The sequence below is a fragment of the Silene latifolia genome, chromosome Y (genome assembly GCF_048544455.1).
Source record: "Silene latifolia isolate original U9 population chromosome Y, ASM4854445v1, whole genome shotgun sequence".
Taxonomy (NCBI): Eukaryota; Viridiplantae; Streptophyta; class Magnoliopsida; order Caryophyllales; family Caryophyllaceae; genus Silene; species Silene latifolia.
In genome coordinates, this window is record NC_133538.1 from 204590092 (window position 1) to 204662180 (window position 72089).

Consider the following 72089-nt stretch of genomic DNA (forward strand, 5'->3'; position numbering starts at 1 on the left):
TTTTGTGGACTATCCTAGACCAAAAGGTCGACCAACATGACTCAAAGCCCAAGAGGTGAGCTTGGGTGACCCAACAAGGTCGTGTTCTAGACTCTTAGAACGAAACACACCCGGCCTAACACGGCCATGACCCGGACACGACTTGACGCATTTCATGCTTGGTTGAGGTTCGAGAGGCACTTTGGATTGGTTTTGAAAAATGAAAGATTGATTCGAAAATGAGATTTGAAATGGGCAGCATGCCGGCTATAAAAGCTCATTTTGGGCCGAAAATTCTAGTCCTATTTGGGCAGCATTCCGCGTTTTAAAACCATGCTATTTTGGAAGTAAGTTGTTCAAAAGTTCGGTTTCGAAAAGGACATGGAAAATTTCGAAAAGACTCGGGAAAACAATTTGCACATTGTCATTCTCATGTTATAAGGATGTATGCTCCTAGACATCTCTAAGTCTCGGCAAGTCTTCTACAAGAAGGTCTATGCCCTCCATCCTTTTGCGGTCTTATAGAGCAAGGTGTCTTAAGGTAGAGTACCTAGAAGATCGTCCCCACCATCAAGAACCACGCGAGGTGAAGTGGAAGCGAGCAATGTGCAGCTTCCTAGCATAGTGGGACGTCGCCCCCCACGCATCACGAAGAAACGCTGGGACGGCCCGGGCAAGTCCTTAAGGGTTTATGCATGAATCGTAGCACTATGAGTAATGTTTTACTTTCCGACACTTTCTTTTCAAGTTTCACCTCGGAGGAAAAGACCCTAGAAACAAAGTGTAACTAGTCCTCTTTTCCCCAGCGGAGTCGCCAAACTGTGGACAAGGCCCTCGGTAACTGCGTCCGCGGGATCCACACTAGGCATAATCGACTCGAGGTTCTTTCGAATCGAATTAAGACATATTAGAGTCGCTACCAAGTTTTTTGGGAACTTGGAACCGTTCAAGTCAACTTTACACCTTTCATCGAAAAGCATAAAGCCAATCGACTACGAGTGATTAAAGATAAAGACTTGTACCCTATATCACTCGATTTGAATGACTCTCGTAATCCAATGGTATTTAGACGGATCCACAAACCATAGATCTTGAGTAAGGGGTGAGGGTACGTGTTAGGAAGCCCATAAGGACACCTAACCCCGCCCGTCCACAACGGCCTCTACTAAGTCAAGTATCGGATTTCAAACAAGGTCATAGCTACTACGATATATGATATGCAGACATCGTTTTAAAACCCTAACATGTGAAGTTTCTATGTCGATTTAGATGTAACTAAACTAACTTTGTCAAAGTTGTAATTTAGCATGTGGGTTGATTGATCTAACAACATACAAACAAAACAAACAAGGCTTGATGGGAATGGGGGAGCCGTTGGGATCTACCCTATTACAACCTAGGCATTTCATGCCGACACAACGATAAATTAAAGATACAACTCGATCTAAATACAATTGCTATATACAACACCGTACATGACACATTACACGACCATTCGACCTAGAAAAACGTGCACAAAGGGGTGGCCCACGGCTTACATGACTCACGGCCTTGGGTCACTCCTCGTAATGTGTGCTTTCACTTAATCTTATCGAATTAGACATTGGGTCACACACCAAAGCATGCATTAGCATAAATCGGGCCATGTTGCTTTAAACAACATGCGATTTACTACGTTCTTACTTGCATTGGGGCACAACCATATAACCAAACAAGACTAAGGTTTTTAGAAAAGGTTTTGACTCGATAAAAGAAAGCTAACTTGAAAATTACAACCAAACTAACAAACACGACTCGATAAACAAAGTAATTACAAGATACGAAATAACGAGATAAAGATGAGAAAATAACGAGAAAATGGACTACAAGGACACGGCCAAACACGGCCCACACGATCTAGCATACCCTAATTATTAGGTTAGATTCATTAGGTTAGATAGATGATTGCGAAACGGGATAGGAAACGAGTTAGAAAACAAGTTAGAAATGACGTTGATCGATTGAGAGGATGTCGTGCAAAGGTGTATTCTACACGGCCTAAAAGGGGTCAAATCAGGTCAAGTTCACTAATTAAATTAACTCATCGAGTGTTAATAAGAAGGTGCTAATCACGCACTCTTATACTAGCGAGAAATCATGTGAAAGAGAGAGATGCATTCAATTATTTACAGAATTGTTAGTTGATTTTTAAAGCTATGTCGATGTACCCTAATGTGTCTAATTAGGTTATCAAATTGATCTAATGTCATCTAAACGAGTTATATGTTAACAATCAGAGGTCATACTAACATGTGACGGGTCCTAAGAGGGGTCGAATTACATGAAACAAAAGAGGGGTCAAAAGCGAAGGGCGAAGTCAGAATTCATTTTATTAATGCCCTACCTTGAACACGAGGATATGTAAATGAGACGGGGGTGTACGACCGACTGATGTAGCGGTTTCTTTCCCATCTCAAGTCAACGCGGGTGTTCATGGTGGTACTTTAACTCATACTCGGACTAAACTAGTTTCGTAGTTAATTAAACAATCGATAAATAAAAACGATAAACAAACGAAAACAAACTATAAAAAACAAGCATAAAAAAACGAAATAAAAGGGAGAAAGAAGAGGATTTGATGCACCCTCAACCTAAATGTATCGTTGACACCGTCTTGGGTCGTAATCGATGGTAGATTTTATCTCGAGAGGCCGTCGTCGACGAAGAAACAAAGCAAACACGCGTTTTTATCGAATCTGGACAGCAACTTTCAAACAGCGATTTCTCCCTCGTTTCACGATGAAAATTCGATTTAAAAGATGTTTTGAAAACTAGAAAGAGAGGAGAACAGAGATTTTAAAGCAACCCCTGCTCGTTTTGAGTTATTGGGCACGAAAAACGAGCACAAACAGATCTGGACAGACAGGAACAAACCGCGAAAACAGAGTGTATAACACTCTGTTTTTCGAGGGATTTCGTGTACTCTCAAGGGCAATTTGGCCCGTAAATCTTTGTCTAATGTGTAGATAGATGTTGTATGGTTAATTAGGAACAAGAAACTCGAGTTTTGATGGAGGTTTGAGGGAGGAACGAATTGTTTTTCGAAGAGGACACACAAACTGTTTCAGTTTGGATGTCGGTTTTGTGGAGGGTTTTTGAGAGGCAATTAGGGTTTGTTTCTGGGGTTTAAGGCTTGTAAGTGACGGTTGTATGTATGGAGAACTTAGAGGGATGAATATATGGTGAAGGGGTGGTATTTATAAGGAGTTAAAGTAGGGTAAAAGGGAGGAGAGGCAGACGGGCTCGGCTGAACATAGCTGCTGTCCAGCAGCTTTTGGGGGGTTTTCTAGGGTTCGTTTGGGGGTTTTTCTTGGTGATTAAGGTAAGGTAATATGGGTAGGATATTAGGGTATGGGTTAGGGTTAATGGGCACGGGTTTTGGTGGTATTTGGAGCGGGTTTTGGGCTCGGGATTCATCACGCAAAACAGGGGGTAGGCTTGGTGTTTTGCGCGGGCTGTTGGGGGTGATTTGGGATGGGATTTGGGCCGTGGTTAAGGGGGTTCAAACTGGGTTGGATGGGTAGAGGCTTAGGTTGGTTAGTGTACTCGAGATTCGTGCCAACTCGTAAAGGAAACGGGCTCAAAAACCGAGCTAAAATCGAGCTCAAAAACACATGTTCAAAACGAGTTCTTTTCGATTTTCAAATCGATTTTTCAAATCAATTAACACATTAAAATAAATGATTTTTCAAACCAAATATACTCATAAACTGATTTTTCAAATCAAATATCTATTTTATTTTCAATAAAATAAACTTGGGAAAATAAATTCAAAATAAAATAAATAAATTGAAATCACCTTAAAAAAGACTTCAATTTAAATATCATTTAAATTAATAAAATGAACTCACTTAAAAAACATTAATTTAAATATCATTTAAATTAATAAAATACTTCATCGACGACGCCCATTCTACATCGTAAAACGAACTCCAAATAATGACAATGACAACTAAAGAATACATGTGTCCTATCATCATCGGGTGTTTGTCGGGTTCTCTATAAATTCCAATATCGACGGATACGGGTATCTACACAACTCAACCCACACATTGCTTAGTATAAATACATGCATTATCTCAACTAACATTTCCATTATCTCACTATATACATCTCCAAACCCTAACTGCTAAAACAAACTCCAAATAAATTAACCCTACTTAATCTTTCAAAACAAACCCCAAACTTCAACAAAATGAATGATATCATCCTTAAGACTCTTACTATGATCGAGAACAACAACAGTTTCATCCGCCGGTTGCTCCACATTGAGGACAGTTTCAGGAGCTACCTTGCGGATGCTCGATCCATTCTGAAGGATGCCAAAGAAGATGGCTTGACGGAGCAACGGTAGTTGCAGCTATATGACGATATAGCAATTGCTGAACGGAACCTCCAAATAGCCAAGGAGGAGAGGACGGATATCATAGAGGCGAATAAGACCCTCTATGAAAATATAAGAATTGCATTTTTATTAATGTAATTTTTTTTTTAATTTATGTATTATATATATATATATATATATATATATATATATATATATATATATATATATATATATATATATATATATATATATATATTATGTTTATCGGCATTCCTCTCTATCATCTTGCTTCATCTTTGTTAATTAAGCGAATAATGACGATGAAAGACGAATTAAGCGAATAATACTTAAAGAAATAACATAATGGTCGATAAAAACTAACACATACACATGCAAATGAAATAATTAGAAAAAGAAAATAATGACGATGAAAGACGATGAAACCAACAGTGACGGCGAGATTTACCTGATAATTAGACGATGAAATCAACAGTGACGGCGAGAAGATAAAGAGACGATGAGAAAGAGAGAAAGAGACGATGATATGAGAGAGAAAGAGACGATGAGAAAGTGTGTTTTGTGTTTGTGTGTAACACCCTCATTTATTTAAGAGCCTTTAACTAGACATTCCCAAATAAATAGGACTGTTACCATCTCGGTTTCCCGAGGTAGTGAATAACAAAGTACAACAAACCAAAGTACTTTAATTAAAACTTTAACGATTACATTTTTTATTACAAATTATTCAACTAAACTTAATATAAAACAAATACAACTCGCAGCGGAAAATAAATAAAGTGATAAAATCTTCTATGTGGTCTAGACTTCTAGGTAGATTGGCCAAGTCCTCATGCATCCCATAGCTCCCAAGTCAGCTAATCTTTAGTACCTGTCAAATCTGCTCCCCATAAAACGGTTCACCGCAGGTGTTCACGAATATACAGTCAACCGCGAGGTTGAGTAGGAATAAACTAAACAACAATAATAATAATCCAACCAAAATAAACATCCTTCAAATTCTCATCACTTCATCCGTACAAATCACTTACTTCTCTGGCAGTAGCACAACCCCCTTAACACCGTGCTATGCTCAACTCAACTGGCAGTGGTATTTTCATACCATGCTCAACTGGCAGTAGTACCCTCCGTATTATGCACAACTGGCAGTAGTAATCACTTACTATGCACAACTATCACTGGCAGTAGTAATTACTTACTATGCTCATCTGGCAGTAACAATTGCTCGCTATGCACAACTGGCAGTAACACCCTCCGTGTTATGCTCAACTAAATAATCAACTCTCAACAACAAATACTCAATAACAATCCCGTCTTACTGCTCAACCAACAATTTAACATACTCAAATACTCTATTCCAATAATAAATCACAATTGTTAATCTTAGTCTCATCAACCGTCACATTCAAACATCATTCACTGAACAATAAAACCGAGTTGAGTAGGAAATTCCTACCTGGCAAGCAAATACTCCAATTACGCACTCCAATAATGCAATCCAATCAACAAATAAAATTCCTTAATAAAACCGTCACCTAAACATAAATAATAATTCACAATTACTAACTAAACTAATTATAAAATAATTAAACTAATTATAAACTAGTTATATTAATTATATTATTATTACGTAATTTAATAATTGTAAACCCGTCTTAAATCAACCAAACCCGACGATAACCAAACCGGTCTGACAACTCATGCACTATAATATAATATGGTCACGTGTTATAATTTTCACAAGAGAAACCTATACTAACAAAGCCCCCATACACGATTAAAACCGTGTTCAACCACCCTCCTTAACCCCGACCATTCCCACACCACTAGACCACCACTCACACCACCCAAGTCCGTTACCAATGTGACCCGCAACACCACGACCCCGACAACTTCCAACCACTATCCCAACCGTCCCCTAAAGCTTCCAAATACACGCCCTAGCCACGACAACCACAACCTATACAAACTACCGAAAACCCGACATCAACCACCACCGCCTATAAAGCACCTCACCAACATCACTACCGCCACCACTACCACCTCTGGCCACCACCATTGAAACCTCTGTCCCACGGTGACTCCAGGGGTGGTATCCCGTCCCCGGTACAGTCACTAACGCGGCCACGAGATTCGTCTTAAAATAGACTCGACAACTCCTCTGTTTCCCCTGTTTCACCGCCACCACCGCCACAAACCACCAACTGACACCACCCCGACACCTCCACTGTGGTCGACTAGGCCACCCTAACACAACCCCACCTTACCCAGGTCAAGTCTTGGCCGAACACGGGTTCAATTACCCACCACAATCATCCACGACCTAACCCGCATAGCCTTAAACCCGCCACCTTTAACCGCCCCAAACACCACCCCAGCACGGTCAACGACGGTCGACGAAGGTCAGGTCAGAGTCACGGCAGTCTAGGGTCGCTCTAGGTCCAAATTACAAGTCCTATGGTTGCTCCTAAGGTGGTAAACGTTGGTTGCATATTATTAGGTCTACAAGCTTTAAAACGGAATAAATTAAGTTTAAGACGGTTTTACCTCTTTATCGCTAATTGCCTCTTCGTCTTCCAAATCTCCTTTCTCTTCTTTTATGACTTACTTTTCAGATTTATTAAGTATTTATAGACTAGGTTTGGGGAGTATATGAGGCCAATTAGGAAATTATTGCCTTTTCTAATTATTATTAGGAATTACCAAATTATTATAATATTTCTTATTTTATTATTAAATCCCGTCTCATATCCCGACTACCACTCATACTAGGCCTAATATAATCAGCCCATATTTATTCACAACACACGGCTCAAGGCTTAGTTACTAGCTAAACCCAATTCCCGACTTGCTACTTATTTTATTATTTAATTAACGTCTTTCTCGCAACTATTATTAGAAACCCCATTAATTATTTATTTAAATTACATAAATTATTATCATTAATTATTATTAAATTACGGGGTATTACATTGTGTTTGTGTTTGTGTTTGTCTGCTGGGTTTGTGTTTGTGTATTAAGGTTTGTGTTTTGTGGCTGTAGCAGACTTGTGTTTGTGTGGTTTATAGTATGGAAGGTATTGATAACGGTTATAAAGAACAACCGTTGTCAAATAAGTTTTAACAACGGTTGTAAATCAACAACCGTTGTCAAATAAGTTTTAACAACGGGTTCCAAAAGTAACCGTTGTGATTACTTTTCACTAACTTTGCGTCAATTTTGCGCCAAATTATTAACAACGGTTGTGCATGTGTAACCCGTTGTTAAAACTTATAACAACGGGTTTTATAACCATACCCGTTGTAATTCATTTTAGTAAAATTCGCGCCATACATTCTACAACGTCTATTGTGATTTTCGTGAATAATCGTTGTTTAAGGGGCGTTGTAGTTGCCTGGATTTGTAGTAGTGATTATCCAGTAGCCAAACTAACAGACCAGTAAGGGTGAATTATAAAAAGGTGGCGAATTTCAGAAACTGAATTGCGCACACCTATTGGTACTGGCTGTAATTTTGCCAGAAGAGAAGATAATTTTCGACAGGAATGACAAAAGAAACATAAATATAGCACGCTGAGTGGGCACGTCGCATGCAGCAAACATCATTTGTTACACTTTAGCTTAACTTTATATATATGCCTCCGTTTCAATCATTTTTTTACCTTTTATGTTCTTTGTGAGGAGTATTTTAGTTAAAAGTGAAATATTTTAATACCCATAATTTTTTAAAAGTGAAATATTTTAATACTCCATATAAGAGATTCAGTTTGACTTAATTTTGTTAAAATCACTAATAAAAGAATTCGAAATCCAGTATACAAAAACAAATAGGTTATGATAATCATAATGCCTCATTATATCTTTATACACAAACCATCTTAGATAATAATATAAAAAACTTGGTAGAAGTTGAATTAAAATTGTATATTTCTACAAAGTTAGCTCTTCCAAATTAATTAAAGAAAATTGAGCTACAATGAGTCCTCGGATTTCCGAAATAATAAACATATATAATTGGTGATTATATTTATATTATTGTTAGAAAAAAACAAAGAATTCAAAATGTTTAATCGTTTGTTCACCTATTTTTTGATTGAAACTATATCAACATAAGATAGGTTAATCCGTAGGATTAACATCCCATATCTTCATGACCTCATGGCGCGGATTTTAACTATTTGTTTCTCTTAATTTCGTTAATTTTATCATCAAAGAATACGAAACTCTGTATAAAAAGCAAATATTTAATCACACTTGTATTATCAAGTGCACAAACACTCACTGATAATACAAAGAATGTCCACTTACATATTTACATGCGCCCTATTATTGTCGTATAATGAAACTTGTGGTGCCCGTGCTCACAGAGGCAGATCTCTCAGATGTCTGCGCAGGGCCGACCCTTCCCCCCCTCCTTCTTTCAACGAACCGAATGTGTAATTTTCAAAGGAAATTATTTAGGGTCCTGCTATATATCGTCGACAATTTACTAATTATCGTCGACAATTAATGTAAATTTCCAAGTTTGCCCTCCATAACATAACTCTATATCCGTCTCACTAAAATGCAATTTTCGTCTCACTAAAACACAAGTCAATTTCCGTCTCACTAAAACACAAGTCAATTACCGTCTCACTAAAATCTTTCAAACAAAAAAAAAGACGGTTTTTCAAAAAAAAAAAAAAGCGGGATTTGTAATTAACAACATGAACGAGAACGATTTTAACAACGATTTCAACAATGAAGCTAGTAACGAGGTGAGTTTACGATTTAGTTTTGTCTAAAATTTATGTTTTATTATCGATTGATTCCCGAATTAGGATAGATGCCTTGATTGTAGACGGAATTATGATAGATTTCTTGACGGAATTAGTTAAAAATGCAATTGAAAAAAAAAAATATATATATATATATCGAAATGGGCCTTGGACGAGGAGAATTTTCGTCCAGGCCTGGTGTTGGACGAAAATTTTTTTCGTCCAGGTCCATTTCGTGTTTTTTTTTTTTTTTTCTGTTTCCGTCATATAATTATTTTTTTTATTTTTTCAGACTCGTTTTGTATAAAACAATTAAAATAATTAATTACCGTCTTTGTATTATATTTTTTTATTTTTTATTTTTTTCGACTCGTTTTGTATAAAATAATTAATTACCGTCTTTATATTATATTTTTTTTTATTTTTTATTTTTTCCGACTCGTTTCGTATAAAATAATTAATTATTATTAACTAATTTATCGAAATGCGTGCGCAGGTGAATAACGATGGAGACGGTATTGATTACTCAGATCATTTTACGACTACCAGATTATTTGCATCAAGTATGGAAGCGTTTAATTGGGTATTTGAGATCGGAGTTAGACTCGGGTTTGGTATAAAAAGAGCAAGCAACAAGAGAGTTGGTCGTAACACGAATTTGAGACAGGATTATTTTGTCTGTCGGATGGGTGAAAGAGGTCCCGTAAATAAGGATGTCGATTCTTTAATGAGGGCTAACACGGTTACCGCGTGGTGCAAATGCAAATTTTTCATGAAAGTTGTTGAAATACAAGAGAATAAGTGGAAGCTTGTCATGAGATCCGGGTTTCATAATCATGCTTTAACGTTGTATTGTGACGGCGACAGATACTTTGCAAAGTTTGATGAAGAGGAGTTGGCTTATATCGACGCCCAAATTAGAGCCCACGTTAGACCGACAATTATTAGTGCGGGTTTGGATCAGCGGAATCCGGAAAAGTCAAGACCTAATCGGCGACAAATCTACAATCGTTCTCAGAAAGTAAGGGCCGAGGAAAGAGATGGGAGAAACCCGGCACAACAGATGCTAGCACTTGCGGTTCAGCATAAGTACGTTCATTATTGGGTCACTTATCAGGACACCGATGAGCTAACCCACGTGTTCATGGCTCATCCAGAAGCCGTTAATATGTTTCGATCATACTATTATGTGGTCCTAATCGATTCCACGTACAAGACAAACTTATACCGTCTTCCGCTTGTTGAGATGGTTGGAGTCACACTCGTCGCGAAGAGCTTTGTGATCGCATATGCTCTTGTGACGCATGAGTCCGAGGATGGATATCGGTGGGTCTTACAGAAACTGAAGGCCCTTCTCAATGATGTCGTTCAACCTAATGCTATTGTTACTGATTGCGAGCAAGGTTTGTTGAACGCGATTCCCACTGTTTTTCCGGATTCGTCTCACTTGCTATGTCTTTGGCATATATATTCTAACGTGGAGACGAAAGCACTTGATCTCACGGGTCAGGATAGTTGGGCTAATCATATAACTTGTAACTTGTTTCAAGCGGTTGTCGAGGCGGAGACCGAAGATAAGTTTAATGTGGCGTGGGGCAATTTGGCAAGGCAATGGGCGGGAGTGGCGGCTTATATTGAGAGGCAATGGTTCCCGCACTTGGAAAAATGGGCAAGTATAGAACGAACAAGATAACTCAGTTTGAGAACACTTCTACATCCCGGGTTGAGTCGACTCATGCGAATTTGAAGAGCTGGTCGAATAGCGCGAAAGTGGCCATTGATAGCATCTGGATTCGTTTTCATTCTTTGATGGAAACGCAACATGTTGAGATCCGACACTCGTTGGAGTTATCTAGATCGAGGCGGTTGACGGGGATTCATCGATTATTTTCCAGACTTTCTTATAAAATATCAAAGAATCCCATCATTGAATTGCATGGAGAATTCGAAAGAGGTGCCAATATGACGGAAGATGCCTTGATGATCGATTGCGGTTGTGTAAAGGCTACTACACTTGGTTTGATATGTGCTTGTTCACTTCATCGCATTGCTAGAAATGGATCTCGGGTCCCTGTTGATGTGTTACATGCATTTTGGAGGAAGTTGGAGTACGATGGTTCCGAGGCAATGCCGGCTTGTGACGATGATCGATTGGAGGAGTTATTCGATGAAATTCGGAATACAGATCCGAGTATGAGATCATCCATTTTCGATGCCCTTTACTCTCAGATACATCCGGATGTGGAGGATGTAAACGAGCCTCGGGTGAACGAGAACCCTAGAGGACGTCCGAGTAGGGGAACTCGTAGAGAGTCGTCCGCCGTTGAGCATGCACGAGTTCGGGTTCGATTAGGCAGAGCTACGCCCCAAAGAAACTCGTCTTACCAACATACTCCGTCTAGTACCCCCCGTTCCACTCCGACGATTCTTGTTACTCCGTCTACTACTCCGTGTTCTATTCCGACGGTTTGTTTTACTCCGTCTAGTACCCCCCCGATCCACTCAAACGGGCCCCGGTACACCGTCTACCACTGCTACCACGAGTACGGGGAGTTTCAGCACATCGCATTGCGCATCTCTTGAGGTAGACTACACTATTGGTCATTCGAGATACTTTCCTTATCTTGACTTTTTGCCTTCCTGGTTTCCCGAGTATCTAGAAGCGTGGTATAATCCTTCCGGAGACGGTCATTGTGGTTTCCGAGTTCTCTCACATGCTGTTCGGGGTGACCAATCTCATTTCACGATGGCTAGAATAGATTTACTTAGGGAAATTCGTAGTCCCCTTTACCGTGATTATATTTATGGCCCAGTGAGATTTGATGCGGAGGTAGCTAGAATTACATTTATGGATCAGATACCGTGTGGCTCGGGTCATTAGATGGACAGTTTCGATCTATATGGTTATGCTACGATGTACAATAGGGTGATATGTTGTATTTCTTCATGGGTAGATCAAGAAGGTCACCGACATTGGAGTAGTAGTCATACTTATTTGCCTTTACGAGCCCCCACCGGAGTACGTACCCCATATGGTGTCTTATGGGTATTGCATGCGGGAAACCACTATCTGAGGCTCCGGGTGCGCCCCTTGTCACCTATGCCTCCAATAGCCCCTTGTTGGGTACATGATGAAAGTGTAGCTCATTATAGTGGCATGTATCGAAATCAGCTATCTTTATGGCGCAGTTTCGAGACCGGATCTTAGCTTTTATTTATCCGATTATTGTACCTTATATTTTATTTATATGATTATTGTACCTTATATTTTATTTATCCGATTATTGTAGTTTATAATTTATTTATCCGATTAAATGACTTAAAACGTAATTTAATTTAATATGCAACGATATTTAATTAAATGACTTAAAACGTAATTTAATTAAAACATTCCTTAAAACATAATTTAACATAATTTAATTATAACATTCCTTAATTTGAAATACAACGACATTACATAAACCACTTAAAACATAATTAAAACATAACTAAACTCTAAACCCCAAACCCTAAACCCTAAACCCTAAACCCTAAATCCCAAACCTCAAACCCTAAACCCATGTCAAGGATGATGAAGTTTTATTTCAAGTGTATCTTGTATTTGTTTATTTTCCTTATTTTAGCCATTGTCATGAAGTAGTGAGTATTTTCAGAAAATGTATGAATTTGCATCAGTTGCTATGTATTCCAGAAATTTAAGAAATTTTAGAATTTAAAACCGTCATGTTTTTGAATTATACAAGGTTCGAATAGTCAACTAACATAATCATCCAACATAGAGAAAGTGTTTAAAAACGTACAAAATAAATGAAAACAAACACAAATTAGTCTCCCGACTACTGATCATCCTCTTCCTCGCTATCAGTATACACACCATATGATCTACCCTGAACACGATCACCGGGTGTTTGGCGAGGTCCTCTATGCCTTTGTATCTCCCTAGCTATCTCAACAAATGGTTCGAAGTTCTTCATCATCTTGCAGGAATATCAAAATCATCAACGGTAAGTAAAATTATTACCTCAGCAGGAATATCAAAATCATCATGTGCAGCGGGGGCATCATGGTGGTCGGGATCAATGATCAACGGGTGAGAATTCCCATTATACCAATCCTCAGAATCTGGCGCCGTCTCACCCGGGAAACTAACTGGTCTCGATCTACGAGAAGGTGAACCAAGTGATCCTCCCAGCAATCCCAAAGATGATCGGCCACCGCAGCCCCGTCACTAACCTCGTACCCTATCCCCAAAGTAAGACGATGCGCTACCGTTCTCATAATGGGATTGGATATTATCTGCACATACCCAAACTGTCGTAAACACCGATCAGGCTGGTACGGCTCGTCTATGTCCATGAAACGAACACAGCCGGCAAACAGAGTACGAGGATGATACTCCTTCTGACGCGACACGTACGGATCCCACCTAATGGAAGCATAAGTAAGCCCATCTAACAACCTCCGATACTCCAACAATTTCTCCGCATTTTGAGCGAAGGGACCAACGGATCTCCAAGAACACGACCGAGGCTGAGTAGGGTCAATTACCGAAGGTGGACCGGGTCTGAACATAGAAAAATACTCATAGATCCACGATTGCAACAAAGTCAAGCAACCACCAATAGTCTTCACACCAGCACGTGAAGTCACACCCAACTGTCGGTACATGAAGGCTAGTACACCGGCTCCCCAAGCGTAGTGGTCTACACAATCAGTATCAGTCACTAAGGGAAACAACTGAGGACTTAACCTATCACCTGATTTGTCGACAAAAAGTGTCGACCCCAACACCGCAACCAAAAACCCCTTAGCAAAAACAACATCACAACCAGATACCGCCATGTCACAAACTGCATCTACCAATATACCCCCACTCTTGTAAATAGGGGCCTTCTTACTAGGGTTTAACGGCAACCTCAACTTGTTTGCTGACTTCGAAAAGAAGCCACAAACATACATAAGGGGATCCGCCAACGTCCCGTCCGTACACACCTTACAACAGTTACCATCAACCCGGACACCTAAGATCTGCGCAACATTGTGAAGGAGTATGGACATCTCCCCAAAAGGCATATGAAAACTGTTGGTGTCGGGTTGTCATCTCTCAACGAAAGCAGAAATAAGGGGCATGTTAAAATGCTCGGCCATGGAATCTAATAGGTGAGAAAGACCACTACCGTCATAAATAGTCTGAACGGCCGAAGGTAGTCGCCAAAAACTCAACAACCTCGTCTTACCAAACCGGTGGTAACCCGTCAAAACTGGTCGACCGACCTCATTAGGAGTCGTCCATAAGGTGTTGGCAATGTGGCCCCCAAAGCTGGGAATCACGTGGGGAAACTAAGGACCACCCGGAACCGGATCGAAAATCAACCAAGAGACATACTTACCTGACTTCTTCTTCTTCGGAGCCACGACACTACTAGAACTACCATCCGACATCCGCTGAAAACGCCCCTCCACATCCTGTCTACGGGGCACCCTACGCACTCGCTCCTCCTCCTCGCCTATCTCATCACCAGACCGAACCACCTCCTCCAACTGCTCTGCAGTCCACGACTGGGTACTACCATCTCCAACCTCAGACTCAAACTGGAGCCCCTTTCGAGCTCAAACGTGACGGTCTTTTCCTCCACCGGCCATCTATTCAAAAAATAACAAAACCGCGTTGATTACTTAAATTAATAAAACAAAAGAATTTATAAAAATAAGTTTATGTAAATTAAAAAATTAAAATAAAACGAAATATCCCTGAACGGGGTTTATTAGTAGTAATTAATTATTATTTTACGAAAAGAAAACAAGACGGAAAAATAAATTTTAAAAAAATTTAAATATAAAATAAATAAATTTACAACGAGTTCGCCACGGACGAGGTTTATTATTAACAATTTATTAGTTTTTAACGATAACAAAACAAGACGGAAAAATAAGTTTTTAAAAATTTTAAAAATAAAATAAATAAATTTACAACGAGTTCGCCACGGACGAGGTTTATTATTAATAATTTATTAGTTTTTAACGATAACAAAACAAGACGGAAAAATAAGTTTTTAAAAAAAAAAAAAAAAACATACGAGAAATTCAAAAAAAAAAACACGAAAATGGGCTTGGACGAAGAACATTTTCGTCCATGTCCAGGCTCAGACGAAAATGTTTTTCGTCCAAGACTCATAATGGACGAAGAACATTTTAAATCAGGGCGCCGGACACGGGACGAAAATGTTCTTCGTCCCAAACCCGTGTATGTTTTTTTTTTTTTTTTTTTTTTGTTTTTTTTTTTTTTGAATTTCTCGATTGTTTTTTTTTTTGCAATACACGACTAAATCCGATTCAAATCAAGGCATCTATCCTAATTCCGTCTACAATAAAGGCATCTATCCTAATTCCGTCACAAATTTACAAACTAAGAAAATACTCAAAAAAAAATTAATAACAATCACATACCTTGTTGAATGTTTGAATTTGATGACGGAAATGATGCGGTTGAAACGGTTGAAACGGTTTTTTGTTGTTATGTGAGTCGGGTTTTTTTTAAAAAAAAAATTGGAAATGTGAAAGGTTAATTTTTTACAAGAATATGAAAAATATAAGGGGGAGTGTGAGGGAGGGGCAGTTTTGAAAGTTCGTTAAAATTGTCGACGATAATTAGTAAATTGTCGATCTTTAATCTGTTTGTCTTGCTATTGGTTGGCCCCACTCGCTATCTCCAATATGTAAAGCACATAGCAAAAAGGTAAGGTAGTAACCAGTACGCATGTGATTCTTACTCAGCGGCCCAAATCCCAAATAATGCTAAGTGAGCCATAATGTTAGTCATTACTCATTAGTGTAGATGTATTACTCCGTACTACGGTATATTAGTTTTGGTTTATTGTTGATGTTTACTTGATTTCATTGACTACTCACTTATTTAATGCTCCCTCCTTTCACAAATTCTCGAATGGCGATATCCGTCACAAGCTTGTGACGGATACCATTTTCTCTCACAAAATGCCTATTGAGAGGTGAGTGGAAAGCACATGGGAGTGCCCCACCTTGTCCCATCTTCCTTTTTGTGAGAGGTCACAAGCTTGTGACGGGATTAGCCCGTCACAAACAAGACTAGCTGCCCTCCTTTATCGTCGCTTAATGCAAAAAGTAATTATAGTGTAATATGATCTCACATTTTAAAACGGCTCATTTTTATAAAAATAATTTTTTAATTAAGATTACTAAATGAATGATTATTTATAGAAATGGATTTTTGATGTGAAATCATCTTATGATAGAAGACCGTCTTATTTTAAAATTAATGTAAGAAATTATACAAGATGCACAGTTGCATTAAAATTATCATATACGTTGAATATAAAAATAAAGAAATTTTATTTAGTACTCCGTAGAAATTATCCGTCTTTTTTGTTTGTTTACTATATCTTTTAATAAAATATCACTGAAAAAGAAAAAGGTGAATTTTTTTTTTTATAAATTTCAAAAAAATATCCATTTATTTTATCTCTCTTTTTTTCTGACACGCTCTCCTTTATGGAATTGCAATATTTTTCTTCTTTGACATATTTAATGCAAAAATTGCTACTATTAGTGTTTCGTTTGAAACTAATTTTTTTATAAATTTCAAAAACAAATATACAACAAATAATTCTTAAATTTTAATATCAAAACAATTATGAAATTCTTGTCAAAGAATTTTCGTGCTTAATTTATGGCCTCCCTTGAAAATTTGTTCAAGATCCGCCACTGCGTGCTCATATCGATGTTATTGTATTTGTATTATGTCTCTCTACTTCATTTGATCAAGAAAAGCAACCTGTCATGAAAAGTAGTCTTAGATTTCTCAATCTCAATTTCTAAAAGTATACGCTTTACTCAACAAAAAGGAAGCAATTAGTATGTAAATAACAGGAGTGATAGGAGTAATAACTAAACCATATATCAATTCTTAACTTAGTGTACGTAACAGCATAAATAATAGTAGTATCTTCATGATTGTGCAAGCCAATTCGTTTGTTTAATGACCTGAAATCACCAAAACACATATCAAATGGTTTTATCAAAAGAACTTTTTATCGAATTGGGGTTATTTACCAAACTATTTCTCGCTTTAGGGCTCATTTGAAACTATTTCTTCCAAATGGGTCCACGTCATCACTTAATTTTTTTTCACTGTTCTCCCACAAAGCCGTTGCCCTCGGTAGCGTTTTCATATGATTTTCTTGATCTGAAGTTGAACATCCAGTACCTGCTGTAAATTTTGCCTCCCATATTTCTACAAAAGCCGTGACCCTTACCCACGGCTTTCCCTACTCAACAGAAAACCGCTACTTTTTTAAAAAAAAATAACACAACTTTAATGTGGGCAGAAGCTTCCTATCGCGCAGCTTTCTCCTGTAAGTTTTAAAAAAACAGCAATAGACGATAATTACATGACCACATTCCATCAAGGATAAACTTAATTGCCCCATTGCTGCAACAGAAACACACTTGAAGTTCCACTACACTTAAATTGGGTTACACATTTCAAGTTCCATTAAAATCCAAACTCTTACCCACTTAAATTATTCCACTCAATTATCACTAATTAAAAGAAATAAGTCTTACATTGTTCTAAATGTCATAAACATGCTTAACATCCTAGTTTCTTTCGGAACGGCCTCTTTTAGTCCTTCGTTGTGATGTCGAACTGTCGGGCATGTCTTCATCTTGGGATGGAGTTGCTTTATGCTCCAAACTAGTGTGTAACCCGTGCATATATGCACGGGTATAATATTAATCTATGTATAACAGTTTATTTATGTAGGTAACATATTAATTATGAAATTGAGTATTTTTTAGAAATATGTAAATGTTTAACTAAATAAATAATTAGTTGTATAATCAATATAATTAAATAACATTAAAAAAATTTAAATTTTCATGCTAAACACAAAAAGAGGGTTAAATTTCCACAATTATTTATAATAAACTAATTAAAATATTTAACAATTATAATAACGTACAGTATATAATTAAGTAAAAAAAATTTGAAAGCTAGAGTGATGGAGTGAACCTGTGCCATAAATTTTGAAATGCTCGCTAGTGAAACCCGTATCTGAGTATATGTATGAGTGTATGACTTACTTTTATGGCATATACTTTTATCAATTTGCATATCTACATTTTTAATGAATTATTCTTTTACTTAAGTTATTTCTAAAAATAACGTTAAGGTTGAAATTAGAGCTGGCAAAATGAACTCGAGCTGAAAGATCCGATAGAAAATATCCGAATTGATAAACGATCGAACACTTGATGTGAATAGCTTGAATAGTATCTGAAACTGCACTAAATCTGAATCGAACAGAAGTTCAACCAAATTCAATAGTAATTGAATGATACCTGAATCAGAGTACATCCGAACTGATAGACCTGAATCATAACTATTTATTTTCTTATAAAAACACTCTTATTTCAGGTATTTTTTTTTTGTTAATTCTTTATTTATTAATGGTATTTTGAATTATTGTATCCAAATTGAAATAGATAAGGTACCTTTAACTCAAGAAAAATTATGACGCGCAACTCTATTGAACTAATATTGACCGAACCGCACCAGACTCGAAATAGCACAAACCATTAAAATGGCTAACCGGAATAAAACTGATCGAAGTCGAACTGAAACCGAAATTAAGATCAACCCTTATTAAATCAAAATGTCGATATCCATAAACGAACCGAATGTCCCGTTTGCTAGGTCAAGTTAAAATAGAAAATAATCAAAGAAGTGTGAATAAATTAAATCGTAAATCGTAGATAAATGTTAAATACTTCGTAGTTCACTAAAACCCTCTATTTTATATTAGAAAAAAACGTATATTAGTTGTCAGTAACCATAATCAACGATTTCATCAAGAGACGCTAATATGGTTTACAAAGGGAACTTTTACGCACCAGTCAGTTTCAAGAATGCTTCGCTTGTAAAAACAATAGGCATGCTGGGTAAATGTGGATCAATTGGTAATAATCGGAAATAAACAAAAAATTAATAACATATTTAATTTATAAAGGTCCTTTCAGAGCGACGTAACATTTTAAGAAACTGAAATAACTCATAATACAAAGCTTTGTTTCATTCTACCAAGTGATGTTAATAAGGCAGAATTGGAAATACTCATCCTATCCACAGTGCATCTCTTGCCAGATTTTCTCCGCAATGCATCATACCGTGTTAGCACAGATAAAATATTGTTAATAGGCTAATAACAGTGGAAGCCTTTTGCTTTTTAGGCTCACTGGCACCACACAATTCGTCAACCTCTACTCCTGTTAAATACATTGTAACACTCAGAAGCTTGTATGACGATGCTGATCATTAAACTCAAACCAATTATACACTGAGAAGTGATATTCACACATACATTCGACCACACAACCAAAGTTGTTTTTGTAAGAATATTGGGTCTAATACTATTTATGTGGACACACTATTATACATATTGTATTTGTTTGCTATCGTTTAAGTTTAGCCCAATATAGTGATCCATCTGGATAATAGAATACGGGCATATTAATTACGTCTTATAAAGTATGGGCCGGATATCTTAATTGTGTAGATACCCATTAGGTTACTAATGCATGATGGGCGCATTAGATTAAGGAGACTATATATAAGTCACCTGGGTTATGGTCCCTGGTAGCTCACAATAACCTAATCTCCCCGCATCCCATCAGTAGAGAGATCCTCATGGTTTGTGTGTCTACTAGAAGACCTAATCCGAAGACCGTCCTGGGACGGTTTATTCCAATCTCTCTCGTCATGTAATCAGGTACGCTTCCGCTCTTCAGTTTATACCGAGTAATTTAGTATGAAGTTTATGGTCTCTATTCGGATTGATTCTAACAAGTGGTATCAGAGCCACCTTCATATTAAATTATTTGGATCGGTATTTAGGTTTTTACATATTTCGGTGATGTGCGTTCAATCGGTGTTCAATCGACGCAGTTATATGTGATTTCTTTGTAATCAGAACCTACGCACAATTTGGCAATTAGTTAATAACATGGTAATAAAGTTCCACCGTCATATAGACATATATACTGTCTAGTGTTAGTCATGATATGCTTTGGTCATGGATTAACTTTTAAGTGATTGGTTGTTGGGACCTTGGGTCTTAAAGACCTCATGTCGGCTAATCAATATTCTGGCAATAAATTTACTCATGGCTACAGTTGGATTAAGGAAAAACAGATTATCAATATGTGGCAATTAGTAAGATTTAGTCATGTGTTCAATTGTTTGTTCTGCCACTTATTAACATATTCGGTTGACATGTTGGTTAATGGTAATTGTATGCCACTATGGCTACGCCCATCATAATTATAAATGTGTTTGGTATGTTTAACATTAATTTATGGATGCAAGTGATTTCCGTAACTTAAGATTCATTAATTGTCATGTTACGGCAAGAATAATTATATAACTGATGTTTAGGTATAATAATCCAGTTACAATTCGTGTAAGATTAATTCTTATTGCGGCTATGGATGAAAAGTTAACTTTATTCTTGCACTCTATGGTAATATGGCTGTTTAGGATTACGGAATTATATTTGATCAGTTGACATGCTATTAATATTGTGTTCCGCGTGTCATGTGCATCGGATTTTATGATTGTATTGGGCTTGGTGTCTCCAAAGTTACCATATTGTTAATCTGGTCATTGATTTATTGGCTTCCACCTGTCAAAGTTGAGAATTGAGATAATTAAGTCATTGCTGACTTTCGTTTGACAATGAGGCTTGTTCGCATGCTTGGTAATTGTTATGCGTATGGTGTATATCAATTCAATTTCGTCCAGTGATGAATTATTCTTATTGACTAAAGATAAGTCATTGTTTTAAGAATTTGGTAAATATGGGAACTTAATTGAACTTCATTTATTATGTATTGGTAGTTTGACAAGTGGAAGATAAGGTGATGTATATATAAGGTTGAGATATTACAAATTATCACTAAAGGTTAAATCGACACAATTAAAGACTTGTGTTTTGATTTAATAATTGGCCAAATCGGATTTATAATAACGGGTCTACTATTTTAGGTTGTTTGATCGACACAATAAGTTGCCAAAGTAACCTCTATTGTGTAAGTTGAATGATTTAGAATATTATGACTGATGTGTGATTGAGTTTAAATGCGGATAATGGTGGCCCAAAGGAAGGCTATTATTTGGCCGAAATTCAGTCATGCTTGTGGTGGTAAGTATGTAACAATTTTAAGGTTTCCATGTGAATATTAAGTCGGCCCAAAGGAAGGCTTAATGTTTGACAGGAATTTATTGTTAATACTTGATCACTACACCAAGATGACCACTTACAAGTTAATTTTATGTCCAAAGACTAAACTTAATGTTGTGCTAGGTGTCTTGTGTTGATGGGGATGCCAATATTTGAATCTGAAAATCAAGTTAAGGGAGTGTCATTATGTTTACGACACTCATAAGGATTATGCCCATACTGATTTGTTAGGGTGAATAAATTCAAATGTTCGATTTAGTGTGTGTAATTCATGCGAGTAATGATCGGCCCAAAGGAAGACCATTATTTGGCAGAATTATATACACGTAGGGTAATAAATATGTGACGATTATTCGGATTTTCATGTGATTATTAGGTCGGCCCAAAGGAAGGCTTAGTATTCGACGTGAGTGTATCGTCAATATTTGATTACAATTACTAAAAAGTAGTGTCTTTAACTAGTTAATATTTACGTCTAGTAACTAAATATTAATTTCGGAAAGACACCTTAATTATTTGAATTTATTCAAAATATAAGGATGTTGTTTTGTTCATTCGTTTGACATTTATGGTTATTATATCTGTCATTTCAGTTACATTCTCAATTCGGATGAAACTATTTATTAAATGAATGGTAAGAGAATGTGAATTTTATCTCTGGTTGTTTTGATCTTACCTTACTTTAAGAATGTATAATTCTGCTTCTCATAAGGTAAAAGTTATCGTAAGGACTAAGGTATGTAACTTTGAGAAGTATTACATTCAAAATGCATGAGTTTAGTGATTATTCGAATTTAGGGAAATATCTAAGGGCATTGTTTCAGTTAATTCGATCAAGTTAATTCAGTTAATTAAGAAGCTGCAAAAGTCAAACTCAAAGAAATAACAACAAACATAAGGTTAGACCTTTTTAGTCATTAGTTTGTTAAGAGTTTGGACACATAAGGAAAATCTAGTACCAGTTTTAATGCTTGGCGTGTCGGTAAAGTTAAACTTCTCATTCGGTTTGTCTAAGGTTAATTTTTTATATCCAATCATGTTTGGTGGGTGAATTTGGTTTTTCCACCCACATAAGTATATTGATGCAAGTATAATTGAGATGTTACAAGCCAATTGATGATGAAAGATTCATCTATTTGGGGCATGTCATCATCCAAGTTATTTGAGACAATCAACTAATTTAGTTATTATTAATGACTTATTCTTTTATTTGTATGTGGAAAATACTTTCGGCACCGCCTTTAGGTGGAGAGGGTTATTTTTCGTATGGACAAATTTGGTTTCTTGTCTATTGAGAAATAATTAATTTTGTATTTTCCTAATTCAAATAATAGTGAACCTATCATTTTTAATAACTTTATATAGTTTAGATTGGAATCTCTTTTAAGTAAACATGCATTAAAGTTCAATGGATATAAAGAAAAATTAAGAAATAACAATTTCTTTTCAGTATGACACATTAAAAGAAAATTAATGTTTTGTGTCAAAATGAAATTGTTGAACCTCTTTACTTCGGATATTCAAATTTAAGGGGATAAAGACAAACTAAAGGGAGATTAGATATGAAGTGATTTCAGATGTCTTACTATTAACATATATGGATAAGTGAACCATTTTATACTTAAGTATTAATGGTTTATATTATTATGTTAATTTGTAGACGGAATTTAGGCATGAATATCTAAATCTCATTTGTCAGAAGTTTTAATTTATTGATGTTTTTAGTACATATTTAACTGAGTTATTTTTCTCAGTAAAGGAATAATTATGTCATTTTGCTCATAAGTGTTAATACTTTGGCAATGACTATTAAGGATAACAACGCCAAGGTTATTTTAAAGAATTTCTAGAGGAGTTTGATCTTGTATTTGATATTATTACAGCATATGAGGATTCTTAATATGGATGGTGTAGTATGTATGCAAACAAGATCACAAGGCCTGGTAAGGAGTGTGATTATTCATACTCTTTTCTATATTACTCTAGTTATAAGTTCTTAAGATTGCAGCTATCTCTGGATAAATTTCTAACAATACCATTGACTATTTAATCATAGTGTAAATAATGTACACATCCGTTATGTCCAACTAATTAAGGTTGAGGTTTAAAAGTCATAAGGTTAATAGTTGGACTTAAGGATAGTCAATGACTATTTTGTTGGATAGTACTTAAAGTTTTACGGGTAATAAAGTAATGATCCCACAATAAAGCTATTTAAGACGGAAATTAAGGGGTTCATTGAGAATATTGAGTTTGAGTGGGAGAAAAGGTAATTGACATTGTTTTAAGTCTCCTTATACATGATTATAAGATCAATTTGGTTAAACAAACTCAAATATCTAAATAACCAATTCATTAGAAGATCCACATAATAAGGTAAATACAATTATAATAATTACATTGTTTTCCTATATGGATAAAAATGGACAACAATGTAGTGACGGACTAATTAGTTGTAATAAGAGTTAGAAAATGGAATGCTAAAGATGATTTAATCGCCTTTTGCCAAACCATTGAAGGTCCTAACTCATATAAGTGGATTGATGCCATGAAGAAAATAAGTCATTTGATGAATGATGATATTTGGACTTTGTTCCATTACCTAAAGTGTGAAATATATTGGTTTCAAATATTCATTTGTTACCAAGAAGGGTGTAAAAGGTAATGTGACAATCAGGATCATCGTGTCGGTATTGACTATAAGGACTTTTGGGCAAATTCGGTTTTTTGGTTATATTGGATGAATGTTAAAGGTTTGTTTTGCAATTGTGACATTGATGAAACTATTCAGTGCAGTAACTAGAACTTTGATTCAATAGATTCAAAGTAGATTTTCTGCAATAAGGGAATTCATCCAATAAAGCTCAAGTAAGGTTTTCCGTCATAAAGATTGCAAATCTACCTTGCTGTCATCTTATTTGTTTTAGATGAATGGGTAGATGATTGTAGATACTCAAGATTCAGTGGGAGTAAGTAAATATTTCTAGTTAATACCCTTTCAGTAAAGGAGACAAATTAGTCTCAAATGCCCTAACGAAAATATTCAGAAAAATTCATTAATGCTTAAATTCATGTGTTTCAGGAAATATTTAATGTGTTTAAGTATTATGGTATAAATTTAGCTTGTATGCGTTTGGATATTGCGTACATTCTAAAGTTTGTTGGACAGATATTAAGGCAATACGGATTAGGATCTTAGATCCACTAAGGGCAGCTAAATATATTGTTGGTCATTTATATTTGGAACAAAACATTATTTATAGGAGGTCGATTCAGGTTGAGATCATTCGGTATTTCGACTCCTAGTTGGTTATGAACATTTGTCATGAGGCTGCAAATTCGGTACGGTATTGAAAGACCACTTAAGTAATTTGTGACAAATGTGACAATTGTTATAGTTTCTAATAACAATACAAGTGATGTATTGTTTAAGGAACAATTCAGAGTGAAAAGGTGTCAATTATACATGTTGATACAAACTCCATTTTGCGGATCCGCTTACTAAGGAATTACCACCCACGGTCTTTCTTGAGCTTATTGCTCAAATGGGTGCGTCAGTTTTAAGGAACTTCAGTTTAAGTGGGAGTTTGTCATGTTAGACACATTAAAGTTTACGGTTATTAAGTTCTGCAGAAATAAGGATTTCGGTTTTCGGTTTCACTCTGTATTATTTTGGTTGATCTCACTAAGGTGGACCAGTTGGAAATATGCATATTTGGATCACATTCGGATGCTATTTTCATGCTGCACTCCCATGCTCGATTCATGTCGTTGGTTATATTGACATACGTGACCATTGAGGGTCCTGTTACGATAAACTGTAGCAAAAGCCGCTTTGATCCTATGTTAGTATGATTGATGGACCGAATTGCATAAGACGGTTGGATTATTGATAGCACTGTTGAGCGCGTAAGGTTATAAAATGAATACAATTTTTAGATGTCACACACTATCTGTATTTGACCCAAGTGGGAGATTGTAAGAATATTGGGTCTAATACTATTTATGTGGACACACTATTATACATATTGTATTTGTTTGCTATCGTTTAAGTTTAGCCCAATATAGTGATCCATCTGGATAATAGAATACGGGCATATTAATTACGTCTTATAAAGTATGGGCCGGATATCTTAATTGTGTAGATACCCATTAGGTTACTAATGCATGATGGGCGCATTAGATTAAGGAGACTATATATAAGTCACCTGGGTTATGGTCCCTGGTAGCTCACAATAACCTAATCTCCCCGCATCCCATCAGTAGAGAGATCCTCATGGTTTGTGTGTCCACTAGAAGACCTAATCCTGAAGACCGTCCCTTCAGACGGTTTATTCCAATCTCTCTCGTCATGTAATCAGGTACGCTTCCGCTCTTCAGTTTATACCGAGTAATTTAGTATGAAGTTTATGGTCTCTATTCGGATTGATTCTAACAGTTTTCTAATGAGACCAAAATGCGAACCATAAGCAATATCTTACAGGATATCGCAGTGAAGTTGGGTTCCAACAAATATGAGAAGACGACCAAAGGACATAAAAGAGAATAAGAGATATCCTGAATTACTTCATGGTTAAAATCTTTCAATACAAAGAAAAAAAATGTATTTTAGTTGCCAAAACACAGATTTCCCGCTTCCTTATTCTTGAATGTTGCAATTAGCTGGCTTTGCAATTTAGGAATTGATAAAAGTTGAGTAGTTGACATTTGTACAAAATATGTTTATTCCTATGCAAAATGCTAATGACAACAAATTATCGTCACAAATTTTACTAATCTCATTCACTCTTAAACAGCTAATAATCTAGCAATAGTTGAATACCTGAATTTGTTATTTAATTAACTTGTAAATATAGTACTATTGTTTGCATTAAAAAGCAAAAATCAAAACCAAATTGATAAGAAAGTGAAAAATAGCTAGGCAGTAACCTTTTTCAAATAATGAAATTGGGAAGGAGTGGGAATTGGAAAACAAAGTGTTTGGATATATAATTTGGCGAAGACAACAGCAAGGCAACATTGAGCATATGTTTACAATAATTGCTAATTTAACAAACATTAATATAGGACAGGTTACCTTGAATTTTCCTCCCAAATGCTACTAAAATTTACACAGAGTATTATTAACAATTTGCATAGCTGTAAATTAGCTAATTTTGCAAGGTGAAACAAATTAAAATATAATAAAAATTAGTACAAATTATTCCGTCTGATTCTTTGAATTGACCTATTTGATCAAAATTCACATCAAAAATTTTGAAAAATGGAACGATTTTAAAGAGTCAGAGGGAGCATGTCTTAAAATATAGCAGTCTCGCAATAATTAACAAAATGAACATGTCCTAATTTAGTAGTCGTACAATTGATAGTATCAATCATTTTAAAACCAATACTTATAGTTACCTACCTGAAATTTTCATTATTGTCCTCGAGAGCAACAACCAAAAAACTAAGATTAACTATGTCAAAGAAGGTTATTGACAAACATTGAGAGGAAGTTAAAAAAATGTTTAGAAATCAAAAAGAAATGGTATGATTTCAGGATTATAAGTCAAACAAAACCCCCTAATTTTCAATATTCAGTCATTTCATAATCAAGTAAATTAAACGTCTTTAGATTTCAAGTTAAATCATAACCAAACAAAACCGTAGAATCCAAAACTCAAATAATAAACATTACCAAATAATACTGCCATCTTCCTTTTCTCTGGAGATAAACCTGCCATCATTAATCAAGTTTATTTCTTGATTAGTTAATTTGGAGAATTTGCATAGTCAAATCATTTTCGCAAATTGAGTCTTCTTCACAATAAACACCGCAAATCATTTTTGCAAATTAAGTCGATTACCACTAATCGAATCTGCCATCGTCAAACTCAGTAAGTTAAGCTAATCCCCAAATTATATTACATCTATAAAAACTCAGTATAACCTAAAAGAACTTCACGAAGAAAAAAGATGAAGCAAAAAGCACTTACCGGGTAATTAAAAGATGATAGTGGTAATCGAGAGAGATGAAGTTCATCTTTCTAATGAAACCCGCAAATTTAAAAGACGATCAGCCTTCAATTAATCCCCAAATTAAAAGATAGGAACAACTATTCAGTTACTCTGATTTTGATATGTTGATTTTCATAACTTGATAAACCACTTTGATAAATCTCATCTCACCATCAAATCTACATATCAAAATCAGAGTTATGGTTAACTATGTGCTTGTTAAAGGAGGGACTAACTGCTGAGTGCTGATTAAGAGCAAGTCCAATGGTAAGCTAGTTGCAACTAGCTTACCTTTGCCACATCAAATGTTAAGCTACAACTATCAAACTTGTACAATGGTTTAGCCTTGTTTATATTAGCTTGATTGAACTCAATTAATTTTTTATTAGTTGTTTTTTTTAGTGGGACCACTTAAGCTACTAGCCTAATGAAGCTAGTTGCTCAACCTAAGCAAGTTTGCAAATTTTGTACGTATATTTTTGTACGTATAAAATACTATAAATTAACCATAGCTTGACACATCATCTATTTTTGGTATATTGGCTGTTGCTTTAATATATAATATAGATGCCGGAAGTCATAGTGAGGGATCACATTGTGTTGGAGAGTATTCTTCCGCTTCCTCTTCCTCTTCATTTTCGTCTTGTTGTTCTTGATGAATGAGATGCCCTTGCCTAGTGTTTTGGAGAGATTGGAGGGACATCTTTTTCATCTCATATATTATTTTGATTGAGTCATTGAAGCATCATCTGGTAAAGAGGCAAGTAATGAAGAAGCATGATTGTTGTTGAATATACTTGCTTGTGTCTGCAAAAAGTTTTCTTTGGTGAGAGAGCTTGTGAATGATAAATGTCGGTTTTTTTTTATATATATTAAGTTGTAAGGCTGTAAGCCGTGGTCAAGCCCAGCGGTTTTCTGTCGAGTAGGGAAGGCCGTGGGTAAAGGTCACGGCTTTTGTAGAAATATGGGATGCAAGTTTTACAACAGGTAAGTTTCAAGAAAATCCTATAAAACCGCTACCGAGAGCAACGGCTTTGTGAGAGAGTAGTGAAAAAAAATTAAGTGATGACGTGGATCCATTTGGAAGAAATAGTTTCAAATGAGCCCTAAAGCGAGAAATAGTTTGGTAAATAACCCCAATTCGATAAAAAGTTCTCAAAAACATCTAAAAAGTAGATCATGACTTAAAAAACAATTCAACCAAACTAAAAATAGAGCAAATAAACGTAAAACCATCATCATACACACCCATATTCTAACCTAACCTAAAATATGGAGTATGTTGTGGTTTTCAAAAGTCATATATATAGCTTAGGCTCAATTGTGTTTGATTTTGGTTAGGTTTAAATATATCTAATAGTTTATTTGTTACTCCGTAGATATTTCTTTATTTAGGTTAAGGCTGGTATGGGGCGTGTGGTGTGGTGTGCTATACATTGGAGGTTGCTCTAATTTATTAGACTAGTTTTATACCCGTGCAAATTGCACGGATTTGTTGTTTAGGTTGTTATAGCAAAAATTTGTTAATAGTGGTTGCTCTTTAACTGAAGTATCTATCGAAAGTATCTAAAATATAGCAATAATAAAATTGTATCTATCGAGAGTATTTAAAATATGGCAATAATAATAAAAATACAACAATAACTCCTCGAAAATTTCAAAGCATAACAAAAGCAGACAAATTTGAAAAAAAAAAACCCAACAATAAGCTATTACGATGTACAATCATAAGTATATTTTAGACTATAAGCTGTTATGGTGTACAATCATAAGTAGAGTGGTGTAGACATGGTTATGTTTTTTTATGGAACCGTATTAAATTATATTTAGAATAGTATCAAAGTGTTGAAATGTAAATGGGATTTATAAATTCTCGAAAAACAACAGTGTGTTAATTTTAAGTGTTAAATCCCATTATATACAATATAAATGTTATATATATATTTTTAAATAAATATAATATATAATACTAAAAATCTTAAACAATAATGTTCCCTTCGACTAAATTTAAGCAAAATCGCAATGTTTATATTAAGATGTGTATCTCGACCATTCTATATAAAGATCTATATAATATAGTCGGTTATAGGCAAACCTGACAAAAAATGACTCAATCTCAAGAACCGGCCGAAACCCGCCTGAAAATAACTCGTTGTTCAGCCCAAACTCGAAAATGATCTGATCTAGTATTAACCCTCGTTTTTAGGGTAAAGACCAGTCCGACCCGTGATAAGATAATTTATTCAAAATTACTATTTAATTATAATCCTCAAACTTTTATTATGTATTGATTTTTGAAATTTTGAGATAAAATATATTTTTATTTGTTTTAGAACATACTTTGGCATATAAATGCTAAAAAAATAGTTATCATACAAATCTAGACACTGCTTGTCATGTACGTGTAACATTTGATCAATACTTCGAATACTGACACAATATTCTTACTTATATCATACACTCCATTAAGGTAATTAATTATAAAAATTAAGAATAACTATATATTTATTACACAAATGAAGATAAACATTTGTAAAAAGATGTGAATTCGACTTGTAGATCCAAACCCGACTATATATACAAACTCGTATTTTCCATTTTCGAAATACACCCAACCAACATTTTCCTCGAATACAAAATAATCGAACCCGTTACCCGTCTAACCAATCTGTTTGAAAGGTCTATGTCTATGTGAGGGAATTTTATTTTTAGTTATTCAAATCAATAACATTGTATGCTTTGTAGATAGATGCCATAAAAAATCATTTTTATTAATAAAAACCAACTCAGTTTCACACGACAATAGTTGCAAAATGCCCATACCCAACGTCCCAACTTATGCATCGTTAAGCCTGTCCATATTAATTTGTCCATTATAAGCCCATCTACATCCAACACAAATACACAAATCATTTTTATTTTTTTATAAAAAAATGTCCATAAAATCATTTGGTAACCCTAACAAAACACTCATTTTCCTTTCAAGACTGCCTCTCTCTCGCCTATCTCTCACCCAACCTCATTTCTTTCCAGTAAAGACACAAAAAATTACACTACCATGAATTCTAAACTTCCTTGTTTATCTTGATTAATATGGAAGGCCTTTAATCAATATTGCATTTAGTGTAATCGTTGAATATTCATGCCATATCCAACTTGTTTATTTATATTGAAACCATAAAATTAGAGGCTTCCATTAAATTAAAATCCCGATTGAAAATGAAAACCCAAAAAATCATCTCATATCCAAATTGTTTCACAAACATGTGATTTGTCTCTAATCTATATCTCGTCATCTCCCCAATCTGTTATCTTCACAAATCACACCCCTTTTCAAAACCCGTTGACGACGGAGTCCAATAATTACCACAGGAGCTTATTCGTTGAAGATAATATACATTCCCTTACTAACCGGTTCTAAAGTTTCAAAATTGTTCCTTTTTTCGAGACAAAAATTGTTCGCTCTGTTTAAAGAATTTTAAGTCTTCTCTTAATGCGTTTTTGTTATCATATTTTCAGCAGTATGTTTCTTTTTGATAATTTAAATTATGTAAGTTTATTATTATCAGTAATACTGCTATTTATATGCTTATTGACCTATTTATTTATTATTAAATAAATCAAATGATTTGATTAGTTATTTTGGATACATAAAACAGATTTAGTCCCTTGCATTCAAGTGTAGTTCCCAAAATAACGTTGTTAATCGTGTTTTAATTTGTCGCTCAATCCACCTTGGTAAGGATTAATTAATCTGATAAAATTAATAAAGTCATAAAAAATTGTTATTAGAATGATTTAATGAAAATAGCCGACAATGGTATTAACTAATCACAATTGGCTTTTAAATTTGTTGTGTTATTAATGGGCAAAGCAGTTTGTTTCAAAGAATTCAAACAAATTAAATTCATTCATTGAACGTGGGTAGGGACACTGGGGTAGCAAATCAGCAAGCTTTGAAAAATTGGCTTTCAACCACAGGCTGACACATCAGCTCTGTGGTTGTTCGTTTAATAAATAGGATAGGATATATATTTAGTTATATAAGACTTCCGTACGCGGGTATAATCATTAGTGTCCATTATCAAGTATAATTGCTCAAAAACTCTATCTCATTATTTAATTGCTCAAAAACTCTATCTCTCATTATTTAATTTCAGTTTTTCTTATAAGTAAAATTGTATATATTATCTTCTGTTCTAGGTAACTCGCAAAAGTGGGAGACTCTAATATTGCTCGAGAAAAGCTTCCTTTATTAATGTAGATAGATAGATTAGGGTTAGAATGTGAGTTGACCAGTTTGCCCCCTTGTATTAATGAAAGGTTTCTCAAATATTTCCCTTTGTAATATTTTTGTTCCTTTGTAATTCGATCCGAAAAACAACTCAACTTGGGTATTCATATTCGACATTGTCAAATACCATATTAGATATTTTATATACGTGTTAGAATTTTTCCGTATTTGCAGCCGATCTAAAAAATAAAAAGCATATTAGAGTTTGATCAAAGTCAATTTTAAAGCCCTGTTGTCTGTCTAAAAAAAATTTTAAAGCCCAGTATCGTTAGCATAAGTTATGAATTCTCAAATTGTCATACCAATTCTAATCACTCGAATATTTCTTTTCATTTTCTATTGAAGCTCTCTTTTTCCAGATTTTCAATTGATTAAAGAAAATATACTTAAAAAAGTATTTCCTCCATTCAACTCCACTCTACCATGTTTGATTTTGCACAAATATTAAGGAGTTAATAAAGAAATGAAAGAAGTACAAATGGAATTGTGCAAATCTTATCTTTATTAATTCAGAAGACAATACTCAATCCAGGGCGTGCCACGTCATTAATTCAACCTTTTTTTTTTGGAAATACATGTTATGGTGGGACCCGTTAGTGTGCAATGTATTTATTTCTTCAGAATTCCGGCTATACAAACATGCGGCAAATTCCGTCTCAGAATTCCGGCTATACAAACATGCGGCACATTCCGAATAAATGAAATTAATGGCATATAAGCGAAATTAATTACAAATCGGAATAAATGAAACTAATTACAAATAATGAATTACATAATTTAAAAAAAAATTAAATAATAATAAAATTACATAACTACAAGAAGGAATTAAATTTAATTACGGGATTGAATTATATATAATGCGAATAAATTACATGCATAATTTTTAAAAACTAGATAATACGATATATTTTTTTAAAAAAAATATCCTTTGTTATTTCCTTTTAAACCATTACATGTGAACACATATTTGTAACAAGTTTAAACATTAATTATGTAGATCGCTGATTTAGACCAACTAGATAAGTACAATAGAAATGTAAAAAAAAAAAATACATCAAAAAACATTAATATCGGCCCAAATATATACCCGTGCAATTTTGCACGGGTTTAAAACTAGTTACTTTATTAATGCATAATGTGTGGGTCATAAGAGTTTTGTTTAAGCATTATGGAAAGGAGGTGGGTCATCTAGTGACATTTCTTGTAAATAGGATGGTGTGATAAGGACAATATGGTCATTTTACTTTTTTTTTTATAGTAAGTGGTAGAGTGGAATTGAATGGATGATTATGGAAATGTGGTAGAATGGAGTTGAATGGAGGAAGTACAATCTTGCACTTTTAACACACCTACCATTCTCCATCAATTTGATGAGGATGAAACAATCAAATCTTGCTCTTCATTGCTTATAGTTTTCTTTGAACCAATTCAATTATTCTACTTCAATTTAATGAATATTGAATAATGATGATAATGATACTTTTCTTCTTACTAAAATTTTCGGATATCAACTTTAAAAAGTGGAGTATTCGATCCGACGCAAATATGAAACCGAACGCCAAAATGATGTAATGGGCTGTGTTTCAATAGCCCAAAGAGTCAAACTACAATGAAAAAAAGTCACCCTCATTTAGTCGACATACATACATGTCTATAGGCGGCTATAGCCCTTCTCTCTCTTTATTAGTAAACCTAAAAATCGAAAATCATCATTTTCTAGTTTATTTACTCTTGTTTGAGGCTTTGACCTAACCAGTAACCTCTATCATCATCTTTCACATTCATCACTATCTTACTTCACCTTTTCGATTTTTTTACCTAAATACCAGTGCCAAGTTGGTCGAAGAAGGCGATAAACCGAGATGTGAAGCGCGGTGGTGTGATAAAGATAGAGGAAATCGTCGCATATGATAAATATGGAGAATTGAAGACTTGAGGGTTCCTAATGTTGATCGATTAGGCATCAAATCATGCAAAAAATTAGTTAATGCCTAATCTGTTTCAGATTTAATCGTCGCATATATATGATAAGTTGAAACAGATTTAATATGGCACTTGATTTGAAACAGATTTAATTACAATTAAGTGATTAAAAATTATGAAACCTGATAATGTTCCAGCCCTCTGGAGAATATTCGATAATAGCCTATTGGAATTTAATACGGTGCATTGGAGATGATAATAGGCTATGGCCACCAAATGGGTAGGCAGCTGGTATGATTGTATGAATACGGTCATTTCTTTGTTTTTTTTTTTTTAGACAAATGTGTACTATTTATTATAAAAGATAAAAGAGTACTTACACATAACCATTACAATACCAAGTAGAATTACAAGAAAGGAAAGACTTAATACTGCTAATGCTACTAGATAAAGCGATAGGAACACAAGTCTTTTTGGAATCATTCAGCAGACGAAGAAGTCGTATGCTGCTGATCAGAAAAAGAACGTCTTTGAGTCTGAAAGCAGAGGCAAAATTCATTGCCTCAATCAGAGCTATAATGATGAGTTGAAGATGGGATGAGCAAAAGCGGTGTAGCACTTCGTGTGTGATACAACCATTTCGGTAAACTTTGAAAGATCCAAGTGAACTGTGCTTGTTAAAAACAGCCTCAAGTCGAAAGCAGTGAGAAAAGAAATGCGGAGACGAAGATACTAAGCTGGTAACTTCAGAGAAGCAGGAGGACTGAACTTGATCCTTAGAAAAAGAACTGAACTCATGTTGTTGCTTTGAAAGGAGAGCAATATCTGAGATAATTTCAGCCGGACTAACACAGCGATCCCTAAAAATCACGTTATTTCGATGCTTCCAAATGGCATACAAAGTGAGAAGAAAAAGCAAAGGAAGGGAGATGTCACCAGAAGAAAACCAAGTGATGTAGCTCAGGAAATCTTGAAACCAGGTGCAGAAAGGAATATGTGAACTGACATTTGTTTGAATACCCAGATGACTGGCAGCCCAAATATGTTGTGTAAAATCGCAGTCGCGGAAAAGATGGCTTAGGGTTTCGCAATTTTTTTGGCACAAAGAGCATATAGGATTTACAGACATACCTCTTCGAATTAACACATCTGCAGTAGGCAGGATACCATGAACCAATTTCCAAAGAAAAATTTTTATATGCGGTTGACATGGGAGGCGCCATATGAAAACCCAAGGAAAAGCCGGGGTAACACTAGACCGAGGAGAAGCAAGAGAGGGTATACAATTATGCAGCAGAAAAGAGTATGCCGAACTGGAGGAAAACAGTCCGTCTTCGGTATATTTCCAATATATGAAATCATCCGTAGGCTCCGGCGGAAGTTCTAAAGCACAAATCTTTCTAGCGGAGACAGACTTGAAAAAATTAAAAATATTAAACTTATTCCACTGAGTCGAATTAAGCAGGAGGTCTGCAAAACTGAAATCCTGTGCTTGGTAAGGAGTCTTAAAACATGGCTTAGAACCAAGAATCCAGGCATCATTTTCCATATTGATCAGCTTGCCATTCCCAAATTTCCAAGCAAATCCGTCACGAATCAAAAAGGTATTTTTAACAACCCCTTTCCAGGCAAAAGACGCAGCAGAGTACTTTGAAACCTTTCCCGGGACAGGAAAATCTTTCGGATATTTGTTACGAAGGACAGAAGAAATAAGGGAATGCTGATGATGATGGCACCTCCAGAAAGTTTTTGAGATCATAGCTTGACTAAAAAGCCGAGCATTTTTTATTCCCAGGCCGCCCTCGGATTTTGGAAGCTGCAATTTCTCCGGAGATAACCAATGCTGGGCACGTTTATTTTTTGATTGTTTCCACCAAAAGAGATCGATCAAATAATTTAATTTTGTGGTAATGTGAAGAGGAATCGGAAGGATGGAAGCCACATGAGCAATAGACGCCATCAAAATAGAATTTATGAGCAACAACTTAGATGCTTGGGAAAAATTAGCAGCACCCCAGGAGAGAATTTTAGTCGAAATCTTGTCCAGAATAAACTGAAAAGCCGAAGTTTTCTTTCTGCCAAGATCAATAGGAGCACCAAGGTAAAGGCCGAAATTCTGTTTGGAAGGGACTTTTAAAATATTTGTAACATGCTCTCTGAAATCGTCTGGCGTGTTGGGACTGAACTTGATATACGATTTTTGATGGTTAATCATCTGACCCGATATATTACCAAAAGAAATCAAGATATCCCTTAAAGACTCGCAACTGGACGAAGATAAGTGGAAGCATAGAAGAGCATCATCAGCGTAAAGCAGATGGGAAATTGCAGGACTATTTCTGGAGAGTTTAATACCTTCAATAGACCTTTGTGATTCCGCCTTAATAACCATAAGAGAAAGGATCTCCATACATAGAATAAAAAGGTAAGGTGAGATGGGATCACCCTGACGCAAACCACAATGAGGAAAGATACGAGCGGAAGGAGAACCGTTAATAAGCACTTGTAAAGATGTTGTTCTGACGCAAGATTTAAGAAGCCTTCGGAAAGCTTTTGGAAAATCAAAAAGCTTAAGAACATGGAACAGAAAGGGCCAGGATACTCTGTCGAATGCTTTGTTCATATCAAGCTTGAGCGCACCAAAACACCGGGTGCCACGTCGACGTTGGTTGATATAAGAAAGAAGCTCATGAGCAAGGAAACCAGAGTCACTAATAAGTCGACCAGGAAGAAATGCATTTTGATTTTGGCCGATAATACTTTCAGTTATCTTGCGGAGCCTGAGAGCAATACATTTTGAAGCTGCACGGTAAATGACATTAGAGATCGATAGGACGAAACGGGAGATACTGATCTGGATTAGGAATCTTTGGTATAAGAACGATATGAGTATTATTCCAAGTTTGGGAGGAGATGACCAGAGTTTAAAAACCCAAGAACAGCTGATGTAATATCCTCGTGAATGGTGTGCCAGAAGAGATGGTAGAATTTAGGTGGAAAACCATCCGGGCCCGGGGACTTGTTAGGCTGCATATCAAAGAACGCCTTTTCAACATCATTTGCGGTGAAGGGCTGAGACAGATAATCTTGCTGAAAACTATCTAACTTGGGAACGGGTAAATCTTGAAGTACTGAGAAAGAGCATCTTTGGTGGGATGAGGTAAACAACACGAAAGTGAGTCATAATTAAAAGAGAAAGATCTGACTCAGAAGAAGTCCAAGAGCCCGTATTATCTTTTAAGGATATAATACGAAGCCGTTTCTGTCTTGCTTTGGCTCTACTGAAAAAATAAGCAGTTGGAAGGCCATCATTAAATTTAAAGTCAGATTTAGCTCTCTGTTTCCAGAAGGAATGCTGAGCATGAACATCGTGCTCAGCAAAACTAAGATGACGAAAATAATCCGAGGCAGATTTGGAGTCGTGAATGCGAGACGAACTGGCGGATAAATTCTGTGAAAAGGAACTCCAATCAAGCATGAACTGGTGACGATTTAGAAGCACCCATTTGAGAATACTAGAGCGGATCAGACTAAGTTTCATTGTAACTGAAGAAGCCACAGGGACAGTAGAAAAACGCTGCCAAATAGAAGAAACTAGACATTGAATCTCAGAATGATTCAAACACCAAATATCCACTCTGTAAGGCCGCTTTGGTTTCGTTAAACGCTGAGATAGATGAAGTAAAATAGGAGCATGATCCGACAAGAAGATGTTGAGATTTTGGATATGTGCTTTTGGATAAGAAAGAAGCCAATCTTGTGATGCATAGCCGCGATCAAGACGTTCCAAGATAAGTTTTTGGGAATCCCTTTTATTAGCCCAAGTGGCGAGGGGCCCGAGAAAGGAGTTCACAAAGAGGAGTATTAATTCGCCAATCAAAAAAGGCATTCCAGCCAGAAATAGTAGAAGATCCACCAAGTTTGTCAGAATATTTTTCGATCTGGTTGAAGTCGCCAATCATACAAAGCGGAGAGTAAACGGAACAAAGCTGCTTCATTTCAGTCCAAAAACTTGCTTTTAGTTGAGTACATGACTCACCGTACATAAAAAGAGCATACCACACATAGCTCAAATTATGATCTACAATTTTACAAAGGATGAAATTTTGATCCACCAAAAGAGGGGAAACATCGGATCTATCATCCCAAAGTAGAAGCAAGCCACCACTAAGACCCGCCGAATTTGTACCACAAAAATTCGGCAGGTTTAGAGAACTAGATTTACAGACACTATCTACTAAGGAGCACTTAGTCTCCTGAAGAAAAACTAAGGAAATATCATAGTAGCGTACGGACCATTTAATATACGGAATAATAGGGGCATCCGCAGCGCCTAAACCCCTACAATTCCAGGAGAAAATCTTCAACGATCTACTGGTGGCAGACACGGGCCTGCCACAACCCAATTTTGTGAACGATCATCAAAGTGAACCGTAGAAGTGAGACTGGAAACCCTTCGCAAATCTGCAAGGGGAGAGCAAATTTTTAGTCTCTTGTTTGGGAAAGAAGAAATGAAGCCTCTTGAGGTTTCTGCTTCAGAAAAGAAAGGAAATTTCCGTTTGCGAGCAGTAGGTGAATAGGAGGCGGATTCACATGAGACTGAACCAGAAAAAGAAGAACCAGAGGATGGTCCACGAGAGCTGAGTCTGGAAATATCATCAAGGAAGCTCGGAAACCCGACAACAGAAACAGGAGAGAACAAAGACGGAGAAGACGGGTTATCAGTTGCAAACCCACTATCAGAATCAACATTTGAGAACGGGAAAACAGCAGCAGGAGATTGGAAAGCAGCATGGGTAGACGAAGACACCCCAGAATCAAAGTTATCAGACACTAAGACTCCATCCAGACGATGGTCAGAGAGAGAACCAGGAGAGCGATGACGGTGGTAAAAGAGTTTTCCAAAAAGGAGGGTTGAAAAATCACCTGACGCGGATTAACCAACGGAGCAGCATCATTAACTTGAGGCATAGGAGAATCCGAGATTTGTTGGAAGCCAACAAAAACATCTTCAGGTGGGTCAGGGGCTCGGATATGAAAACCCGGTCGGGGTATGTCACCATTTGGAACATTATCAGGCTGAGAAAAAGGGACACTTTGATTTGGTCTCATGACAAGATTAGGATTATAAGTATCATGCTCATTATGTCGAGGATCGACATAAGCTGTATGATCAGCATCACCAGCAAGATTTGCACCAAAAACAAGATTTGGTCATTTCTTTGGAAGATTGATTGATTGATTTTGTGTACTCAGACCTAGAATACGGTGCACGGTGCTGAAAATACATTGACTATTTTACCCTTTAGTTTATACTGAATAATTAAACTACAAAAGTAAATGGAACATTTTGTCCAATTAATAAGAGAGCTTCAAAGAGGATTTTCTGAAATTTCCTTGTGCCACGTCAGCTTTGTAGGTATCTTCTTTTACACAAAATCTCATTATAGACGGCAACTATCCGTCTATAACTAAAGACGGGCCAAGTAATGTACCACATTACAAGTAATGTACCACATTACGCATAAAACAAACAACAACTTGCGTGATGGGGCCCAAAAATGTCACCACTTTATGGGTATTTGACCCGTCTCTTGCTATAGACGGATATATCCGTCTATAGCAAGACTTGCTGCTTCTTTTATAAATATAATGATAATGATTCACTTTGATTGTACTAATGAATTTTTTATTTTTTTTATTTTTTTTTTTGAGGGAAACAAATGAATTTTCCTTTATTATTAAGCTAAAGAGTGACTAAGTTATAGGTAAGAAACATGCATTCTTAGATACCAACCACGTAATGCAACATATACTAAATTATTAACAATATGAAGTCAACAATTTGTATATACACATTCAGACGTATGCAGTATTTTAGATGGGTTATTTCTGTTGGTAATTTAAGAGTAATTATCGGTTTCATTTTGCGTAATTAAGGTTGGTTCGTTAGTGGGTAATTTCTGAATAATAAATTGCAAGTTTGGGAAAATACGGAGAGTATACTTGCATAATTATTTACGGAATTACGGTTTAGCATTTACCGAAACTTTGGAATTAATTAATAATCACGGGAAACGGAACTTAATTCTGTGCCTACACTGAAAAGATAATTAATTAATTTCAGGGAAAACTAATTCAATGTATTCCTGGTTTTGAAGAGTTGCAACTCTTCAAAATAACTCCCCTCCCTTCCCTGTTTTCCTCTCTATATAAACAAAGAGGAAGAGAAGAAGCAGAGAGATAGAAAATTCTTCTGACATCAACAAACGTTTAACAAACTACACACAATATTTCTATATTACGTCTCTGATCTTTGAGTGCCAAAGTCAGAGGAGACCGTCTTATCTCAGTAGAAAAATTCGGTATAACCCAGGCACAAGAATAAGGGTTGAATTATTCTATTAGGAAAGCAAGAGTCGATTCGGTCTGTATTTGTTTGTCAAATTTATTGTTCGTAATAATCAATCCTATAACAATTCCTGTCTGAAATAAAACGGATTAAATGTAGTTATTTTACGATAAAATGTTAGTACTATTTTATGATAAAATGTTACCATTATTTTTAGGGTAATAAATGACAAATTTAGTTATAACATTTTGTAATTAAATGATTACATTCTATTGAAAAATGGTGATATTTTCTAGTCTGAAAATAAGACCATTTAAAGCAAGACTTAGGCTCTATTTGGCACGACATTTCAGGTACCTTTTTTTTTTTTTTTTTTTTTTTTTTTTTTTTACTGAAGTAGCCTTTTTGACAAAAATCCCAGGTCGTAGTTTATTGTTTTTTGTAAGTGTTTGGCAAATAGCTTATTTTGTACAAATAAGCTACCTGGAATGAAATGCTACCCAGGGTAGCATTTGAGATTTCAGGTACCTGATCCTGCTTTAAATTACATTATTACCCCTTCAATTTATAATATTAAATAATTATCATATCATTTTACGTCATTTCATCAAAATAATCTACTTTTTCAGTTAGTTTACCAAACATAATTTTACATAGGATGGCGATAGGGCGCCACCCGGTGGTACCGAATTTCGGCGCCACCCTAGTTAAATAAAAAAAATTAAAGAAAAAATGTCAGTTTTTGTTTTTGCGCCAAAATTTCAAGGGTAAGTGTGTAATTTTTACACCAAAATAATTTATTTAATAAAATCTAATTTACTGTAAATTATATTCATCGTTGATTACATTTCTTCAACATTGTATTGGATATTCATCTATTTCATTTTTTATCGATTGGATTCCTCATCTACATTCAACGAGAATAAATTTTAATACAATTCTTTCGAAAAAGAAGACACTTCATAAATTCCGACAAAGTGTGGACATCAAAGAGGCACCCCTTGATTTTTATGTTGATTGTTTGGTCATTCTAGTAAACCATAGTTTCCGCCTGCATATCAATCAAACATGTCCGAATTAATACTCAATCTTTGTGTTTTTATCTTCAAAGGTTTGGGCGACCATGGAAAATATGAATGGACTTATGATTAGTTGTATATACATCGAATAGCAAATTCATTGGCGTCCATGAGAGAAGAGTAATGTCAATCATGATGGTGAAACCTTTAACCAAGTTTATTAATTTAGATCTCCAACGAGAGGTGGCAATCGGTCAGTCGGGTCGGGTTTGGGTCGGGTTAAGTCGGGTCGAGTCATATCGGGGTTCGGGTCGGGTTCGGGTCAGGTCATTTCGGGTCAAATGATGTATCGGGCCGGGTCGGGTTTGGGTCGGGTCATTATCAGGTCGGGTCATTCCAGGTCAAATGATGTATCGGGTCGGGCCGGGTCGGGTTTGGGTCGGGTCATTATCGGGTCCGGTTACTTTATCACATTACTTCAATTTTTTACCATTAAATTTAGTTTTTATGCATTATTTGGTTTAATTACTTCATTATTAAGTCAAACATAACAATCTAATTATAAAATCACTTTCATTTTGATCAATATTAAGCTTAATAATTGTCTGTTTATCAATTTAATCGGGTCAGTATCGGGTCGGTTCAATATCGGGTCGGGTCGGGTCTGGGTCGGGTCACTAGTCATCGGGTCAAGTCGGGTTACGTGTCGTCATCGGGTCGGGTCGGATCGGTTTCAGGTCACTGGTCATCGGGTCATGTCGGGTTACGAGTCATCATCGGGTCGGGTCGGTTTCGGTTTCGGGTTGCAATATTCTCGGGTCGGGTCGGGTCGGGTCAGACTTGCCAGCTCTACCCGGTGGCGCCGAATTTGAGTTTAAAATTCAAATTTAGGGAAGGAATTGAAAATAGTTATGTAAATTACTATAATATCCTCGGTGGCGCCGAATTTGAGTATCACCCGGTGGCGTCATCTCATTTTCTTTTTACATAATCAGCTACCTTATTAGCTCCTAATTTTCAGCTACCGTATCAGTTACATTTTCAGATTTTAGTTAGCTTTTCAATTTTCAGGTACCTTTTCTGGTTTCAGGTACATTTTCAGCTAGTTTTACCAAATAGAGCCTTATTGCTGAACTATTTAACTATGGAGAGCATTTCCTTGCAATTTCCTTGTAATGTGAATGATTTCGTATTTCATAAATCATAAGAGGGGATATTAATTGGCTAGTAATTTATTCTCCTTTAGTAGCCCAAATTATTAGGCCATTTATTGGTACGGGTTGAAATCACTTATCTCATTTTTGCGTCTCATCTCTTGTCTCAATGTCTTTATCTTGCAACACATCATCATGCACATAATAAAAATAGATAATAATTTCTACTAAACTAATATGTCACAAGGCGGAGAATATATTGGGATATAAAATGAGACCAGGAATCCGCTTTTCAATGGTATTCATGTGATCCATTCGGAATTGAGAGACATATAACTATTTAAGTACTAATTTAATTTTAAAATGGAACTGAAATATATAGAACTTGTTTAGAACCCGTGCAAAATTGTACGGGTATATGTAGGAGAATATCTAAAAATTATAGTTTGATAACATGAAATATGGTTTTACTTTAGAAACCATATAATGCACAAGCATAGTCTTCACTCTTCATGTAAATATTTCAAAATGAGATAGTTTAGCAGCCTAACCCACCATCATCGTAACAAATTTTAATATAGTGGACAAAATCTTATCTTATTTATTAAAAGAATAACCATAGAGCTGATGTGTCAGCCTGTGGTTGAAGGTACATTTTTTTTATTTGTTTAAACAATGGTCCCACCCACGTTCAAGTCATCCCCTTTATTTATCAGTCTGATAGAAGTATATGTGATATGTTTGATATTGCTCATAATTTTAACTTGATTGTGATGTAAAAAAGATCAACATTCGAAAAAAATCAAATCCCACAAATTTGATAAACAATAACCGAAATAAACTTAATAAAATAGTCGTAAGTAATAAATCTGTTCTTTTAAATGTTAATTTGCACAGGTTGGTATATTTGACGGAAAAAAAGAAAAAAATTACTAGCAAAAAAAAATATTTATTGGAAAAAAAAGTCATGCTGTAATAATAATAATAATAATAATAATAATAATAATAATAATCACTAATATTGAAAAACAAATAGACTTAAAACAACGAAAAAGTAAAAAAATGACATAAAAAACAAAAACAATATTCAAAAATATTTTCTTAAAAAAAATCATGGATGACAATTTCAATAAATGATCATTAGATCTGCACAATTCAAGAGTTTATGAGTAAACATTCACATGAAAATGTGAGTATCATATGCAAAATGATCGAATTCGTTGGCAAAAAGATCCATCCATGCTTTTCATGAATGAATATCAAATGAGTTTGATTGAGGGTTGTTTGAATAAGGGGAAAGAGGCGTTTAAGATTTCCGTGTATTTTGATTTAGTGAGACAAGGGGGCGGTAGAAGAGCATAGTATGAAAATCATCAGGAAAGGAGAATTAAAGGTGGAAGATTAGAAAGGGGAATTAGGGTTCAAGTCAAATAAGAAAGGGCTAATTTGTAAAGGCGAATGGAGTTAATTGGGCTTTATTTCAGTTTGGGTCGACTATATTAGGTAGTTAGGGTATTTGTTTGGAAAATTTACGAATTACAAATTACTATATCAGTCTTAAGAATAAAACGGGTCAAATACATGTCACTTGCATAGATAAAGACAAGTTTTTTGCTAATATTTAGGCATTTTATTTTTGTCTTATCTATGAGAGTTGATGGGGCATATTCTACACCCGCTGACCGAGTCAACATATTGAACAAGGTCAAAGCCAAAAGACAACAAGTCAAAGGAAAATCGACCTAACCGACGAAGCCTGTCGGCCTGTCACTTGGGTCTCGGCTCGGCAACTAGCCGGCCGAGAGGCATATCCGCGTACTCACATCCAGTCCCCTCGGCATGGAGTCAACCAGGCCTGCCGGCCTGTCATGGGTCCCTCGGCCGAGGGTAAGATAGTCTTTCCACCTGCTAGCCACTTGGCCACTACGTGACAAAAGGTGAAAGTCTATAAATACTCATCATCTCTCATTGAGAAACTAACTGGAAAGAATCTGGTATAAACTCTCTTATCTCTCTACAACATACTTTGCCAAGTTAACATACAACTTATCTCTCTAAGTTTACTGACTTGAGCGTCGAAGTGAGTACGTTCGGCCCCAAGCCGAGCCCTCAGTTTGTTCATCTTGACAGGAAAGAGAGAAAGGAAGAGACAAGCAACGACATCATTCTACAAGCCCAAGTGGTCACAATCCTGCTCCGGAATTACACTCGGAACAATTGGCGCCGTCTGTGGAGACAGAGAGATCCCGGCCAAATCGATCTGCAAGAAACAAAGTCAACAGTTAAGCAAAAGAAGTAAACCAAGGCTCAAATACAGAAGCATAAAAAGCAAAGGTGGGCCTCATACCGACCCCACTCACCCTGGCTGAGGGCCGGTATGAGGCCGACGTGACAAAGCGGCTCGTCTTGAAGGACGATCTGCGTCGGAGGCATCCATCCCTTCGGCGTGCCATCCCTCTCAGCCTCGAACAGGCTCATTGCCCGCACTTTGTCGTCCTTAAGATAGACCTTCTTGGCGTCCATCTTAATCTTATTACGGGAGACATATCTTTCATGCTCCCCCTGACTCTCACACCGCAAATTGACGTGGCGCTGGAAGGACCGGGGCAGTGCATAGTCCTCCGAACCCTCGACATATACCCACCGCCCCTTCCAGTCTTTGCAGGATGTCAGCTTGGAGACGGTCACGTAACCCGGCTCGGTCTGCACGTTGTACCACCCCGTGCCGCCTAGGGTAGACTGCCGAAGATGGTGGAGCCGGCGGAAAAGGTTCACCGTTGGGGTCTCCCCTTTAAAAAGACAAAACCATACGAAGCCAATAATCATCGTAATGGCCAACGGATGCAGTTGTGCCACGGCGACATTCATGGCTTTGATTATGGCCGCGACGTGTTCATTAAGAGGAAATCGGAGCCCGTACTCCAGATGCCTAATATATACGCCTATACAGCCTTTGGGAGGGCAACAGACTGCCTGATCACCCTCAGGGACAATAATTCTATACCCCTTGCCGAAGGAGTAATGATCTTCAAAAAGTTCAGGCCCGGAGACACTAGCGAACTTGTTCGTCCAAACACGATCGGGTTTAATCGAGCAGGCTTCGCCGTGCCACAAGTAATGCGGCCTCTCTGAGTCAGATTGGGTCTTTTCATCATCATCAAAATCCTCCAAAAATTTCTCATCAATTTCAGGAGAAGGCGACTTGCGACCCCCGAACCCTACCGGGGTGACAACCAGTGGCTCCTGTTCATCAGGATGCGGCGGTTCGCCCACCGGGGTTGAGGTACTAGGTGGAGCATCAGCAGCAGACATGGTGGCAACAAATACTTAGGAAATAAAAGTTGGGGAAGAATTTGTTTGTTTACCTTGAAAGAAAGTGTTACGCCGAGTAACGCTTCGGAAATTAGAGAGAGAAAAGCTCTTCGAAAACTAGAGAGAGGAATTTTTTTAAGAAAAAGAAGTTTGCACATCAAAATGAGGGGCATACTGCTCTATTTATAGAGTAAAGCCCATTCAGTGGATCAATCAGAGATAAGCCAATGAAGCGTCCACAGATCAACACCAGGCCACGTGTCAAGCATGCAGCCACGGAATGTCAATCGACATACAGTGACAAATCTTCTTCGACACGCTCCTTGGTATCTACTTGCTAACGGCCAGCTGATCAACCAAGCTTGGCAGCACCGGCCGGGGCAATCAAAAGCACACGGCACTCTCAACCTTGGTCTCGGCCAGTGCCATTTTCTTTTCCACATTCGATGTCCATTACACAACCATGTGGAGGGGGGATATGGTACGGCCTGAACAGAACCAAGCCGAGGAAGAAGGTCGACATGCGCAGAATACGCTCAACACGCATCGAAGGTCCATACCACGGCATAGACTACGCTGGGGGCAAATTGATGGGGCATATTCTGCACCCGCTGACCGAGTCAACATATTGAGCAAGGTCAAAGCTAAAAGAAAACAAGTCAAAAGAATAGCGACCTAACCGACGAAGCCTGTCGGCCTGTCACTTGGGTCTCGGCTCGGCAACTAGCCGGCCGAGAGGCATATCCGCGTACTCACATCCAGTCCCCTCGGCATGGAGTCAACCAGGCCTGCCGGCCTGTCATGGGTCCCTCGGCCGAGGGTAAGATAGTCTTTCCACCTGCTAGCCACTTGGCCACTTGGCCACTACGTGACAAAAGGTGAAAGTCTATAAATACTCATCATCTCTCATTGAGAATCTAACTGGAAAAAATCTGGTATAAACTCCCTTATCTCTCTACAACATACATTGCCAAGTTAACATACAACTTATCTCTCTAAGTTTACTGACTTGAGCGTCGGAGTGAGTACGTTCGGCCCCAAGCCGAGCCCTCAGTTTGTTCATCTTGACAGGAAAGAGAGAAAGGAAGAGACAAGCAACGACATCATTCTACAAGCCCAAGTGGTCACAATCCTGCTCCGGAATTACACCCGGAACAAGAGTATTAGCTATTTGACCCATCGTAAGCTTAAGACGGATATTGTCCGTCTTAAATGAAAATTTTTGAACAAATTATTTCAACAAATTAAGGTATAAATAACACTTATTGATTTTTGGTTCAAAATATAGTTGATTTTTGGGCCAAAATATTTGTAATTTAACGTACTAAAACGAACATTTAATTATCATTTCAAATTTAGTATATCATATTCATATCTCAAAAATATTTGTACCTTATATATTTTAGAATCACATTTAACATATACTTATTTTTAGTTTACCAGGTTAAATAGGAGGGTCGAGTTTCAATCTTAAATTAACAGATCGTTTTGAGTTTGGGAAACGGGTCATAGATAAGATTTATGAGTCTATCTCGGCCGTGCAAGAAACGATTGACTCGGATCGGGCCGCTTACGGTTCGAGTAATATTTTGATAGGCCTAACTAATATGTATTTATACCATGTTATAAATTGCATGAATAAATTAACGGGATCCATACACATTATTTTCGAAGTCCTCTAATGGTGAGGTTAAGGGTGATATTAAGTTAGAAAGGAAGCGGTGTTTAGGTCAAAATTTCATTTTAAAAATGCACGGGTTAAAATTTCATTTTAAAAGTGCATGGGTCAATATTTTATTTAAAAGTGCATGGGTCGAAATTTGTATTTTAAACATGTTTGGGTCACAATTTTCATTTTAACATGTTTACTAATTAACAATCGGTACTAAATGAAAAACAGAATAAAATTTTCATTTTAAATGTACATGATCGCGCGAGTCAAAATTTTCATTCTAAACTAACACGACTTCTACATATAATGTCACGGGTTTGGAAAAATGAAAAACAATTTGAACAATTTTCCCGATCCTGCAACTATTTAGACCGATTCATTTTTACTTATTTTGTTTTATTTTCATCCGAATAATTTTGTTTGATATGTAAGTCGTTTTTTTTGAAGTCGCACGAGTATTAAGAGAAAGTAGTAACTCAAATATAACCGCCTGTCTAATTGACCTTCATTCATTATTTACGTTAATTGCAAATGAAATTTATAATTAAAAACTAAAAACTTAAATATGACTTTATAACTCAACTATTAGATTTGTTGTTTAAACTTATCATAAAAATTTATCTTAAAAATTACTTTTATAATTAAAGTTTTGAAATAGCATACCCGTGCAATTTGCACGGGTTTAAGACTAGTTTCTTATGAACATATCACATACACTTTATTTTCCCGATGCGGAATACTTAATTTTATAATCTTTTTGGTTGTTAAAGTTTCAAAGTAAGATAGTACCTCGGTACTTTAGCTAAATGTAAAACTCATCCCTTAAATTTTATTTTTGATTTTAAAAATTGAAAAGCACTACTTCATACGTCACCATCATTTATTTATCTTTGATTAAAATACTTCTCACAAAGATTTAAAAGTTTAATTAAACAAACTAATTAGAACATAAAGAATACTAATTAAAAACCTATATGTTTATATTCCAAAGTGGAGATTGAAAACTCAAATGTTTCTATTCTACTATGGCAAATGTTGTCATCAACAGATTTTTAACCCGCAATGATTTGAGAATTGTCCATGAAACATAAGGTTAGCTAAATTACTGAATCAAAGGTTGCCTAAATTGTACAACCAATAATTGGTAAATAAACCCTTGGAAGTAACTATTGTAAAGGAACTGAAAATAAACCCTTTGGAAGTAACTGATGTAAAGGAACAGAGTAGTGAGTTCGGCCAAAGGCTTTGAACATGTAATATTGACAAAAATAGTGTAGCTATTATGTCACCTTTTTAAGGCGTAAATTTGTCCAAGTGTTAATGTGTCTAGCACAAAGGCTCTAGCTATTCTACACTAAGGTCACTAACGATGTTCAATTTATGTAAAAACAATAGCTTAGTTTCTTTTTCCTTTTATTGTCGATCTCAGTTGCGTTCATAGGCGTACTCCGTAGCCGTGAAATTTGACCAGTGGGGTCATAACCTATGTTCAAGAACCAACCATACAAATAACGCTGTCTTACATAGTAAAAATTGGTACAATTTTACACATTTTCGCTTTTTATTCGGTAAGACTGCAATAAGCCGTGAGGTTTCTAAACCTCACACCCACCAAGGTAAGAAGGCCATTGTCTGTGTTATCGAAGTTATTAATGTCGCAGCTTGCATCGGTATACCAATAATCATATCCCAGCGTAGCTATTTTACACCTAATCGCTTTATTCAAAATAATATTCTTTTAGCACACGAGATTTTCAACTCGTTTAAACGCAAAAAAGGCAAAGGAGGTTGGGTTGCGATTAAACTTGATATGGAAAAAACATACGACCGACTAGAGTGGAACTTTATTGAAGAAACTTTTAAGCAAATGGATTTTAATGCTAAGTGGATTTGTTGGATTATGGAATGTATAAAAACTGCTTCTTTCTCGGTGTTAATAAATGGAACACCAGGCGATGTCTTTAGACCCACTCGAGGTATTCGACAGGGAGACCCGCTTTCGCCGTATATGTTTATTATGTGCGCCGAAGTTTTAGCAAGATCACTACAAAAAAAAAAAAAATAGTGATCTTAGTTCTAGTGATATTGGTATTTGTTCGATCAAAGTCTTGAAAAATGTGAATTTCACTGGATTTGAAAATTGAATATTCTTCCAAAGTTAAAATTTTTCCTTTGGAAAGCCTGTGTTGATGGCCTCCTAACGAAAGACAGACTTCTTAAAAGTCATATTAATGTCCCACCTAATTGTGTTTTGTGCAACCATCATATTGAAAACAAAGATCATTTCTTTTTACGAATGTCCCTTGATTGGTTCGGTTATCCAAGACATGAATATTATTAGCTTTAACAATTTCTTGTCAAATTATGATAATATTGCAAGTCAAAGTTTTCTTATGAAACTCAATTATCTCAAAGATTTAATTCCAAAAGATGATTTCATTAAAATTATCTTTATTTGGTGGAATGCATGGTTTTATAGAAATGACAATTATCTTTAACAATGTTCATTTCAATATCAGCAAAATTATTATTTTATGTAATAATAGCATTAAGATCTGAAATGAGACTAGATGTAACACCCCCATACTCCAAGTGCCTTACCAGGACCACTCAGGTATAAAGATGTTACCATCTCGGTTACCCGAGGCATGATAATCATAAGACAATGAAGAAACATACTTTATTAAACAAGTTAAGTGATTACATAACAAAACCAACTGTAAGCAAAATACAATCGCTCTCAAACTATAAACCAACGAGAAAGGAACTGTCCTAACAAACACAAATGGAAGACTAAAGACTCGATATGTGATGACTCCATCCCGACTAGATCCCACGCGTCTCCAAGATATACCGCAAGCAATCGCTCACCACTCCCGAATGGATCACCACGTTTTTAAAACATTTAAACGGGGTCGACTAATCACACAATTTATATACATATCAACAATCGATAAAAGACAGCTCACACCGTCACACATACAATCACACCAATCCCAACAATCTCAATCACCGATTGTCCACTGGACCATACCGCGATGGGGGACCGCAGCCGTACCCACCAAATCCCCGCTCTTCATACCGAGCGATAAACCCATGTTCATTAATGTGCACATCTCTTCTGTGGCGGGTTCCACAGAAGGCGAAACTAGGGCGTGAAGCCACTCCCGCAAGTGACTCCACTCAGCCGAGAACGCATCTCGAGAACCATCAACAACGATCACAACCACAATCACAATACAATTATTATATCAAACAACCAAATACAATACATCAACCAATATCCCATTATGGGACTAATACTGAGTAGGAAATCCTACCTGGAAAGCACACAATCAGACGGTCTCTACTGCTGAATCAAAAAGCTTCCTCTATGAACTCTTCTCCTATCATATAACATATAAATGCTACCCAATCACATACTATACAAAACCCCCCAAATCCCTATATTAGGGTTTAACCAAATTAAAGGAAAGACAACAAAAAGGGTACATAGATCTTACCCTTGACGCAAGGAACTCAACGGTATGAACAACGATAGGAACTGACCCTCCAAACTCCGGAAATTGCTAACAATGCGATTAAGATGGTGAACTTGCTTGCTTTCTCTTTTAAACAGTAATTTAGGTTTTGCAAAAGTGATTTAGAAACAATGACGGAAGGTTTTATAACCTAATCGCATAATTAACAAAACCCGAGAAAACTCCCCCGTAAAACCGGCTACTCGATCGAGTACCCAAGATACTCGATCGAGTACCCCCCTACTCGATCGAGTATCCCAGCTACTCGATCGAGTACCCAACAGGTCAGAAACTTTTCTAAAACGCAACTTACCCCTACTCGACAGAGTAAGGCCTACTCGATAGAGTACCCTAAGACTCATAAATACGGAGTATTACAGTCTTCCCTCCTTAAAAAGAACTTCGTCCCCGAAGTTCAACCCATACATAAAAACAACCATACTGACTCGACCAAGACACAACAACTTAGCTAAGGACTCAAGAACTCGACCGAACATAGAACATGAACTCTTGACACCCACTCCACCAACTATGTTTACTTCCACAACATGACTCACTATATCGTATCTACCACATATATATCTCTCACGAAACCAACTCCATGCATAACCAACTACCATCCTCTAATGCTGCTAGCCCCATAATATCATCAACTATCAAATCCAATACCAAGACACTCATAGACATCAAACGGAATGTTACATTCTACCACCCTTAAAAGGAACTTCGTCCTCGAAGTTTACTCACACTCGTAACCTCATCATCCAACTGTCAACACTAGTGAAATATTCTCACACTCCTAAACATCACGCTACTACAAGCACGGTCATGACCTTTAATAAAATCACCCACAACACGAATCGATCTTATATTCTACATCAAGACTCAACTTCCGAATATATTATCATATGTACAACCATCAAAATCTGTTTTATCGCATCCTACTCCTCTTAAGACAAATGTTACGTCCTCGTAACTCACTAATACCCAAACCATATCTATATCTCATTACCCTCTGTACCACCACATGTCAAAGATAACCGTCTATAAACCAAACACTCACCATTCTTATATCCAAGGCTCCCATACATAAACATTTCTCATTCCTCAACTCATTCGGCATGGCACCTAACCTATACCATAAACTCGTAGCAAATCACCATACCCACTCTTCATTATTACTGCCAAACAACATACCTCTCTATGTAAGGCACTTATCTCCCGGAAGCATAACTCACGATCCGTACTCGTTACGTCAAAGACACTAGATCCTCAAGTTCTTTCTTTCATTACCGTAAAACTCATATACAACTTAACATGACACTAATTCCCCAAACACCCTACACTCACTGTCTCAACAAAAGATTATGAACTACCTGCCGCTTTCGGATCATTACAACACATGTTCCACGAATCATTTTCCATTACCATGTCTACCGATGTCTCATCCAAAACAAGATCAAAATTCTTGTAACAACCTCTCACAATCAGTGTCCCATCAATGAATATCACTATAACATGACAACAACGAAAACGTATACAACTCTATTTCATATCATATTCTACCTCATTCCCAACTTAACCTGGTAAAGAAAACATCAATCAACAGACAATGTCTATCTCGCACAAACCGAAACTCGCAGGAGCAACATCAAACAAAACAACAATCTATGTATAATCTGGTATGTACTTTCAAACTCGAATCATAATCATCCCGCCTACTCCACCACAACCGGTGACGGCATCACAACACCGCCACCAACACCACACCGTAGTGCGAAAATACCCGCATCACAAAGACTATGTACCGTGCCCGGATCACCACCCGAGGCACCACAACCACACCGATAGACATCACAATTGCATACAATTCCCATAAATACCGACTCAAAGATAACTTCTCGACAAGAAAAACTTACTCAAATCGACTTTATTAAATCACCACGCAACATATTATATGGATAAACAGATAAGCATCTCATGAACATCATTTCTACCATTTCACGGAATACACATGTGTTATCAATACACATAAAATTATAACTAGCCATGTCAAATCAATCAAATTATTACCTTTTTGGATATCATTCAATTAAATTACCGTGTCCAACATATATATTACCGAACATTCATAAAACAACTTTATAATTATCACACCATACCACTTCTTGTGAGGTCGAACCTCACACTAACATTTACACATAACATAGACTCGTAATCACAACCAACTAGTCAATCCTGACCACGTAAGTTACCACTCGATAAAGGTTACCTGTCGCCCGAGTTTAACTCATATGCCCCTCATAACATATTCCCCCATTCGCACAACCATCACTTCCTGCCAAATATAACCATACCTTTACTATTCAACTATTAGCGTCCGCCTCATCTAACCACATCTTATACCCTCTCCCAATCATACACAACAATCAGGTCCCTACCAAATCAACCTCTTTAGAATTGCTACCTTTCTAATATACCATCACTCTTAACCACTAGTGACAACACCACAATGCCACCACTGCTCGTATATCAACCTCTTACACTCATATCAACATAACATGGTTTTTCTCCTATTTTTGGTTAACATTCCAAATAACGAACATCAAACCCATCCACAAAATTATCTCAACATTATTCCCAATACCATCTTATTTGTATTGTCATCCAACTCTCCACCAAATATCTCGTATCGTGCCAATACTCCACCAACTTCTTACTCCCTTAATTCCTCGAAGCTCATTATCAATCATGTTGTCCTGAAACTCCTATATAACCTTTAGCTAACATCCTCGTGATACTATCACACATTTCGATGATTCCTTACCTTTATATCACATAACTCCGGTGAACATTTTCCTCAGCTTACTTTTATCCTTCTTTCCTCTTTACACTTAATAATACCAATTAATAGTCCAACTCCTTATTCCTTCTAGCTAACTCTTTAGAAATCCAGTTACCCCTTCGTTGCTCCAAAACTCAAATTCCATTATTTTCTACCGACATCATCTCACTCTTTCTTACCATGGATCTTCTCTTATTATGCTATCACTAACACTTGCCACTAATCTATCCATAGAATCAACGTTTAATGTTCAAACAATTGCATCTCCCTTTTTACATCTCTAGAAATCAGAATTCATTTAATACCGTTAATTACCCAAGGAAATCACACAGTAGTTTCATCTTTTAATAAACCAAACCTCCCAAACTCACTCACTGTCTACAAATACACCTCGTGACATGTCTCCACAAAGTTCACTATATATATTACTCTTCTCAACCCCTTTAAACGAACTTTCACTACATATATCCATAACCCACACGACTCCTAACCATTTCCCTCCATAATTCTTTACACATCTCAAGCTGCCACTATCCACATCCTTACTTTCAATCTTTTATTCTCACGTTCATTATACTCACATCATCCCTTGCCCATATTCACTTACTTTTACATTACTCAACACACAATCATATCACTCATCCCGTCTCGCAAAACGTGCGCCATGCCTCAATAAACTATACCAATCTTCCTTTTCTTTTTCCACCGTCTATCATAATCACATATAACTCATGTCCTCCCCACCGAACTCATACTCATCATAAGTGCCACTCTTTACATCATAAGATTGGGTAACTTACGCATCAGGACCAACACATACGTAAAACAATGCATAAAGAAGTAATACAACACCTTTGAATTAAACATAATATGCAACGAATGTCAAAAGATAAACATATGACCTGAAACACGCATATGACTCGCACGGACCCACTCGATCGAGTACGGAACCTACTCGATCGAGTTGAGGCTACTCGATCGAGTGCCCAATCATGCTCGATCGAGTGCCCCGACTCCAGAACCCAAACAGACCTTCCGATCTCGATTAACTTTCGACCGAGTAGCCCGGCTACTCGATCGAGTGACCCATACTCGATCGAGTGCCCGAGGTACTCGATCGAGTGCCCAAAAACACGATTCGATCAAAATAACGACAAATACCCACTCGATCGAATCAAACCCACTCGATCGAGTCATGCAGACTCGTGAATACTACCCGCATGTTATCTCACATACCCCAACGTACTATGCATTCATTATTATTTCAACATTATGATTACAACTACGCATTCAAATCTGCGCGACTCCTCATACAATCAACAAAATAATATACTTCGTGTTATCAAGTGCCACGTTATAAACAACCATCATGCTTTTCATCCAATTCGTTATACAAAACACATATCATTGAACCTCTATTCTTCATGTTACTACTTACCAAAAGCCAAACATTACCATCTATCATGCTCATATAACATTCAACTTTCAATCATGTATTACCCGCATGTTTTAAACTTTCATAACTTTTTATAACACAACAACATTACAAATCCACTTCATCACATAGACACTTCCATAATCAAGAAATTCATATCCTTACGAAATTGCCACTTCATCTTTTCCAATCAATTCATCTAGTTCAATCATATACTTCATCTAACAAGCGCATATGATACGATAGTAGACAATTATACGAACTTAATATATAGCTTTACGCAAACAAAACTACGAAAACAAATCTTATCACACCCCCTAACCACATGTTATTAGGATTGCCTCACTATAAACCATTCGTCCTGCAACATCATTATTCATCACGCATCATCATATACGAACTACTTTCTTTTTCTACCATATCATTCATCATTCTCATATACTTTTCCAACGATTCCAACCAACATGTAAACCAACTATCATGCAACATGATTTCAACAAACCATATAAAAAATCACATCGTCACCATCTTTGTCTACACATTCCCCATTCTCCACAATCATACATCCACTGGTTCATACCACACATTACTATATAGATACACAATACACAAGGTAAACACATAGCGATCCCGACTCGTATCCCAAGGTGACCGGTTCAAAATTATAGGGCGAGTTCGCGACTTTAGGACGTCTCCCAAGTCTTTGCATTAGCTCCTACAACCTTTACCCCGGGTTCATTTTAATTGACTCCCTATATTCTTTGGATTTATTGGTTACGAGGTTTCGGGATCGTCGCTCGATACCATTTGTAACACCCCATACTCCAAGTGCCTTACCAGGACCACTCGGGTATAAAGATGCTACCATCTCGGTTACCCGAGGCATGATAATCATAAGACAATGAAGAAACATACTTTATTAAACAAGTTAAGTGATTACATAACAAAACCAATTGTAAGCAAAATACAATCGCTCTCAAACTATAAACCAACGAGAAAGGAACTGTCCTAACAAACACAAATGCGGAAGACTAAAGACTCGATATGTGATGACTCCATCCCCGCCCTAGATCCCACGCGTCTCCAAGATATACGCCAAGCAAATCGCTCACCACTCCCGAATGGATCACCACGATTTTTAAAACATTTAAACGGGGTCAGTACTAATCACACAATTTATATATACATATCAACAATCCGATAAAGATGACTCACACCGTCACACATACAATCACACCAATCCCAACAATCTCAATCACCGATCGTCCTTTGGACCGACCCGCCGATGGGGGACCGCACCGTACCCACCAAATCCCCGCTCTTCATACCGAGCGATAAACCCATGTTCATTAATGTGCACATCTCTTCTGTGGCGGGTTCCACAGAAGGCGAAACTAGGGCGTGAAGCCACTCCCGCAAGTGACTCCACTCAGCCGAGAACGCATCTCGAGAACCATCAACAACGATCACAACCACAATCACAATACAATTATTATATCAAACAACCAAATACAATACATCAACCAATATCCCATTATGGGACTAATACCGAGTAGAAATCCTACCCGGAAAGCACACAATCGACGGTCTCTCTCTTCTTTGAATCAAAAGCTTCCTCTATGAACTCTTCTCCTATCATATAACATATAAATGCTACCCAATCACATACTATACAAAACCCCCCAAATCCCTATATTAGGGTTTAACCAAATTAAAGGAAAGACAACAAAAAGGGTACATAGATCTTACCCTTGACGCAAGGAACTCAACGGTATGAACAACGATAGGAACTGACCCTCCAAACTCCGGAAATTGCTAACAATGCGATTAAGATGGTGAACTTGCTTGCTTTCTCTTTTAAACAGTAATTTAGGTTTTGCAAAAGTGATTTAGAAACAATGACGGAAGGTTTTATAACCTAATCGCATAATTAACAAAACCCGAGAAAACTCCCCCAGTAAAGGGCTTTACTCGATCGAGTACCCAAGATACTCGATCGAGTACCCCCCTACTCGATCGAGTATCCCAGCTACTCGATCGAGTACCCAACAGGTCAGAAACTTTTCTAAAACGCAACTTACCCCTACTCGACAGAGTAAGGCCTACTCGATAGAGTACCCTAAGACTCATAAATACGGAGTATTACACTAGATATAAGGATCTCAACAATCCCGAAAAGACAAATCAACTAGAATCAATTCTAGTAGGGAAGAAATTTGGTGGGAGAAACCTAGAAACGATTTTCTAAAGCTAAATTTTGACGGTTCGAGAATAGAAGGGAATAAAGCTGCTTTAGGATATTGTATAAGAGATCATAATGGTAAAGTCCTTGTGTTAGGAGCAAAAAAGTGCGGATCTAATAGTATTCTTGTTACGGAAGCTCTTGCTTTAAAAGAAGGTGTTTTAGCCGCTAAACAGTTAGGAATCAAAAAGTTAATTGTGGAGAGTGATAATTTATGTGTTACTATGTCACTTCGGAGTACTTAGAAAATTCCTTGGGAAATCTCTAGTATTATCAGGGATGTGAAATTAGACCTTCATTTGTTCGATGAAGTGATAATTAAACATTACTTTCGTGAAGCCAACAAAGTTGCTGACTTCATGGCTTCTATTGGACATTCATGTCCAACTCTTTCGAGTTGGTTTGAAAGCCGGTGATTTCAACTTACCTCACTCATTCGAAAGGATGAGATAAGTTGGTCCTATCCTAGAGGATCAACCTTGTTTTCTTACCTTATAAAAAAAAAATATCCCAGCGTAGCTATATATGTAACACCCCCATACTCCAAGTGCCTTACCAGGACCACCCAGGTATGAAGACACTACCATCTCGGTTACCCGAGGCAATGATAATCAAACAACAATAAAGAACCAACGTTTATTATAATTAGTTTAGTGAATAAATACAATCCTCAAAACCAAACCAAAGTACGATACATCATTCCAACTGACTGTCTAACTGAAATGTAAATAAACTAAAGGCTACAGCGGAAGACTCCTATCATCATGTCGTGGCATCCCAGCTATCCCAGTACTCATCTCAATACCTGCTCAATATCTGCTCACCATCCCCGAATGGATCACCGCAGGTTTACAAAACAACACCGGGGTCAGTAATAATCACACAATCAATATAGATAACAACAATAAGATAAACAGACAGCTGAACCGTCACACACACACACACACCACCAACCAACTCCCATCATCTCAATATCGATCGTCCTTTGGACCTCGCCACGCGATGGGGGACCGCGGCCTGTTCCCACCTAAGCCCCGCTCATCATACCGAGCGATAACCCTGTCCATTAATGTGCACATCCCCTTCCGTGGCGGGTTCCACGAAGGGCGAAACTAGGGCGTGAGGTCACTCCCGCAAGTGGCCCCACTCAGCCGAGAACGCATCTCGAGAACCATCAACAACAATCACAACCACAAACACAGTATAATCATCATATCAAACAACCAAATACAAAGACATCACCAATATCCCATTATGGGACTAATCGAGTAGGAAATCCTACCGGAAAGCACAACAATGATCAGACGGTATCAACGGTGAGTCAAAAAGCCTCTTCTACGAACCCTCCTCCTATCATATAACACATAGAGGCTACACATCACATACTACACACAAAACCCCCAATCTCTAAATTAGGGTTTAACCAAACTTAACAAAACATTATAAAAATTACATTAAAAGCTTACCCTCGACGCAAGGAACTCAACGACACGAATAACGACAAGAACCGACCGTCTCGAACTCCGGAATTGCTAAGAATGCGATTAGGAAGATGAACTGGTTGCTTTCTCTCTTAAACAGGGTTTTAGGTTTTGTAAAAGTGATTTAAAACAATGATGACTATGTTTAAATACCTTAATCGCATAATTAACAAAACCCGAGAAAACTCCCCTCAAAAGAGGACACTCGATCGAGTACCCATGGTACTCGATCGAGTCTTCTTTACTCGATCGAGTACCCCACTACTCGATCGAGTACCCAACAGGTCAGAAACTATTTTATTTCGCAACTTACCCTTACTCGACAGAGTAAGGGCTACTCGATAGAGTACCCCAAGACTTATAAATACGGAGTATTACAGTCTTCCCTCCTTAAAAGGAACTTCGTCCCCGAAGTTCAAACCACTATTAAACAAAGGTACTCCCATAAGCTTCCCGACTCGAAGGTCAAACAAAATTCAACGTAAAACATGATACTAACCCAACTCATCCCGACAAACATACCGACACAACATATAAAAGGGGTATAAAACTCGTAAAAAACTGCTCGCGATCATCTCCTACCTCCCTAAAAGAAACAAGGTTACGTCCTCGTAACCATTCCTACCTGATCAAAGAGGAAAGGGTAACGCTCTTTCATAGCTTCCTCTGGCTCCCATGTAGCTTCCTCGGTCTCGTGGTTAGACCAAAGTATCTTAAGCAAAACTATCTCACCACTCCTAGTCTTTCTAACCTTTCGGTCTAGAATCTGCTTAGGCACCTCAAGGTATGATAAGGACTCATCTAGCTCTAAGCTCTCTGCCTCCAACACATGTGACGGGTCACTCACATATTTCCGCAGCTGCGATACATGAAACACATTATGCACTCTCTCTAACGCAGCTGGTAAAGCCAGACGATAAGCAACTTCCCCAACTCGCTCTAAGATCTCATAAGGCCCTATAAACTTCTGACTTAACTTGCCTTTCTTCCCAAATCTCATAACCCCACGCATAGGAGACACTTTCAGAAGAACCTTGTCCCCAACTTGAAACTCTATGTCCCGACGATGTAGATCTGCATAACTCTTTTGTCGATCCTGGGCTGCTCTCATCCGTTCCCTGATCATCTTAATCTGTTCCACCATCTCATGCACCATCTCTGGTCCTAAAACCCCTTTGCCAAAGACTTTCGTCCCAACAGATTGGACTCCTACATCTCCTCCCCTACAAAGCCTCAAACGGTGCCATACCAATCTTGGTGTGATAGTCTGTTGTTGTAAGAAAACTCTATCAAGTCCAACCTCCGCTCCCGGCCTACCACCAAAATCCATCACACAAGCTCGCAACATATCCTCAAGAGTCTTGATTGTTCTCTCAGTCTGCCCGTCTGTCGCAGGATGAAATGCTGTACTCATCTTCAAAGTTGTTCCCAACGATTCCTGCAACTCCTTCCAAAACCTTGATATAAACCTCGCATCTCTGTCAGACACTATGTCCTTAGGGACTCCATGTAACTTAAGCACGTTCTTTCGATAGGCCATAGCCAATTGTGCCTTAGTCCATGTATCTTTCATTGGAACAAAGTGAGCTGACTTGGTCAGACGATCCACTATCACCCAAATCATGTTGTTACCTTGTTGACTCTTAGGCAAACCCACAATGAAATCCATGGAAATGGATTCCCACTTCCACTCAGGCACCTCTAAAGACTGAATCTTACCTTGTGGTCTTCTCTGTTCCCCTTTAACTCTCTGGCATGTCAAACAACGGGACACAAACTCAGCTGTCTCTTTCTTCATCCCAGGCCACCAAAACATTTTCTTCAAATCCTTGTATAGCTTGTCTCCACCTGGATGAACTGAATATGGTGTGCAATGCGCCTCTGTCATGATTGTCTTTTTCAACTCCCCGTCATTAGGAACACACCACCTGCCATCAAACCTCAAACTACCATCTGTATGAATAGAAAAGCGGGTCACTGTCCCTTTCTCTACTCCAGCTCTCCACTCCACTATCTTAGGATCCAAAGCCTGCTTATCCCGAATATCATCATAAAACTCCAGATGTACTGTCATATCACCCATGGCATCTCCTTTCTGCATCATATGTATCCCAAAGCTCGCTACCTCATCCCTCAGCCTCATCAAAGATAGAGCTGTACACAAGGAATATACACTCTTCCTACTCAAAGCATCAGTAACAACATTGGCCTTCCCTTCATGGTAGATGATTTCCATGTCGTAATCGCCAATCAACTCCATCCACCTCCTCTGTCTCATGTTCAATTCCTTCTGCGTGAAGAAGTACTTAAGACTCTTGTGATCAGAAAATACCTTAAAGATTGCTCCATAAAGGTAATGTCTCCAAATCTTGAGAGCAAACACCACTGCACCCAACTCCAGATCATGAGTAGGGTAGTTCTCCTCATAAGGCTTCAACTGCCTAGAAGCATAGGCAATCACTTTACCATTCTGCATCAACACACATCCCAGCCCATTCTTCGAGGCATCTGTATAAACCTCGAAATTCTCGCTCCCTTCAGGCAATGCGAGGACAGGAGCTGTGGTCAAACGCTCCTTTAATGTTTGGAACGCCGTCTCACAACTCTCATCCCAACGAAACCTGTTCTCTTTCCTCATCAACGCTGTCATCGGTCTAGCTATCTTGGAGAAATCTTTCACGAACCGTCTGTAGTATCCGGCTAAACCCAAGAAACTTCTAACCTCAAGAACATTCTTTGGTGCTTCCCATTTTGTCTTTGCTTCAATCTTCGCCAGGATCCCACGGCTACCCCATCTTTAGAGATTACATGCCCCGGAGAAGCAACTTTCTCTAACCAGAACTCACACTTGGACGACTTAACATACAACTCATGATCCCTCAAAGTCTCGCAACACGATCCTCAAATGCTCCTCCTTAGTCTTAGAGTAGACTAAGATATCATCGATAAACACCACTACAAATGGTCCAAGAACGTCAAGATTCTATTCATCAAATCCATAAACACGCCAGGCGCATTAGACAACCCAAACGGCATCACCACATACTCATAATGGCCATACCTTGACGTGAAAGTTGTCTTTGGTATGTCCACCTCTCTAATCTTCACCTGATGGTACCCCGACCTCAAATCAATCTTAGAAAAGACTGTTGCACCGCTCAAGGCGATCAAACAGGTCATCTATCCTTGGCAAAGGATACTTGTTCTTTATCGTCACACGGTTCGGCTCCCTGTAATCTATGCATAGCCTCAAACTCCCATCTTTCTTCTTCGCGAAAAGCGGTGCTCCCAAGGCGATACACTTGGTCTAATGTATCCCTTCTCTATCAAATCATCCAACTGCTTCCTAAGTTCCTCCATCTCCTTAGGACCCATACGGTACGGTGCCTTAGAGATTGGCCCCGTCCCTGGCTTCAACTCTACGGTGAAATCTATCTCCCTCTTCGGTGGCAACCGGAATCTCTTACGGAAAAACATCGCAAACTCTCCCACCACTGGTATCTCATCAATGTCGGGCTCTCTATCCGGTCATCTCTCACATGGCACAAGATCAGAGGACATCCCTTCCTCAGATAAGACTTCAAGGTAACAGCTGCAATCAACTTAACTTTGGGTTTGACGAGAAACCCACGATAAGACACACTAACACCCTTTGGACCTCTTAAGGACACTTTCTTTTGATGACAGTCTATCTTAGCTTTATACTTTCCTAACCAATCCATCCCAACTATCATCTCAAAACCGTTAAAGGAAACTCTAGCAAGTCTACAGGGAAATCAACTTGCCCAACTATCAAAGATACATCTCTAAACAATCTCCCACACGATACGGACTCACCCGAAGGTATGCAAACTTGCTCACTAATGGACTCATATACTCTCAAACCCAATGTTTAACATGACTCAAAGACACAAACGACCGAGAAGCCCCGAATCGAACAAAACAAAGGTAGGAACACCATTAACAAGGAATGTACCGGTGATAACGTGCGCATCTTCCTCGGTTGCCTTCTTTTCCATCATGAATAACTTGCCATCTTTGGTCTTGTCCACCTCCCCTGGACAAGATCTTGCCGATTGATGCGGTCGGCTTAGCACCCGACCCTTGATTGTTGTTGTTGTTCGTTGGTGTTTTTCGATAAGAATTACCGCCATTGCGGTTGCCTCCACTCTGGTAACTCGACTTCCCGGTTTGGCCATGATCCGGCCGGTCCATTTGCTCGCGAAGCTGTGCGAGTCTCTCGAAAGATCCGGTGCACTCGTGCACTCATGTCTCTTGTGGCCTACACCACCACAACCAAAGCAGATCACTCCCCAACTATTACTCACACTTCCACGGCCACGCCCAAAGGAAGTCCCAAAGACTAAACCCAGGACCCAGAAGAAAATCCTTTAGATCGATTGTGGTTGCCTTTCTTGTGATTCGATTGGCCACCACCCTCGCTCTCGATTTCCTCTTCTCACCACCCGACCTCTCCGAGCCATCTCCACCAACCTCTCCGCTCTCCCGGCCCTCTCATAAGCTTCCTTAACATCGTAAGGATCCCCACGGGTAACTTATCCATAATCTTGGTGGTCACCCCCTCTCGAACCTCAATGCCAAATTTTCCTCACTCAAACCCATGTCCTCAAGATACCTAGACTTCTCATTGAACGACTGTAGTACTCGGCCACGGACATCTCTGAGTCATCTTAAAACCATCAAACTCCTCTCTCATCTTACTCCTCACATGCTCCGTACAAACTCCTTCCTCATGACCTTACGAAACTCCTCCCAAGGTATAGCAGTAAGCCTTGGCTTGCATATATCTCCCTAGCACTCACTTTCACCGAATCCCACCACTTGCCTCTTTGCCTCCCTCGGATAGAACGCGGCTGTTCCACTCTCATCTCATCGGGACAATGAACCAAGTCTAAGATGTTCTCCATCTCTCTCGCCTAACTATCAAGAAGGTTAGGTTCCCAACCCCCTTGTATTCCTTGAGTTAAACCTCGCAATGTAAAGGCTGATTTTTGATTGATCAACCTCCTTCTCCTTATCCTTATTCTTGTCCTCATTCACTTTCTTTAGGGTCTCAGTAAGAGCATCCTGGTGCTCTAACATCTTAACGATGTCATCCACGGTCATAAGCTCAGCTCTCGCGTACAAAGCAATTCTCTTGGGCGGCATCTTGAAACTATACATATATAAGAAAAGGGGTAGATATGAACATACGTACTAAACTTCAAAACACGAAGACGCGACCCCCAGAACCTACTCGATCGAGTTCCCAAACCCACTCGATCGAGTAACGGGCTACTCGATCGAGTGCCCCACGTACTCGATCGAGTACCCAAACTCCAGACCCAAACGGACCTTCGATCTCTTACCTACTCGATCGAGTATCTAGGCTACTCGATCGAAGTGTGACCCCACTCGATCGAGTACCCTAGTTACTCGATCGAGTGCCCCAAAACTCGATTCTGGACTCAAAATCGCCAAAAACCCACCCGATCGAGTCAGTCCCACTCGATCGAGTAACACTAATTAGTAAGAGCTACCCGCATGTTACGTCATATGCTAACATGTTAAACTTTATAGATCACATATTATATCATAACAATCATGCTACACATCTTTTCTATATCTACGAGATCATTTCATCATGCTATTAATTGCCACGTTGTAAAACATTCAACATGTTATCATTTCATCAACAGTTTCTATATATCATCACTTTTCTTTCACCTTCTCAACTTCCAACTTCGAACATCCAACAATCAACACATTCCATCACATTTGTAAACAAGTTAACCAAACACACATACAACTCGACAAACACTTCCCCCATGTGACCGGTTCAAAGTTGTAGGGCGACCCTGCGACTTTAGGACGTCTCCCAAGCCTTTGCACTAGCTCCTACAACTTTTACCCCGGGTTCATTTTAATTGACTCCCTATGTTCATTAAGTTCATTGGTTACGGGTTTCGGGATCGTCGCTCGATACCATTTGTAACACCCCATACTCCAAGTGCCTTACCAGGACCACCCAGGTATGAAGACATTACCATCTCGGTTACCCGAGGCAATGATAATCAAACAACAATAAAGAACCAACGTTTATTATAATTAGTTTAGTGAATAAATACAATCCTCAAAACCAAACCAAAGTACGATACATCATTCCAATCGATCGTCTAAATCGAAATGTAAATAAACTAAAGGCTACAAATCGGGAAGACTCCTATCATCATGTCGTGGCATCCCCTATCCCAAAGATACTCATCTCAATACCGCTCAATATCGCTCACCATCCCCGAATGGATCACCGCAGGTTTACAAAACAACACCGGGGTCAGTACTAATCACACAATCAATATAGATAACAACAATAAGATAAACAGACAGCTGAACTGTCACACACACACACACACACACACACACACCACCAACCAACTCCCATCATCTCAATCTTGTTGTCCCTTTGGACCCCGCCGCGATGGGGGACCGGCCCGTTCCCACCTAAGCCCCGCTCATCATACCGAGCGATAACCCTGTCCATTAATGTGCACATCCCCTTCCGTGGCGGGTTCCACGAAGGGCGAAACTAGGGCGTGAGGTCACTCCCGCAAGTGGCCCCACTCAGCCGAGAACGCATCTCGAGAACCATCAACAACAATCACAACCACAAACACAGTATAATCATCATATCAAACAACCAAATACAAAGACATCACCAATATCCCATTATGGGACTAATGCGAGTAGGAAATCCTACTGGAAAGCACAACGATCGGACGGTATCAACAAATTTGAGTCAAAAAGCCTCTTCTACGAACCCTCCTCCTATCATATAACACATAGAGGCTACACATCACATACTACACACAAAACCTCCAATCTCTAAATTAGGGTTTAACCAAACTTAACAAAACATTATAAAAATTACATTAAAAGCTTACCCTCGACGCAAGGAACTCAACGACACGAATAACGACAAGAACCGACCGTCTGAACTCCGGGAATTGCTAAGAATGCGATTAGGAAGATGAACTGGTTGCTTTCTCTCTTAAACAGGGTTTTAGGTTTTGTAAAAGTGATTTAAAACAATGACGACTATGTTTAAATACCTTAATCGCATAATTAACAAAACCCGAGAAAACTCCCCGTAAAACCGGACACTCGATCGAGTACCCAAGGTACTCGATCGAGTACCCCTTTACTCGATCGAGTACCCGCCTACTCGATCGAGTACCCAACAGGTCAGAAACTATTTTATTTCGCAACTTACCCTTACTCGACAGAGTAAGGGCTACTCGATAGAGTACCCCAAGACTTATAAATACGGAGTAATACAATATACCACCAATAGTCATATCCCACTGTAGCTGTATATACACTTCTAAACTGGATTCGAATAGTGTACAAAGTTCTTTGTAATAAGATGTACATATGCCACCATAACTTGGTGGCCACTTCCAATTGATAGTCCCGAACTACTTAAGCATACTATTTTACATAAAAAGAGAGAGATTTAGAGCACCAAATTCTCATACAAATTTAAAATTAAAAATACCATATGATTGTAGTTACTTTATTATTCAATTTTCAAAAGAGACAGATTATTTAGCTAATATTTACGATGAATTATCGACTAATTTCTATTATGCGTGGCTCGTTATAAATAACCTTTTGCATGATTTCCGAAACAATGTATATCAATGGGACAATATCAAGGTAATATTTAAGGTATGAAACTTTCATCAATAACCTCCTCAAACAATATGGCCTTTTTTTTTTTTTTTTGGCAACAGTAAAAGAAAGTCTACATTTTCATAGCCTGGCGAGCCAGACCATGCGCAATGTTATTAAGATGCCTAGGTATAAAACTAAAACTCACACAATGAAAGTAAACCCAGATACTTTTATGATCTCCGAGTATTCCTCTGACACTATGGTTTTCCTTCTCAAGACTCGCAACGATTTACGGCCTTAAGCGGTCCGTTGTAACCTCCGGTGAAGCTCGCCCTATCTCTCGCCCAAGCCAGACTTCCCATAATCCTAGAGCTTCACGTAGCGCGGACTCCGCTTTCCACTTCCTTTTTCCTCTATGGATCTCCACCCCCCATCTATCATAAGCCACCCAACCACAAGCTGCTTCGAGATTTCTTTCCCAGCTTGCATCAACCTTTACACTGGTACCCCTACACTGGCCCTGCTTCCCAATCACGAAGAATGGGCGTCCTGCCTGTAGCTCCTTAGCGTCCTTCCTCCTAGGCATAGACCCCAACACCTGGTTGTTCTGCATCTTTTCCCGTCTTTCCTCCTCAAGATTTAGTCCTTTCAGGCAATCCTGAACACTCAAAGCAAGGGTTCTAAAGAGGGTCAAGGGATCAACCTTCACCCCATTAAACATAACATTATTTCTTAACAGCCAGATTTGCCAAAGTGTAGCCATGAATTTGAGAACCCTTTCCTCCCCCTCCTCAAGGTTTGACAAGAAACGAACCCAATTTATAATCCAATCGCCAATGTTCAGCCCCAAAGCACTCTCTCCTCTAATACCCAGCTCTGATCCTGCCCATATCCTAGCGGAGATATGACAATCCCTGAAGAGATGTTCCGACGTCTATGGCTTGGGACAGCTAACAAAAAATTGTATAAAGAGTACCATGGCGATAGCATGGTAGGTAGGAGCAAGAATCCTCTCCATTATACAAAGAAATGGACCTCCATTTTCTAGGAACGACCCAGATTATATTTCATGACGATCTAGTGGTTATAATTGTTTCACAAATGTAATTAATGACTTCCCAAAAAATCATCATAATAATACAAGTCTAAATCATGTGGGCTCACTTAGTAATTTGTAATTTAACTACACAAACACAAACTAATGTCGTTCAAAAGCGAGTTTCATGAAATTAAAACTAGCTTACCAGTGGATGCATGACTTATCATGCTTAACTGTAATCACCACTCAAGTAGGCTACCTGACCGCTTGGATAAGCTAAGCGTAATCATTAGATGATTTGTGTACATAACCCATTGTGTTCTGACATCAACATAAAAGGTATGAAAATTAATAGGAAGTATATCACAATATGTAATTTTGCTCAATGTTTTCCCTGTAAACTCAATGATTATTAAAAAACAAATTAAACAAACCCCCAAAAAAAGTTGGAGGATCTAAAAAAGTATTATTAGAGCTTAAAAGTGACATTTTAAGCACGGTACAATATGAATTAATTAGACCATGGAAATAATGACGTACTCCCTTCATCTCAATTATTTGTTTGCCATTATTTAAAATTCACCCCACAAAGAATAAAAAAGACAAACAAATAATTGGGACAAAGGGAGTACAATCAAATTTAAACGTATCAATTGCCTTCAAAATTATAATCAACTAATCAAATTTAAACTTAAATCATGTTCTAATCCCCTATCTATAAAAGCTAAAACATTTAGCTTGCTCATATTGACTGAAATTTAGTGGTTGAGAAATTTTTTTTTCCACCAAGGGAGGAAACCCACGATCTACAACACAGTTAACTAGTTTTAAACCCGTGCAAAAACTGCACGGGTCGTATTGTTGTAGTAGCAGACGCTATCATTGAATACAAGAATTAAATAGTTTAGAATTTAAAATGTGTACTCACTATGCTAAATATTTTATTTAGGAGTAACCTATGGTGGTGAAAGTAATTGGGGTAAGCTCACGCTCACATATAATGAAAAAATATAAAAATACCCATTTATCAAGACTACACATATATGGCTGACCATTTACATTTAAATTCCTTTATAATATGTTTATTAAAGTGTCTATTTGGTCGGTCCAATTTTGTATAACTATTAATTATCAGCCTAAGTGTGATCTCGTTTATTAAAATTATTCGATCATTATTAATATAAAACCCTTTCAATAGTATTAGAAACTACATAAATACGAATTTTAGTTAAGTAATTTATAATTTGACGCTATTACTACCCTTCCCTTTCGACTTTCGTTGGCTTTTGTATTAAAACTAAAGGTAAATAATTGACCGAAACGAAAGCAGTATGAAATAATTTAATTACGATTATCATTAAACTGCTACTATAGATAGAACTATGTTACAACCGTTTACGATAGATGTATATAAGAACATATCAACTTGTTAACGCAAATAACATACTCCGTATTAAGTTATCCTTAAATGGCTCAAATACGATACATCGTTTATGATAAATATATATGGAAACATATCAACTTTGTTAACGCAAATAAAATACTCCGTATAAAGTTATCCTCAAATGGCTCAAATACAATACACCGTTTATGATAAATGTATATGAGAACATATCAACTTGTTAACACAAATAAAATACTCTGTATTAAGTTATCCTAAAAGAGATCATATATGATCCAAGGAAATAGTAGGATGATACTCCGTATTATAGAAGCATATACAATTTGGGTTCATAACCAAATCACATACTCCTAGTACTTAGAAAGAGACAAATACGGACTACTATTATATTTTTGCAAACATAATTAATTAACCTAGTTACTTTTATATTTCACCTAGCTCACCATCACTCTCATGCTATCTCACTTATTTTTTTATTTTATTTTTTGTTTTTTACCTTATTTCACAGATTTAAATTTTCAGCCTGTCAATTAATTCATCTTATATATTCAAAATAATTATCAAAATCCTTAGCCAAAAAATATTCGATCAAGTGAATCTGAAAATTTGTTGATATGAAGTTGAATATTTTCATATTTGATTAAGTGTTCGATGTGATAATGATAAATGTTTTCTTCAGTTTGCTCGACTCATCAATTCGGTAAGAGTACATGCATGTTGTTGATGTCGATTTGTAATATTTTCTGGGATTAATGATAATTTTAGTGTGTTTGTAACTTCTTAGTTTCAATTTGTTTTCGCTAATTAAAGTCGTCTAATATTTTTTTTCAAAATATTTACTTTAAATGCTTTCGCTTTGTTAATTTTCTAAAGAGAGATATTTTTTTCCGTTTTCTGCAATAATTAGTCCAATAAAATTGTATTCAACGTATTTCAAATATTATACTTTGTTAATGTTCTCAAGATTTTCACATTTGTACATAAAGTGAATGATGGATTTTTCTTTGAATCATTTTTTTTTTTTGCAATTTTATTTCATTTTTTTTTCGGAAATCATTTGATGTATAATGTATGGTTTTTAATGTAAGTATAAATATAAAAAGGAATAATAATGAAGAGATGAGAAGTGTAGTAGCAAGTCTTAATTAATTCTTTAGACATCATGGAGGACCCCACATAAGGAAAAAAAAAGAAAAAAAAAGCCAACAACCAATAGGAATCCTTTAAAAAACCCAACTTTTATACTATGTAGATTACTCTCTTTCTTTGCTTTTAATTCTCTTCCTTATTTTTCATATTAATTATTGTGAATGAACTTTATATTATGATTTTATATCAGTATATGAAATGATATGATGATATGAAATTATAAATATAATATATGATATTTAACAACTCCAACTTTTACTCCTATTTAATTAGGGATTTATAAAAAACCTTACATTATAAGAGTAATACAATATGGACATCCAAAAACTCAAAATCCTAATACAATATCCATATTCAAAGATTACAAAAAAGTTACAAATAATCAATACAAATTTCAAATTACAAATTACTCAAAGACTTTTGTTTTCCAGAACGAAAGTATAGATTTAACTTCAAGCTTCTTCCTCACCTTCTCATTGTAATATTTCCCTTGCAAAAAGCAGGGCACGAAAATACATATCTTACTATACAAATAATATTGGTAACAAAAATCATGCATTTACAACATTTTAATACACAAATATTTAGTAATTTTAATAATAAAAAAAACAACAGAAATCATCAGATTAATGAATGTCCTTAATCTGTTAATCAAAGTTGTATGAAAAAAGCAACAACTTTTAAATCAGGAAATCTACATAGTATAAAAGCCAAGTTTTTTCCTGACTTCTGATGGGCTGCTTAATTTCGGGAATATAATTTAGATGTGGACCCTCCATATTTTACATACCAATTAATTACCCTCTCTCCTCAACTTAATTCTTTCCTAAGAAACCTTTTATTTAAGTAGCACACCCATGTTATGTACATATCTAATATTTATTAAAGCCTTGATAATAGTAATAATAATAACCATAATATTTATTTTTAAAAAAATGACAGATCGACTTTTTTGGAAAAAAATGAAGTACTTAGATTTTCGTAAACAAATTACCCCGTAAAACAACAACAACAACAACAACAATAACAACAACAACAATAATAATAATAATAATAATAATAATAATAATAATAATAATAATAATAATAATAATAATAATAATAATAATAATAACAAAAAAATGATAGATCTACTTTGGATTTAAAAAGAAATAATGCTTATAATTAAAAGGGACCCTAATAATAACCATAATGTTAGAAAAAAATAATTACAATTATAAATCGATTTAAAAAAAATAATGACTAGCGTAGCTTTTCATGAAAAAATTAATAAAAATAATAATAATAATAATAATAATAATAATAATAATAATAATAATAATAATAATAGTAACAATAATAATAATAATAAAATAAGAAAAATGATAGATCTACTGTACTTTTTTTGTAAAAATAATAATAATAATAATAATAATAATAATAATAATAATAATAATAATAATAATAATAATAATAATAATAACCATTATTTTTTTAAAAAAAATGACAAATCTACTTTGTGAGAAGCTCAAATTTCTATTTAAAAATTAAAAATCAATGATTGAGACAAATATCAAAATATTCATAAAAGACATAAATGACGTAAATAATATTGGACTCATAATAATCAACATCATGGTGATCGAAAGACAAAATCAAAGAGGAAATCATGCGTTATAATTATTGATGATATACGGTAATAAGTGATATGATGGAGTCGATTGATGAGGGTATTGAGTTTTATCGGATGAAGGATGAGTTAGGGTGATAAAGATGAGTAAAGATCGAGCAGATTTAAGAGAGGGAGATGAGTGAGGTTGATGAAGATTAATAGAGTATAATTTGGGTTTTTTTTACAGATAGGAGGAGTAAAAGTGAGAGATGACGAAAATCATAAAAAAAACTAAAAAGATAGGGTTTGCTTTGGGTTGGCCGTGGGGTGAGTTTTATTTGGGTTGGGTGGGATAATATATTAGAGGCTTTTGACAATATTTAATTGTTTTTTGGGTTAGTGTAACACCCCTGATTTTCGCCTAAATTAAAACAACTTTTTACATATAAAACTCGCCGAAATTCAGTGATATTATAATTAATATACAAAGTCTATCTCATTACAAATCCTTTTAAAAATAAAATAATAAAAATCGGAACTAAACTTTACAAAGTATTAAAATAAAATCTTGACTTGAAAGTCTCTTTAAA

At 36.9% G+C, this 72089-nt stretch overlaps 2 protein-coding genes and 1 long non-coding RNA gene across 3 annotated transcripts; 1 reads left to right on the forward strand and 2 right to left on the reverse strand.

Moving 5' to 3' along the window:
* The first annotated feature begins 9603 nt into the window (after nt 1-9603).
* Nucleotides 9604-12754, forward strand: LOC141629895 (protein FAR1-RELATED SEQUENCE 5-like). The gene is made up of 3 exons (XM_074442817.1): nt 9604-10727; nt 11174-11369; nt 12743-12754. The coding sequence occupies exons 1-3, from the start codon at nt 9604-9606 to the stop codon at nt 12752-12754; spliced, it is 1332 nt and encodes a 443-aa protein (XP_074298918.1).
* A 6415-nt stretch (nt 12755-19169) lies between these two features.
* LOC141633087 (uncharacterized) lies at nt 19170-27743 on the reverse strand. The gene is made up of 3 exons (XR_012537893.1): nt 27373-27743; nt 27075-27113; nt 19170-19421 (listed from the first exon to the last, which is right to left on the reverse strand). It is a non-coding gene; the product is annotated as an uncharacterized LOC141633087 (long non-coding RNA).
* A 6244-nt stretch (nt 27744-33987) lies between these two features.
* Nucleotides 33988-37500, reverse strand: LOC141629897 (uncharacterized). The gene is made up of 3 exons (XM_074442818.1): nt 36864-37500; nt 36530-36742; nt 33988-36413 (listed from the first exon to the last, which is right to left on the reverse strand). Exons 1-3 carry the CDS (start codon nt 37498-37500, stop codon nt 33988-33990), a joined length of 3276 nt encoding a protein of 1091 aa, XP_074298919.1.
* Nucleotides 37501-72089: the final 34589 nt, after the last annotated feature.

What these genes read in the sequence shown, in the direction of transcription:
- LOC141629897 (XM_074442818.1), bottom strand. Translation starts at nt 37,500, where the DNA reads ATGCCTTTTTTGATTGGCGAATTAATACTCCTCTTTGTGAACTCCTTT. An exon ending in AGCAAGACAGAAACGGCTTC is followed by an intron (nt 36,743 to 36,863) that starts GTATTATATCCT and finishes GCTCTTTCTCAG; the next exon opens with TACTTCAAGATTTACCCGTT. An exon ending in TCTTGGGTTTTTAAACTCTG is followed by an intron (nt 36,414 to 36,529) that starts GTCATCTCCTCC and finishes TTTACCGTGCAG; the next exon opens with CTTCAAAATGTATTGCTCTC.
- LOC141629895 (XM_074442817.1), top strand. Translation starts at nt 9,604, where the DNA reads ATGCGTGCGCAGGTGAATAACGATGGAGACGGTATTGATTACTCAGAT. An exon ending in GCGTGGGGCAATTTGGCAAG is followed by an intron (nt 10,728 to 11,173) that starts GCAATGGGCGGG and finishes TCGCATTGCTAG; the next exon opens with AAATGGATCTCGGGTCCCTG.